General features: G+C 37.6%; 1 protein-coding gene across 1 annotated transcript; it reads right to left on the reverse strand.

Moving 5' to 3' along the window:
* Positions 1-31,844: 31,844 nt before the first annotated feature.
* On the reverse strand, positions 31,845-33,816 carry LOC145017157 (NAC transcription factor 56-like). The gene is made up of 3 exons (XM_078975233.1): positions 33,417-33,816; positions 32,990-33,297; positions 31,845-32,690 (listed from the first exon to the last, which is right to left on the reverse strand). The coding sequence occupies exons 1-3, from the start codon at positions 33,598-33,600 to the stop codon at positions 32,079-32,081; spliced, it is 1,104 nt and encodes a 367-aa protein (XP_078831359.1). The 5' UTR covers positions 33,601-33,816; the 3' UTR covers positions 31,845-32,078.
* Positions 33,817-72,089: the final 38,273 nt, after the last annotated feature.

Below are 72,089 nucleotides of genomic sequence, written 5' to 3' on the forward strand. Positions count from 1 at the left end.
TTTGTTTATCAATATTTTGAAAGCGTGTCTACACATTATACCAAAACGATTAAAATATGCACGAGTGTAGTTCACTTCTTTTTCAGTATATTTTAGTTCCACCTGTAACAATACAAAATCACATATGATTATACATTAACCATCTGATTATATATGTACATATAATCATATATGATTATACATGTACTTGTAATTATATGTACTTATAATCACACGTGATTTTAATAATATGTACAAATAATCACATTTGAAGTGGCACATATGATCACATGTGATTTTAATCATATGTACCTATAATTAAATCTAATTATAATCACATGTGATTTAAAAAATTAAAATTTTCTAAAATCTGATTATAATCACATGTGATTATAATCATATATACCTAAAAACACATATGATTTTAACATTATGATAATATAAAAATAAGGTATACTTAAAAAATAAAATACCTTATATGTTCCTTTTTACTTCATGTTTATGGTTCATGTGCATAACTTTAAAAAGTTATCATTCATCTCCCTTGCCAAAATCTTTAAGATCACAATACCATCCTCCTTTATAAATCTCTTATTGAACTTTAAAAAGTAACTTGCTCGTGTAGACGGTTGTTGCATGTTCTTCTATCATACGTGGAGACTTCAAGGAATAATGTGTTCACTTAGTTTCTTATGATCATGTTCATGTTGAGTATATTGTTGTTTTTTAATGGAATTATCGTAATTCTTCATATAATTTAGCAGGAAATTTTTCATTTGTGAGTATGTATTGAAAAGGGAATTGATACTCTCAGACCTTGATGTTGTCTTCATCAACCCACACATTGGAAAATCACTAAATATACAAGTACCCATGCTTCCTTATTTTAAAAAATATCTTTAAACCACCTCTCATCTTCAAGATTAAATTCTTTCATCAACAGTTCCCAATTCCACTTAAAAACATCATGCTCAATATACATGTCCCAAAACAAGCTAATTGATTTTTTTTTTTAAATCGGTGATTTTAAGAAATTCCATAGATAGTTGTAATAATCACATGTGACTCACATATTAATATTCAAATATAAAGTTAATAATAAGATCTCATAACATAAAATGATTCAATAAATTGTTATTATAAACATAAAACGACGAACAATGTGCTTTAATTATATGCGATTAGAATCTGTTACAATAAAATAACATTTAATAACAATCTTAAATGTATTAACCTTTAATGAATATATGACTAATATCATATGTGATAATAAATCTTTTATATATCCAAATATATTCAATCGTATATGATTAATAGAAGCAAACATATACAAAAAAAAAAAGTTTCTTCATGATATGCACAATTTATGCCTTGACTGGTAAAAAACTAAATCAACATATTGCTTTAATTTTGGATCTTGATACATTAAAACCAGTAATGGTTGTTTATTTGAATGAGCCTTCAAAAATTATTCAAGTAGCCAGATGTACGAATCCACATCCTCAGTGCTTAACAACCCAACTCGAACAATAACAGAGGATTTATAATGATCAATAACAGTGAATGGAATAAAAACCAATGCATATATGTTTTATATATAAAAACATAACCAAAATAAAATTAAGCATATTTAGAACTTAGAAATAAACTAAAAATAATGATATTAATCACATATAATTAAACAAAAAATCAAATCATAATGCTTGTTAACAATTTTTAAATCACATGTGATTAGAAAATAATTACATCAACATACTTGTTGAGATTTAATCAATAATCAATCATATGTGATTATAACACATAATAACATCAGTATGCTTATTGATAAATAATCAATCATAATAAATTATGATAATAAACACATTACAATACATGTTGATCATTCATCAATCGCATGTGATTACAATCATAATCACATCAGTATAATTGGTTACAATTGATAAATAACATGTGATTTAAAGAAAATACATAAGCATACTTATTGTGTATTCGTAAATCACATATAATTAAAAACATAAATATAGAACAAAAACATACTTGTTTGTACAAAAGGTCGCATCAAAAGATATAACATCCACAAATTCATTGTAGTATGCTTTCTCCGTTTCATCTGCCCAAAATATTGCATTCAAAACCTTATTTTCATCGCAATTATAATAAAAAAGAATAACTCGAATAGTTGTTTTTTTATCATTCATCTTATTCATGTTAATTTGTGCATCTTTGAATCAGATAATAAATCCCATATCCCTCTTGAAATTTATGTAATCTACAACATTACCCCTTACATGCTGAAAACCGCCTTTCAAGGTTGATTTCAGCTTGTAAGCTTTTGTAGCACCGATTTTCACTGTAGACGCCCGAACAATGACCTCTTTTTCAGAATATGAAAGTGTCCTTGTACTTTTCAAGTGAAATGTATCTTCAAGGTTGTGGTCGTGATTTTCTTGAAACTTATCAAGCCTATACTCATTTGTTCCTTTGACATGTTTCACAATAATTTTAGCTTTACAGTTTCTCACCTGTAGATTTTTTTATGTTCTATTGAATTCATTTTTGGTTTACCCCATCCTGTTGCAAACTACATACCTATGCTTTATTATATCACTCTTTTACCTTAATATGTTCATATGAACATCAAAACTAGCCTTCTTTGCATATCTTTTATAAAAATTAACTCCCTCATCAACTTCTTTGAACCTCATTGACTTAGTAGGTTTAAATTCTTCAGGAACATCTGGTCTGATATCATGCAAAGGCTCTGACATATAAAAATCTGATACACAACTTGTACGCATCATACTGCTTGAATTTGCATCACTGGAAGAAGTACAACATTCACCTATAGAATCAATGAATAATCACATGTGATCTAAAATGAGTTCCTTATATAATCATATGTGATTATAACAAATAATTGAACATAGATAAACTGACAATCATATATGATTATCAATATAATAAACTGATAATCACATATGATTAACACTATAATAAACATATTTAATAAAGAAATATTGAATAATCGCATAACATAAAATTAAATGTAAATCAATGTATGAAATGTAAAATCACATGTGATTAAGGATAAATTTATTAACAAAATCAAATGACTAATCACACGTGATAAATAATGAATTCCTTGAATAATCACATGTGATTATAATAAAAATTGAACATAGATAAAATAAACAGATGTAAATATTTATTAAAATATGAAAAAATGAATAATCACATATGATTAACAAAATATTAATCGCATTTACTAAACAAATTACTGAACAATCACATAATATTATAAAAACATATTCAATTCTAAATACATCAATCTTTAAAATTCACCTAAAAAACTACAAATTTGGTTTTGATGACTTTATTGTTCAACATCTTCATTAACAACTTCAACACTCTCAACAAAAGTACTAATTTGATCTTTATTTATAAAGAAACTCACATTATCACTTGTAAAAGACATTGTCAAACAACATAAGCTATCACTAACAACATAAACATTTATTATTAAAACTAATATTAATAATATATGATATAAAACACTATACTATAATATGTAAATGTTATGTTATAATATAAAATGTAAATGTTCATAACATCTGTGATCACAACATATATAATTCACATATGATTTTAAACATATATAACTAAAACATTTATGATTATAACTTATATTAATAATGGATGATTTAAAGCATTGCATTATAGTTTATAACATATATCAATAACATATGATTTTATCAATGTTAATAAAACGTTTACAGTTTATAACAAATATCAATGATATCAATAATGTATAATTTATGTTGAGTACTATAGTTTACATAACAGATATCAATCACCTTTGTTTCTTTAATAGCTAATCATAAACTGTTAATAAAAGAACTTAATCACATGTGATTTAAATAATACATTTTTAAACATATACTAATCAAATGTTTTCTTAATGATTTAGGTTTTCTTGCAAACATAAATCACGATTATTAACTTCATACTCAAAAAATTCGATTTATACAACAGAAATACAACAACAAGTGCAATGATCGGTGTTAAATGATCAACATAATGTAAAATATATTAAACCCAACTCCTTTTGAACTCAAAACTTTCAATTTATACTTCCAACTTAACAAATTTGATTTATGCTACATAAATACAGTAACAAATGCAATAATCGACGATAAATGATCAACATAAGGTACAATATATTGTAGTCTTAATCATGAAAGAAAGATGTGGATAAAATCGAGAAAATCATTCTTATTCTAAGAGTGGCATATATAGAAATAGCACCTATAAGTGAAAAGTGTTAGGAGAGGACTAAGTTTGACTAGGGTTTGGATAGCCTCCCGAGCATTAAACCCTTTCAAGTTATCCAATCTAATTTCAATGAGGTCAGCACGATAAGAATTCGTGTAACTCCCCGTTTATTTAAATAAATTAATAAATGTAAGTCCCAGACTAATTTGTGAATAATTTTTAGAAGGCGGGGGTAAATGAGTAAGTTCGGGATTACATTAAAAAGGATTTAGGAGGTCATGGTGCGTTTGGTAATTTATGGACTTAAATTGAAAAGAATTGAATGCTAAAGGGTTTATTGGTAATTTAGGGACCTATTATGAAAGAAATTTATGGGATCAGGGCTTAAAATGTAAGTTTTGGATTCAGTTTGTAAAGATTTCTTAAGGTAGGGTTAAAAGTGTAAAATATGAACTTATTTTGAAAGAAAAGAAGGAAGGAGGGATCGATTATGTTAATATGGGAACTTAATTTAAGGTTTGGTATATAAGGTTACCACATCCGTAACCCTAACCCGTACGTCCTTGGATGAGCCGTGACCCTCTTCACTCCCATTCCTCCAGCCGCCATTACCGACCTTTCCCCCTCCCTTGTTTCTCCCGACCAGTCAATAGCATAGCTTGCTGCCTCACTGTAATAGCCCGGATTCCCAGGTATTAGTTATTTTGCATTTGTTGGTGATTTGTGAGGAGACTCGGCGAGTTGTAACCCAAACTCGCCAAGTATGATCGCGGTTATGGGCACGGGTTCGCGTTCGGACTTGGCAAGTGCAAAAGTGGACTCGGCGAGTCCATACTGTTTAATGAAACCCTAATTTCCAGGGTATGAGACTTATTTAAAGGGGCTTATGGCTGTCATTTGCGACCACCAACCCCAGAGAGAACCCTAAAGAGTCTTTGAGCGTTTTGTGAGAGAGAAGTGGAAGATCCTTGATTATTTGTGGGTGTTTTGCTTATAGAAGAGGACCAAGGCAAGAGGAGACCAAAGAAGGTGCTAATCCAGTAATTTCTGAGCTCAGAGACTTCATTTGAGGTAATCATTTGTTCCTTTCTCAGTCCTTGGTGTAAATCTTAGAGATAGGGTTTCTTTGTGGCCTTTTTGGAATGATCCATGGCATAAATGGCCTCTTCTCGTGTTGATGCTTTAGATCTGGACCCAAAGAGGTCCAGAGACCCTTTTTCCTCAAGCTTTATGAGTGTTAATGGAGGCCATGAGCTTAGAATAGCATTCTAGAGACCATATCTTCAAATAAGGCCTTTGAACCTTTGCATGGGCACCAACATAGTAACTTTACGTGATGAATGAGCTTGGAAGGACTGGATCTATGAGTTATTGGAACAGATCTGACCTCAGGAGTGAGTTTGAGTTGATCCATGCCATAGACTCGCCGAGTCTGAAGAACAGACTCGGCGAGTAGCATGAAGATTGTCCATAACCACTCAGCGAGTGGTCTTGCCGAGTTAAGGGGTTGACTCAGTGAGTCAGGGAGAGTCAGAGAGGGTTGATGGGTAGACTGAGTCAAGCCGGAACTTGCCGAGTTGTTCTTAAGACTCGGCGAGTTGAGTCATGGTGTGACAACCCAAGTTGTCCCGTTACATTTCTCCGTTACCGTTAACGGAATATTCCACTATTCAAAAGTTCTGTTAATGAGAAGTCTTCAAGTTTAATAAACATTTCAATTGTGTATGTTTATATGTCGTTAAGTCGTAATAAAAGGAAATAAAATACATAGCACATATTTCCATTTACTTGGAAAATATTAATTTATTATTACGACCACTAAATCGGGTGCAACCAAAAGCCCTGTTTAATGGCAGTATCGGGTAGACTTCCACTGTGTCCCAACTCAAAACCCTATATAAGGGTGAGTGGAGTCTATTGGAGACTTTTTACACTCTCTCTCTAGACCCGTTTTCGCCCCGAGTTCACAACCAAACGCTTCCAAATTGTATGTCCGCCTACCCTAGCTTATTCTAAACATAGTGATTCATGTTTATAGCCCAAAAATCATCCAAGAAGGCATGGTATAAGGAGTTTACAGCCCAAGAACATTCTAGGGCCGTAAACCCCAAAAATGGTGTCAAACATGCCTCTAAACTTGTCCATAAGCTTGGAAATAATTAGGGGATATAGCCTAGGGGTTTTTTAACATTAAAATGCATGATTTTAGGACTCAAACAAGAGTTTACGGCCCAAGCACAAGCTTAGGCCGTAAACTCCTCAAAATCATGTTAAAAGGTCCCAAATGCACTCCAAACTCATCCTAGGGCTTCATACATAATTTAGGGACTTGGTATTTGGGTTTAGATCACTAAAACACACCAAAATGAAGGACAAAAGAGAGTTTACGGCCCAAGCACAAGCTTAGGCCGTAAACTCCCCAAACATGCCCAAAAGGTTGGTTTTTATTCCCCAAATGGCCTTAGACTATTTCTATAAAATGCTAGGAAGGATTTAAGGACTTAAACTCAATAAAATGAGGCTTGATTTGGAGTTTACGGCCCAAACATTTATCTAGGCCGTAAACTCCCCAAAACCCCCTCAAATATTGGTTTTAATCACCCAAAATGGCATCACACTTCATTAGAAATCACTAGAAAGGCATTAGGGGCGTGAAACATCACAAAACTCAATGATTTAGAGTTTACGGTCGTAAACTCCTTTAGGAGTTGTTCTTAGGCCGTAAACTCCATTATAAGGCCCTTAGAAACCTCAAACCCACTCATGCCTTTGAGGAAAAGTGCTTAGAATAATTCTATGAACAAGCTAGAAGCATCAAACACCCAAGAAATTGACCTTGGGAGTTTACGGCCGTAAACTCCCTTAGGTTGGGCCATAAACTCCTTGTTTGGTCCATGTTGGTGTTTTAAATCCATTTACACACTTGATATGTGAGTATAGCGAAGTCCCACAACTGATAAGAGACCCGTAGCACCCTTAAACGCTACCCGGGACCCCAAACACTCAACCAAAAGTGTTTTCCACTCGTTTGAGTGTGTATAATTGTTTAATTAGTATATTATATGCTAATTGTATGTGAACATATGTTATCATATGTTAAAATAGGTCCTTGTGTGTGTTCAAGTCCTTGCGTGATCCCGAACGCCCAATCGGCACTCTCGTCGGACCTACTTACACCAGGTGAGTTCATACCCCTGAATGAACCTTTTAAATGCTTTTAAATGTTTTATAGGGGGGGGGGGAATACAAGTTAAACATGCCAGTTATCATGTTAATCGCATATGATTGATAACCCGCATGCACAAGATTTTACCACTTTTACACTGTTTTACCGAGTGGGACACTAAAATGACTTTTACCTGTTTCATAACTTTTACTTATATTGATTTATTCAATTTCATCCTAAATTGGTTTATGAAAGATCCTCTAAGGTTTAAACGTATTTTACAAAGGAATACAATTTGTGATTTTCTCTGTACATAAAGGCTTTTCATTAAAGATTTCTCTTTTTGACGTATACTTTTACTTGTTAAACACTGCTGCTTCACTTATAATTATTTTATACTCTGACTCGGTAACACTTTCACTTATACCTATAGTCGCTTATACTTGATGACGCTTATACTTAATCACGCTCTTACTAAGTGATACGATTTCTCCTTCACTTATACTGGATAACGACTTTACTCCACTTATACTTGATAGACGTTCTTACATCACTTATTGTCGTCTCTGCTTTGTGATACACTTATACTTGGTACGCTTATACTCCATGGTTCGATTTTCCCACACTGTACACTTATACTTCACGACTCAGATGTTCCACTGTACACGTATACTTCACGACTCAGATGTTCTACTGTACACTTATACTTCACTGTATGATACACACTCAAGCGTAGTTAGATGTATGTTTATGCTTGTATAGATGCATATAATTAATGATTGAAGGACTTAGGAAGGCTTGTCCGCCCTATTTCCTTTTCTTCGTTGAGATGTGGTCTGGTGGGATCGGATGTTCATCTGAAGGTCGTTCGATTCATTAGTTATAGATATTATGTATACGAGCATAGACATACGAGTTTTCTTCAGGCTGTTAAGAGTCTCTACCTCTAGTCTACACTTACACTAGAAACCCACTCCCTCTTAGTAACACACTATCCTCTATTTGGGATACATCTTCGGGACGCGGCCTTCTCCGTCGTCTAGTTGGTAACCAGAGTCTCCTGCAGGGAGAGCGGACATTATGTGTATAGGACTATACGGGATTGACAACCCTGCACCCTGACTGCTAGCTACAGTGCACGGCCTACCAAGCCAAGGGGTGACAAATGTCACAATATATAGATGCTTGTAGGGCGTCTAGTACTCTATTCAGTATGGTTACGAGTATCCTGGGTTGCCTTATAATTCATGGCTTTAAGGTAACGGTAATTCGTCAGCAATTTACACTGTATGCTGATGTCACCTTTTTCAGAGTCACACTGTTTGACCTTGCTAGACGTGTCCTTCATTTGGTATCGTCTGCGGTCTGTCTTCACTGTTTTGACCTTGCGAGATGTACTTTTCATTTGGTACCTTCGGGGGTCTGTGTCTCCACTAGTTAGACTGAACCAGGCGTGTCGTATGTTTGATACTTCCTGGAGTCTATGGTTCTTTGCCTTAGTCAGCAGTCCTCACTGCTGAGGCATATGATATTCCCTGATGTCGTTGCTTCCCTCAATAATCAAATTCAGTATTTTGATAATGATAGCAATTTAGGGAAAACTACTTTTTACTCTACATCACTGACCAGTCTTGGTAGAAGGCTGCTTTTATTAAAGAAAATATAGGATTTCTGGAACGGACTCTAGTACACTGAATTCTTTTCAACTACTACTTTCTTAAGTTATTTGAATGAAATGTCACTAAATGCTTATGAACTCACCAGCAATTGTAAAAATGCTGATACTCGCCTTTCAAATAACTTGTATTCTCAGGTTAGCATTAGACAGGTACATCCCCGGAGCTGTTGATGAAGATAGCTTTGTACCATGCTGTATTTATTCTATTACTTGTATTACTTTAAATTGTTGTAATGTAACCTTGTAAAACTATTACTATTAATGCAATGTTTTGTTGTACTTTGATTACTATAATGCATGTGTTGTGATACTTGACATGACGTCATCCACCCCAGAACGTTTCCGCCGTTCCGGTTTTGGGGTGTGACACATGGTGGCCCCACGACTCATGCCAGGTGGAACCCGTCGAGTTAGGAAAACACTCGGCGTGTCAAAAAAGGATCCCAGGGAATCAGTGGACACATGTAGACTTGCTAAGTCACCCTAGTGTACTTGCCGAGTCCGGTCAAAGTTGATCGTTGACCATGTTGACCTTTAGGGTTGAGTTCAGTTGTATTTATGGGTGTATTATCTTTTGTGATTAGGCGGAGGCTAGATCACATTTGTTACGAGGCAGATAGTTATCGAGATACACGAGGTGAGTCTTCTCACTATACTTTACCTTGAGTAGGTAACTAGAGTTATGTGATACAATATTTGTGTGTTATATATGTGTTATGTGTTGCACTGCATTATTCTATGTGATTTATGTTGTGCATGTTTACAGAGTTAGAACCTGAGGGTTCACAGAGTTTGGGTGCACGGACCCACAGAGTTATAGCCTCGAGTGGCTAATATGTGTTATATGTGGTATTTTGGGGAACTCACTAAGCTTTGTGCTTACAGTGTTTGGTGTTATTTGTTTCAAATACTAGTGACGACTGTGGGAAGGCGCCGGCTTGATCAGTACACATACACGGTATTTTTATATTATGAGATCTTGGGATTTTTGTATGACATGGATTGAATTTCAAACATGGGTGTTTTTACGAATATCAAGTGAATTATGTTTCTATAAAATCCGAAAAAAAATTTCTTGAAATTTTACGGTGTTACAAGTTAGTATCAGAGCCTTGGTTTGAGGGATTCGGGTACACCTTCGGGAGTACTTGAACTCAAACTGAGGATTTGGAAATTATTTTCAAAAGAGAACCAAATTTTCTAAAAGAAGTAAAAGACTTTTAGAGAAACTCATAGTAGAAACGTGCGTACGGTCATTTAGCGCCCAAACGGTGATTTCCCAAAATACCCTTATATATATATATATATATATATATATATATATATATATATATGTGTGTGTGTGTGTGTGTGTGTGTATATATATATATATATATGTTTATGAGATTGATATGATGTATTCTCTTGCTAGAGCAGGCTAGGTATTCCTATTAGGACTAGAGTGCCCTGATTTGTAATTGTTGGATTAATGTCTAAGTCCATAACTATAATTGGTAAGACTTGACCCGACCCGGCATGGTCCATTTGGGTTGCATGGCATCATGCACTTGGATAGACTATAATGAGAGAAATAAGATACTTACGGTTATTAATATATTATAAGTTCTAGTATATTAATAATAAGAATAATGAGATTATTTAATTAGTATTGATCAAGAATTAATCTAGAATTAATTAAGTGATCAAAAGAAGACTAATTAAATATATGGGTTGATTGTGTAAATCATTCATTCTTATATATGTGGGCTTGTGATCCAAGATTCCTTATGTTGGACTAAGTCCATGGGGTGACCCATGGATACTCCATGGAGGTTAAAACCCATGGAGCATAAGGAATGGGTAAAGTCATGAGTTACATGGTGTAACCATATAGCCACCATATAAAAGAAACCCATGGCTCAAGAAATCGTGACTATAACTAACACTATGTGTGTATGAGGGCTAGACGATTTCATGAAGTGTTCTAATTTCTCTCAAGTTATTCCAAGTGTATTTGGTGTTGTGTGAACCATTTGAGGTGTCACACTTGGGGCACTAAGCACTCAAGCTTCATGAAGACAAGCACCATTAAAGAGGTATGTATTCTATCTTGTTATATTGATATTTTGTATGCTAGATTAGGATAATACCTTGGATGTTCATATTTGCATGTATAATAGAGAAAACATAGATCCAAGGTATTTAGGGTTGCATGTACACTTAGGAGTGTTAGAATGCTCATAACCCAACAGTGGTATCAGAGACTAGGCTTGTTTTCTTGTTATACCTGCAATAGAAGCTGAAAAATCGAGTTTTGATGCTGTCAGCCCAGCTGACTCGCCGAGTCCATGAAGGGACTCGACGAGTCCAAGGCAAAATGCATCCAACTCGCCGAGTTGTGTTCATGCACTCGACGAGTTGGACCCCAGACAGCATATCTTCGAGGTTTTTGGCTAGAAATGGACTAGGAACATTACCCTAAGTTGTTTTGAACTTATAAACTTGTTTTTAAATGTGGTAATGTTCATGCTAATCCATTTTCAAGATAATTGTCAATAGATTCATGTTTTGTATTAGTTTAAAGGTTAGACTATTTACATGAAAAAGTTTGATTTGAATTATCTTGGTCTTATGAGTTGCTTAGATTAATAGAAAAGTTGAGTGAAAAAGTTGTTTTCAATCCAAATTAATCTAAGAGTTGAGTATAAAATGTGTTTGTGTAACTTATCCTTAAGTTACATGAAGAGTCACATTAAAGACTCATAAAACTCATAAAGTTGGCAAAGGTTACAAAAAAGATGAAGAGTCTTGTCCTTAAGTTATGGAGGTTCAAGAGTCACTTCATTAATAAATAAATAAATAAAATATGTAACCTTAATTAATTCCATAAGTTATAAAATAAAAGAAAAGATTAATTCTTTATTAGTTTAAAGTCTTCCATAATTTGTCCACAAGTTATGGAACTTGAAGAGTTTTTGGATTAAAACTACTTTAAATACATAAGTTATGGAATTAATTAGTTTTGAATAGTTTCAAAACTTGCCCTCAAGTTTTGGAATTTGTAAAGTTTTCTCTTATGAATACTTTAATTCCAAGTTAGCCCTTAGAATTTTAAAAGTTAAAATTCAACCCTTATACTTTATAATATTATAAGTTAATAATATTTATATGTATAAGAGTAAAGTCGGTCTTACCGCTAGTACGCCTCATTCACGAAGCCGGTCTATAAGGTGGGTATAAGGTTGTTGCCTATAAAATGGCAACTTAATGGGTGTTCACTCTCACCCACCGCTCGCTTGACTGGTGGAGGGTCGTTAGCCGAACGGGTTTGACATGACTATAATTCTCCCTTCATTAAAAGTATTAATGATAAATACTAAGTAACTAAACTTTTAATAATACCCAATCTTAGTTACTTAGAAAAATGTGAATAAGGTGCTAATCCACGAAATTACACTTTGCACTTTGTTTGAGTCGGTTAGTGGAGCGCGTGTGGTTAACCGGCACACTAACTCGTATTTAACAAGGTAGGCAAAGGGTAACTTAATGTTTATCATAGTATCGATGGAGCGTGTGTGGTTAACCGGCACATCGATTGAGGGATAAACACTTAAGGGTACCCAGTAATTTGCATGGTTACTTCACACCTTGTTTTGTGATCCTTGGCATCCCAGTCACAAAACCTGAATGGCACACTCGAGATTGAAACATGCCATTGAACAGTTCAATGAATCTCAAAAGATCTAGGAGTTTCAAAACCAATTAAAACCTAATAATACATTTCGTTTATCTTGGTGGAAATTGGTGAATCGTCATTCACCTACCTTCAAATTGTTTTATAGCTTGGATTACGGCATACCTCTTCTAAGTTATAAAATAGTTTGTTGGGTCCTAGCCTTAATATTTTCATATTGGGTGTCATATTAAGGACTCAAAGATCAACTATCTTGAATATCTCCCATAACATGTCTGGATTAGACATTTATGATCTTCCCAAATCTCTTGAAACAAGCTTTCCTAAATGAAGATGATGTCCCATGGATATCATACTTCTCTCTCCTCTTCCAATTATTCTCCCTAACCCACAAGTTCTTGAAAAATTTAAGGTCACTCGAACCCTATTGGCAAGACAAGGTCTAGGTGTGATCACATCTTGGAGATGTAGTCACATATTGACAAGCCAGGAGAGTTGGGTGTCAATGTCTTGAGAAAGTTGGTGGTTCAATCACTTTCTAAGTTACATAGTGAGTTCCTTTGGGACACCTATGAAATAGACTATGACAAGACCCTTAATGATCTCATCTATTGTTAAGATCAACTTCCTGAAACTTTATGGACATTGACAATGGTGACACTGGAAATACAGAAAAAAGCATTCTCTTCCCAATGGAAAGGGATCGGCCATAGTCAACTCGGTTGAACAAATGGTAAAGAGAAAAGCTAAGTCTGTAATAGTCTTGTGTACCATTATCAAAGGGTCCATATGTTTATATTGCCAAAGTAAGGGTCATTAGTTGCGAAGCTGCCTAATTTACCTAAGGATGTTAAAGTCAATAAGATTGACTCTACTTCAGGTAAAAGTCCACAAATCTAACTCTGTTAAGTTTCTATTCTGAGATTCTTGATACATGTTGTGACTGGGTCACATGGTAATCTTTTAAGAATCAAAGAAAATTAAAGGAACTTAAAGAAAGAATATGCTGAATCTGATCGCATAGATGGATTTCTATTGCACAGTTTGAAAATCGGATTCTTGAGCTACTTCTTAGGAGTTATGAGATATTGCTAAGGAATAGATAACAACAAGTTTTCATATGGATTGTAAGGATAAGTTTTTCCGCATAGTTTTAAAATAAAAGAAAATTTTGATTTTATTTATTTTAAAAATATCCTTACAATGGCATTTGAGAAAAAAATTGTTGCTTATATGATTCCATTAATAGCAAGAGTGGAAGTATGAAATTGATTCTTTCATTTGTGGTAATGTCTAAATTTATCAAATAAAGGAAAGATTCTCATCACCCAAGTTTCAATTGGACCGGGACTTGGAATCATGCAAGTTGTATAGCATGATGAATGAGAACTTTCAAGTATTGGAAAATTAAGACTAATTACTTGTTCACATGGATGTGTGAGTCAAGTAATGGACTAAGGGATCGAGTACATAGTCATGTGCACTGATTAAGTCCACCACAAAAGATATAAGGCTATTCGTCATAGTTTACTAAAGCTTAGTAAATATGATTATACTTACAAGCGTAAGTGTAACTCTGAGACATTGGAAAAAGGTTCCATTGTAAGGCAGAGCGAATAAGAAGAATCAAATTAGGCAGAAGGATAAAAGTTTCTCAAATCTGAAAAGATGGGAGAGTACTTTAGTATCAGTTTTGTGATCATCTTAATGATTAAGAAACCATATCAAAAATTAGTTCTCTAAGGAAGTCTTAGTTCATTCTTATGACTAAGAAGAAGGGATCTTGAATTGTTGAAATGGTTAAATCAAGAAGATGAGTCATACTTCGTTCCAATACAAGTGTTAGAGTCATTCTCCAAGATTGTAATTTGAGTGACATGTCTTAAAGAAGGTTTAAAACACTTGACAAATGTAAGAGTAAAAGTTTTCTACTCTTGTACATTTGAAATTGGTAAGTTGTGATGTTTTGGATAAAACAAAGACCAACATAGGCCAATTGTGTGAAGTTTTTGTCTTGATTAGAATCCACACTATCTCTTGGATGTTTGACAAGGGAGTCTTATAGGTCAAGAGGACAGTGGGAGTCTTAAAGGTCTTGAAAGTCTCAAGAACTAATCAAGAATGAAACCTAAAAGTTCTTCACTAGCACACGACTTAAGGTTTATAACCTATCGTGTTGACATATTCTGTGCCCATTCTAGTTAAAGTTGGCTTTGCATATGAGTTCTTAGAGTTCTCAATGTGTTGCACAACAACTTGGAAGCAATGGCAGGCCCTTGAGCTGCCAGGTGGCAAGAAATTAAGATTGAGTTCAGTCCATATGAGTTTGGATTTGTCATTAACCTTGTCTTGTGACTATGGTTTTGACAATTCACATGGATAAGAACACATACACCATTAAATCTAAGTGTCATAGAGTTTCTCTCCGATTCATGAAAATGATGGTGAGGAAACACTTCCACTGAGTAGATTTTAGCTAGATAGCAATTGTAATATTTGCATTCTCAAAGTCGTTAGTGGAGCGTGTGTGGTTTACCGGCACACTAACCTGGACTTGTGAGAAGTAGCAAAAAGGTCTAACCATTATGATTACGGCATCCCTCTTCATAATTGTTTAGACACACAAGTGTGCTATCTAAGGGAAGGTGTATGTTTTTGATAAAGTCTTATCAAAACAATCTAGTATCAGAAATCTGAACTTTGGTAAGAAAGTCAATAAAGTATTGATTTCTAGAAGTCCAGTGATTTCTGAGTACATGTCAAAGCTAGTGGGAGCATAAGTGTTATGCTAATAATCATCATGTTAGTGGGAGCATGATAATTACGATAAGTATTGCAAGCTAGCAATGTTAATTATAGAAAACAAAAGGTTTCAATTGGGAAAAAGTTGTTTTGCTATAATTAAGGGAGAGGAAATTATACTTCATCTCAAATCTATAAGCTTAGATCGTGAGGTTTTAATCATTTAGTCAAGGATATATATGAATTTCATGTTGGAATGGCTCAACATAAGGAAATTATGTATATGGGTCCATTATTTGCGTTCTTAAATTCGATTATGATTACGGCATCCCTTTTCATAATCTGAATTATGAGAACTTGGCAAATTGAAATGGAAATGTTATAGCAAAAGACTGGTTTAGTCTTTATGTGAGACATCATGAATCGTGTCCCATATGCTTCGGATATAGGACCGATTACATGTGCTATATTCATCCTTTCTAAAATTTTCCGAATGCCTGGGGCGTTAAGAATGGAAAAGGTTTAGAACTGGATATGACTAAAAAAGGATTAAACAATTGTCGAGGACAATCTAAGGTTTACCAAAGACTGGTTTCTCAAGGACAATTGGAAGTATAGTGATAATTCTGGAAGGACCATATTGACATAATCTGTAAGGAGGCAACTCTTGTTCAGAAGTGATAGTCAAAATGGAATCTGGAAATGCTTCAAAGTTAGAATTTTCAATCTGAGTAAGATTAAGGAAACTTAATGCAAGAAGGATGGTTCCAAGGACTTGATCTTCTTTGGAATGCTCTGTAATGATTGTTGTTAAGTCTTTCTGACTTTGTGCATAATCATTACAAGAGGATCGATGCATATAAGTTTAGAATCTAAACAGATTTCAGTAAATGACATGAATTTGGAATTCTTGCATTTGCAGTAAGGATTTGGGAGTGTGAAAAGAGAATCATTGAAGTTATGTTCATTTTGATCTAGTTCACAAAGTAAAGATCATAGACAAACATAGTATGCATACTTGGTGTATGGCATGACTATTGTTTAGAAAACATAGTGTACATGCTTGGAGCATGGGACAACTATTGTTTTAAATTCAAGAATAATGTTGATAGCTGAAACAATATACAATAAATAATGTGTAATCATATGGTGATAAATAAAAGGTGTTTTACTTATATTCATAAGTTCTGAGACCATATTGGATTCAATTATTATTGTGTTTCACTTTGCATGTTTTGACTTCCCGAATAAACTAGGTTATTCTTCCGGAATGACTAAGTTATTCAAACCATCCTCAGTCGGTCATATGTTGGAAGTAGATATGAATTAAGACTGTCATGAGTTGGCTTGTAGAGGTCTAAGTTGTTGGACAAATGGCTACAACACTCATGAGTACTCATAAGTTCTGAGTATTGGATTCAACCCGCGCTCATTGGAATCACTTCATGGATTTTATCACGAGTGATCATGAGACGATAATATCTTATATTCTTCAAACCTAGAGATATGAGTTGTTACTATGAATTGGTTGTACATTGATTGCACGAAACTGCATTTGGTAACTCGGTGCTATAAAACGTGTCTTTGTGTATGATTCAACAAGTAGTAGAACAAGCCATATGAGTCGAAGTTTATCCATTCCTTTTACCTTCGGGATAAAAGCGATATCTGTGGGCCCCTCGATGATTTGATGATGACAAATGGGAGTGCTCGGCCGGGCCAGGACTGATTTGATTTGTTCAATTAGTCAGTCGTCATAAATCGGAAATCGGGAAACAACTAATGGACAGAGAGAATGATTATAATCCATGTCTCAGTCCATATGAAATCTAGAATGGAGGAATATATGATCCCTTATCTAATGGACAAGTCGTTGACAAAGATCAGAGTTCATCTACAAGGTCAGAGTTCGACAGAAGCTTTTGAGAGCTACGATTGCTAGTTGGTTCCTGAAGTCATACGCAATAATATTTTTAGACTTATCCAAGTGGGAGACTGTTGGATTAATGTCTAAGTCCATAACTATAATTGGTAAGACTTGACCCGACCCGGCATGGTCCATTTGGGTTGCATGGCATCATGCACTTGGATAGACTATAATGAGAGAAATAAGATACTTACGGTTATTAATATATTATAAGTTCTAGTATATTAATAATAAGAATAATGAGATTATTTAATTAGTATTGATCAAGAATTAATCTAGAATTAATTAAGTGATCAAAAGAAGACTAATTAAATATATGGGTTGATTGTGTAAATCATTCATTCTTATATATGTGGGCTTGTGATCCAAGATTCCTTATGTTGGACTAAGTCCATGGGGTGACCCATGGATACTCCATGGAGGTTAAAACCCATGGAGCATAAGGAATGGGTAAAGTCATGAGTTACATGGTGTAACCATATAGCCACCATATAAAAGAAACCCATGGCTCAAGAAATCGTGACTATAACTAACACTATGTGTGTGTGTGAGGGCTAGATGATTTCATGAAGTGTTCTAATTTCTCTCAAGTTATTCCAAGTGTATTTGGTGTTGTGTGAACCATTTGAGGTGTCACACTTGGGGCACTAAGCACTCAAGCTTCATGAAGATAAGCACCATTAAAGAGGTATGTATTCTATCTTGTTATATTGATATTTTGTATGCTAGATTAGGATAATACCTTGGATGTTCATATTTGCATGTATAATAGAGAAAACATAGATCCAAGGTATTTAGGGTTGCATGTACACTTAGGAGTGTTAGAATGCTCATAACCCAACAGTAATACCTTAGCCTAGGTAGAGGTGAGCTGCTATGAGATGCTTGAGAGTGAATAGGTAGCAGTGAGGAGCTTATGAGAGATCTGTTAGAGAGTGATAGAGTACTTGGAACTTGGGATCCGAAGAGGAGGATTTGGGGTGTATATTGAAACGGTGCGGACAATAGTATTGGGCCCGTACTACTGAAAGCACCAGGGCGGTGTACAGTTCAACTAAGAACCTTTGGAATGCCAAGGATCAAGGAGGGAAGAGTTTTCGAGTGTGAGTATGCTCGAATGGATTCTAATTTATCGTATGTTGTATTTCAGAGGTAGATCATGGTGAGGAAACGTCTTATGCCAGAGAGCAATGGGGCTAGTGATGGAGAGATCCGTCGGATCATCCACGAGGAGGTGGCTACGGCCATCAGGGTAGAGATACCAGAGATGTTCGGGTCTATTAAGACCACGCTGATTGAGACTTTCGACAAGTGTTATGCTGCTCTTTCTGAGGCTGCTGTTGCGGGGGCCACTACAGCTGCTGCTGCTGCGAGGCCGCAGGGTAGTGATGCGTTGCTGTTCCGAGAGTTCAGCAACACAAAACCACCAGAGTTTGACGGGACCCAGGACCCGGTGGCGGCTATGAGGTGGATTTCATACATAGAGGGGTGTTTCTTCACTTGCTCATCTCCTGAGCATTTGAGAGTTCGGTTCACGCTGAACCAGCTTCGCTTGGGAGCGAAGGACTGGTGGAAGTTTGTGACAGCGCACTTTTCGCCTGCTGAGCTTGTGGCAGTAACCTGGGAGAGGTTCACTGCCATGTTATGAGATGAGTACGTTCCCCAGGTAGAGAGGGAGCGTTTGGCCCAGGAGTTTCTGACCCTCAAGTAGGGTACTGAGTCTGTCATGGTGATTACCAGGATGTTCCATGAGAGGGCGATGTTCTGCCCTGAGCACGTTTCCACTGAGCAGGCACACATGAGCCGATATTTGAGTATCTTGAGGCAAGAGATTCGGGAGTTCGTGGCGAACTCCTCATACCGGACATTTTCCGAGCTTCAGGAAAATGCCCGGAAAAGAGAGATTGAGCTAGAGACTCAGGCCAGGGAGGAGGGGGAGTCTCATGGGAGGGATCAGCAACCGGCATAGTCCCAGCCAGCAGCCAAGCAGGCCAAGCCCGCTGATCCCAAATCTGGGAGCCAGAAGGGCCGCACTTGTGGAAAGTGCGGCAAGGGTCATGTAGAGCTGGAACTTGCTACAAATGTGGCAAGGAGGGGCATATGGCCAAGGACTGCCCCAAGGGGTTTGCAGTGTGTTTTCACTGCAACCAGACCGGACAACGGAAGGCGGAGTGTCCGCAGTTGCAGGGACCAGCTCAGGGAGCACCTCAGGGATCTGCCCCTGCCACCATCAGAGCTACCGATAGTCGGCCAGTGAAGGCCGAGGCGCCGAGGGTACGAGGGAGACCCTTTCAGTTAACCGCGGAGGAGGTCCGTGCAGTGCCCGATGTCGTGGCTCGTATGTCTTCTTTCATGTATTTATTTTGATGTTGAGATATTATGCTTATATTATCTTATGCGTAGGTACTTTTCTTGTGAATTTTGTACCTGCCTTGGTGTTATTTGACTCGGGTGCAAGTCGGACATTTGTATCTTTGGCTTTTAGTTAGCATATCAGTGTTAGTCGCGAGGCGCTGATTCGGCCTCTAAGAGTTTCCATAGCTGACGATAGAGCGATATATGCCACGGAGGTGATCCGCGGGTGTGTATTCAAGATTTTCGGTGCTGAGTTCCCGATTGTGTTGGTTCCTATTGCGATGGGTGATGTCTGTGTCATTGTGGGCATGGACTGGTTGAGCAGATTCGGTGTGATTATCAACTGTGAGCGACAACTAGTGACCATACGAAACCCTAGTGGGGGAGTTCTTACAGTGTACGGTGAAGGTACCCATTCTGGGTCAGCGTTTTGTTCGGCCGCTAGGGCGAGGCAGTGTCTACAGCAGGGTTGTAAGGGCTTTGTGGCGTATGTGATGGATACGAGGGTTGATTCAAAGAGGCCGAGGTCAGTTGAGGAGGTTCCGATAGTGCGTGATTTTCCGGATGTATTCCCAGAGGAGTTTCCGGGTGTGCCTCCCGTGAGGCAAGTGGAGTTCAGTATCGATTTGGTTCTGGGGGCCACGCCTATCGCCAAGGTGCCTTATCGTCTTGCACCTCCAGAGATGCAAGAGTTATCCTCACAGCTTCAGGAGCTGCTGGGAAAGGGGTTTATTCGGCTAAGCAGCTCACCGTGGGGAGCACCTATCCTTTTCGTCAAGAAGAACGATGGTTCACACCGGATGTGCATTGATTACCGGGAGTTGAACAAGCTGACGGTCAATAACCGTTACCCGTTGCCAAGGATCGACGATTTGTTCGATCAGTTACAGGGAGCATCTTGGTTTTCCAAGATCGATTTGAGGTCTGGATATCATCAGGTGAGGGTGCGAGATGAGGACATCCAGAAGACAGCGTTCAGGACGCGTTATGGGCATTACGAGTTTGTAGTGATGCCTTTCGGGCTCACCAATGCCCCGGCAGTGTTCATGGATCTCATGAACCGAGTGTGCAGGCCAATGTTGGATAGGTCGGTGATTGTATTCATCGAAGATATTTTGGTATATTCGGGATCTAGAGAGCAGCATGAGGAGCATTTGAGGGAGATTCTCGAAGTTCTGAGATCAGAGAGGCTTTATGCCAAATTCTCCAAGTGTGATTTCTGGTTGTGAGAGGTCCAGTTCCTAGGACATTTCACTAACCAGAAAGGGATATTGGTCGACGCGGCGAAAGTTGAGGCGGTGATGAGTTGGGAGGTGTCGAGGTCACCCACCGAGATCAGGAGTTTTCTAGGGTTGGCCGGTTATTATCGGAGATTTATCAAGGATTTCTCTAAGATCGCAGTGCCACTCACCAGATTGACCCAGAAGGGTATCGTTTTTTCATGGGGCCCTGAGCAGCAAGCCTCCTTTGAGACGCTTCGCCAAAGGTTATGTGAAGCCCTGGTGTTAGCCCTCCCAGAGGGGATGGAGGATTTTGTGGTATATTGTGATGCGTCGATCTTGGGGTTGGGAGCGGTGTTGATGTAGAGAGGGCATGTGAGAGCATACGCATCGAGGCAGCTGAAGCCACATGAGACGAGGTATCCCACCCATGACCTAGAGTTGGGGGAAGTAGTGTTCGCCCTCAAGATTTGGCGTCACTATCTGTATGGGGTTTGGTGTACAATATACACGGGCCATAAGAGCCTGAAATATTTGATGGATCAGCCCAACCTAAATATGCGGCAGAGGAGGTGGTTAGATGTGGTTAAGGATTATGATTGTCAGATCCTGTACCATCTGGGCAAGGCTAATGTAGTAGCCGACGCCCTGAGTCGTAGGGCGGAGAGCGCCCCATTGCGAGGTGTATGTTTGCGTTTGACCGTAATAGCTCCGGTGTTGGACACCATTCGTGGAGCACAGGCTGAGGCAGCGAGATCGGAGAACCAGAAGAAAGAGCGAGTTCTAGGGTTGGTATCGGAGTTCGTTACTGATGGTCGGGGGCTTATAACATTTCATGGGCGGATTTGGGTACCGTTTGTGGGAGGGACGCATACCATTTTGATGGAAGAGGCTCATCGGTTGAAATTCTCGATCCATCCTGGGGCCACTAATATGTATTTGGACATGAGGAAAGAGTATTGATGGCCTTGTATGAAGAGGGATGTTGTGTGGTATGTTGAGAGGTGCTTGACCTGCCGTAGGGTTATGACCGAGCACCAGAGACCGCATGGTAAGTTGCAGCCGTTGGAGGTTCCCGAATGGAAGTGGGAATAAATCACCATGGATTTTATCACCAAATTGTCAAGGACTGCTAGGGGAGTCGATGCAATTTGGGTGATTGTGGACAGATTGACGAAGAGCGCCCACTTCCTTGCTATCAGTGAGAGTTCTTCCGCAGAGAAATTAGCAGAGGTGTACGTGAGGGAAGTGGTATCACGGCATGGAGTGCCGATTTTGATTGTTTCAGATTGTGATGTGCGTTTCACTTCCATATTCTAGAAGAATTTTCACGAGGAGTTGGGTACTATACTGCATTTTAGTACCGCATATCACCCCCAGACAGATGGACAGAGTGAGCGGATGATTCAGATGCTCGAGGACATGCTCCGGGCATGTGTGTTGGATTTCGGGGGAAGTTGGGATACGTACTTGCCTTTGGCAGAGTTTTCCTACAACAACAGCCATCATTCGAGCATTGGTATGCCACCCTTTGAGCTGTTGTATGGGAGGAGGTGTCGGACCCCCATTTGCTGGGGAGAAGTCGGACAACGTGTTATGGGCAGTTTTGAGATCGTACTTCAGACGACAGAGCAGATCCAGCAGGTCAGATAGAGGTTGTTGACCACTCAGAGTCGTCAGGTCGGCGACTTTGTGCTCCTGAAGGTCTTTCCTTGGAAAGGAGTGATTCGATTCAAGAAGAGGGGCAAGTTGGGGCCCCGATATATTGGTCCATTTCGGGTGGTCGCGAGGGTAGGCAAGGTAGCCTATCGTTTGGAATTGCCAGCAGAGTTGGGGCAGATTCACGACACTTTCCACGTGTCGCAATTACGGAAGTGTATAGCTGACGAGTCGACGGTAGTGCCATTAGAGGACATTCAGGTGGATGCAAGCCTGAACTACGCAGAGAGACCGGTGGCAATTATGGACCGGAAGGTCAAGGTTCTGAGGAGCAAGGAGGTACCCTTGGTTTTGGTTCAGTGGCAACATCGGAAGGGGTCCGAGATGACTTGGGAACCGGAGCGTGAGATGCGTGAGCGGCATCCGGAGTTATTTGCAGAGCGAGACTTCGAGGGCGAAGTCTAGTTCTAGTGGGGGAGAATTGTAACAGCCCGGATTCCCAGGTATTAGTTATTTTGCATTTGTTGGTGCTTTGTGAGGAGACTCGGCGAGTTGGAGCCCAAACTCGCCGAGTATGATCGCGGTTACAGGTGCGGGTTCGCGTTCGGACTCGGCGAGTTCAAAAGTGGACTCGGCGAGTCCATGCTGTTTAATGAAACCCTAATTTCCAGGGTATGAGAGTTATTTAAAGGGGCTTATGGCCATCATTTGCAGCGACCAACCCCAGAGAGAACCTTAAAGAGTCTTTTAGCATTTTGTGAGAGAGAAGAGGAAGATCCTTGATTATTTGTGGGTGTTTTGCTTATAGAAGAGGACCAAGGAAAGAGGAGACCAAAGAAGGTGCTAATCCAGTGATTTCTGAGCTCAGAGACTTCATTTGAGGTAATCATTCGTTCCTTTCTCAGTCCTTGATGTAAATCTTAGAGATAGGGTTTCTTTGTGGCCTTTTTGGAATGATCCATGGAGTAAATGGCCTCTTCTCGTGTTGATGCTTTAGATCTGGACCCAAAGAGGTCCAGAGACCCTTTTTCCTCAAGCTTTATGAGTGTTAATGGAGGCCATGAGCTTAGAATAGTATTCTAGAGACCATATCTTATAATAAGGCCTTTGAACCTTTGCATGGGCACCAACATAGTAACTTTACGTGATGAATGAGTTGTTCTTGAGATTCGGCGAGTTGAGCCGTGGTGGCCCCGCGACTTATGCCAGGTGGAACTCGTCGAGTTAGGAAAACACTCGGTGTGTCGAAAGAGGATCCCAGGGAATCAGTGGACACATGTAGACTCGCCGACTCGCCCTAGTATACTTGCCGAGTCCGATCAAAGTTGATCGTTGACCATGTTGACCTTTAAGGTTGAGTTCAGTTGTATTTATGGGTGTATTATCTTGTGTGATTAGGCGGAGGCTAGATCACATTTGTTACGAGGCATATAGTTATCGAGATACGCGAGGTGAGTCTTCTCACTATACTTTACCTTGAGTAGGTAACTAGAGTTATGTGATACAGTGTTTGTGTGCTATATATGTGTTATGTGTTGCACTGCATTATTCTATGTGATTTATGTTGTGCATGTTTACAGAGTTAGAACCTGAGGGTTCACAGAGTTTGGGTGCACGGACCCACAGAGTTATAGCCTCGAGTGGCTAATATGTGTTATATGTGGTATTTTGGGGAACTCACTAAGCTTTGTGCTTACAGTGTTTGGTGTTATTTGTTTCAGGTACTAGTGACGACCATGTGAAGGCGCCGACTTGATCAGTACACACACACGGGATTTTTATGTTATGAGATGTTGGGATTTTTTTATGACATGGATTGAATTTCAATCATGGGTGTTTTTACGAATATCAAATGAATTATGTTTCTATAAAATCCGAAAAAAAATTGTCTTGAAATTTTACGGTGTTACACTCACCGACGAATACCACCATATCACTGCCATCGGGGATGTAAGGAAACCGGAGGAGCCACCGAGACCCTTCAGCTGTTGCTTTGGTGAGGCGATCACCATTTGGTCATTGTTACTCAGCCATCGGAGCCCCACGACCGCAAGCAACGTTGACGGTGATGAAGTCGAAGGAGCTAGGACCTCGCTGTTGCTACTCCACCTCTTCGCTTCACATTTTGTTCTATCGTCAGCCATGGCTAGCCGCCGCCACCTAGGAACTTTTCCCGTTGTCTTTCTGTTCGTTGTTGCTGCTATTGTGAGAGTCATTTTTGTCGCTGATAGCACTCCTGTTGTCGTCACTGTGCACCACTGGGAGTAGTTATTATCACAAAACCACCACCGCTGCCTCTTTAGGGATTCTGCCGCCGCCAAACGCCACAGGTGGATGGTTGTGTACTATTCCGGGAAAAAGGAAGTAATGTGTTTATGGTAGTGTGTGTGTGTGTGGCTATATTATCTTGGTAGAGTGTTTTTTCTTGGCCAGAAATAGTCGTTGCCGCCTCGAGCCATCGCCGACCACCACTAGGGTGACTGTGTGTGTGCGATTAGTTTAGTTTTGTGTGTGTGTGATTAATTTAGTTTAGTGTGTATATATGTGGTTAATCGGGATTTGGCATTGTAACTGTAGTTACCTTTGATTAATGAAAAAGAAATAATAACCACCACCGTAAGGTGGTGGCCGCCGCTGTGAGCCGTCATCGACCACCACTACCCGAGGTGGTAGTGGATGGTGCCCTGCTAGCAAACCCTAATGGGCCTAGAGATTAGTTTTGGCTTATTAGGCCATGTTTGGGTGGAAAACCCTAATCATGAGTTTTAGCCTTAAACTTATTGGGCCATTGGGATTGGATTGTGAATTAAGCCCAAATTATTCCATGCCATTTATCTAATAGGGTAAAGGAATAAATGGATTGGGTCCTTAATGGGCTAAGTGAGAAAAACCCTAATTTTGAGAAGTTATCGGGACACACACACACATGAGAATTATTTAATAAGTGAAATATTAAATAATAATAATTGGTAGAAATTAATCTAAGCAATAATGGACTTAATGGATTAAGTCCTTAGTGGGTTAACCCTTTAATGGGTTAAGTGAGAAAAACTTAACCCTAATTGCCATTTTATGTGAAACCCTAGTTTCACTTGGCCGAAGAGTTGGGCCTTTCGATTGGACTTTGGTAATTGGTTTATTATTAGGCCATCCAAGAATAATCAAATGGACTAGAGTAATTACTTGGGCTTTAGGGCAAGGCCCATATGAAGGATTGGGCCCAATTTGGAAAATTGGGCCATAGTTTGGGCCTAGATAGTTGTATGATATTGGGCCCTTAGAATGAGACATGTTCGACTGGATTGGACAACTGGGCCTTAAGGGAAGCCCATGTAAAGGTTTGGGCCCAATTTAGAAAATTGGGCCATATGTTGGGCTTTTATCATTAGTTGACTTTGGGCCTATGGATTGGACCTTGGGCTTGGGTAAGCCAAGCTTGGGGTAATGTAGTAATTATCCAAAGTATGTAATTATAGTTATGTAGTGGAACCTAATTATTAATTGGGTGCTATTTTGATGTTGACGGATTGAGAATCTGTCATCTAGTAGTTGGGTCGAGTCTGTGGGACTTCAGCAGTGTGGGATTGAGTCTGTAGGACTTTAGCAGTGTGAGTTGAGTTTCCTTCCAGTAGGAATGGGTCTACGGCCACAATGCCGGCCCGTTTAGTTTGCAGTATTTTCGGACCTCGATTTGATGCAGTAGTTAGATTGCTTGATGTCTTTGTGATTCAAGCATGTTTTGTGTTATGTGTTCTGGACCCTCGTCCGATACAGTATGCAATATATGTGTTCATGCTAGTTGATATGTTTATGCTATGTTATGTTCAGTCAATTCCGGACTTCAGTCTGATGCAGGGGACAAGGTCCCAGTTAGTTCCAGACTGCGATTCGATGCAGTCAGTTCTGGACTTCAGTCCGATGCAGTTAGTTCCGGATTGGGTCCGATGCGGAGGGCAGGGCCTTGATTAGTTTCCAGACTTCGGTCTGATGCAAAGGGCAAGGCCCTGGTCAGTGTCCGGACTTCGTTCTGATGCAGTTTCCGGATTTCGGTCTGATGCAGTGGGCAAGGCCTAGTGTGTGTTTTATATGTTATTGTATGATATGTGGTAGTTTGGGGGAGCTCACTAAGCTTCACGCTTACAGTTTTCAGTTTTGGTTTCAAGTACTTCCTCTAGCAAAGGGAAGAGCTCAGGATGATGACATCGCACACACCACAACTTCAGTTTTATCCTGGGACTTTATTTCGGATATTATTATGATTGATACAGTTTTGTTTTGACACAGTTGCTATGACATTTGAGTTACTCATTCCATGGTTTTATTATATATGATACTCGATGACTCGATTTTTAGTAATATTAAAACAAAAAATTTTGGATCGTATTTTGGGTCGTCACAAGTTGGTATCAGAGCCTTGGTTTGAGGGATTCGGGCACATTCCGGGTGTGACTGAACTCAAACTAAGGAAGTGGTATAAAATTTTCAAGAGAAAAACCATGTTTACAAAAGGATTTTGAGAAAAGAAAACAATTTTAGAAAAAGTATAAAGGAAAGAGTTTTAGAAAAAGTGAAAAAAAAATTTAAAAAGAGAAAAGGGTGTGGTATATACAATCAGTCAAGCTCAAGTAAGTACTCCCAAATTACCCATACAAGTTTATGTTATGATTATCAGTTTCAGTTTCAGTAGAACAACATGCTAGAATAGGACTAAGGATCTAGGAGGATGTTTTATGTGCCATCTATATGTGTTTCAGCTTTATGAGAACTGCATGTAGTATTGAGTAGACAGCGGTAGGATAGCATCTTTAGGTTATGCCTGATAGTATAAGCTTCGCATTGTATGCTCGTACAGTTTATCGTTATGAGGATATAATTACTTGAGTAGTTTCATGTGTCCGAATGCTGCTTGCTTTGTGCTTTGTAGGACTCTGAGTGATGGGAGTTAGCCATTAGGTGAATACATCACATCACGTATGAGTAGGGTTGAATAATCTCACAGTGCTGGATTTGGCCCTATTGAGCAACTCTTGTCTAAGTACAACCGTTGTAGGGACGAATCTTTTACTCGAAGGATTATCTGAGCCTCGTCACATGTGATGGTATTTAGGTGATGACTAATTGGCATTATAAAGAGGCCTTCAACAGTTGAGGACTGGATTTGATTAAGTCAGAGATTTCCCTAGGGCAAGCCTAGGGTGGATGTAGCAGAGATCAACAGTAATGGTGGAAGGGACCTGGTGAAGTCAAGGCAATACTTGAGGAAAGTACGGATAGATGTGGAAGGTAGTATGGGCCTGTACTACTGAAAGCAGAGGATCCGTACTCGAATCAAGGAGGGCTGAGATAAGACCAGCAAACTTGTAGTGTGTGAGATCCCTCGAGTTTTGATAAGTATTGTGATGTTAGCGATGGTGTATTACCGATATAGTGATGCTACGTGGTAGACTAGATGGTAGTTCTGGTGTCGACGAGGGATCAAGCTCAGACTCTGGTGCCGACCAGATTGATGATCAGATGAGGGAGTTCATGCCATCTGAGAATTATGCGGAGTATCATTGACCAGACTCCTGTGATCCTCAGTGTGATCAAGGAGGGCATTGTAGAGATTGGTGTTGAGAGGCCAAGTGCATTACGCACTGAGATAGTAGTCATGATAGAGACCCATACGTTGATGTTTCGAGAATTCAGAGTTTGTGAGGCTCTAGATTGTCATGGGGATTAGGGACCCCATTGTTAGCAGCATATGGTTGGCAGATGTCACCAACACTTTTAATACCAAACGTTGTGTCGCAAGGAGACAAGATCTGACTTACTTCCTGTCTCTTAAGGGATAACGCAAAAGACTGATAGGAATAGATTGGTAGTGAGTTGAGTGATGATGCGGTTGATGCTATGTCATGGGATGACTTTTAGACTAGATTATGGGCAGAGTGTGCCCAGTCGATTGAGGCACAAAAGTTGGCGTAAGAGTTGTTAGATCTCCACCAGGCGACTGAGACTGTGGCAGAGCTCACTGCTAATTCTCGGGTAAGAGCTTATATGGTATATAGTATGCAACAGATGAGAAAATGAAAAAGGTGAGTTATCAGGACATACTATAGAGTGATAGCAGGGAGATCGTGAGTATCTCGGGGTGCAAGACCCTGGATGATATGACTTCTTGAGCTTGAGAATGAGATATGGACTTGGAGCACATTGGTGTGAAGGAATTAGATTAGTTGCTTATATAGAGGTGTCTCGGGAGAAGACTGTAGATTTCGGATCAACTTTTGAGGGACCATCAAGGTTAGATTCAATACAGTACATGCGGGAAACTACACGTTGGAGTCTTTCGTTTCAAGGGTTTGAGTAAGTGTAGCCCTGAGTTATCCTCGGTTTGTGTCTGAATTATATATTCAAGAGATGTCATATGCCAATTGCATACCGAGAAGCATTAGCGAATAGTGATAGAGCACCTCCCAAATTGCAGGATTAGGAGAGTACAATGTTATCTTGGTTTATTCCAAACTGAGGGGCATCACTAGAAGCACCTGAGGGAGGTGCTAGAGACTTTAACGAGGGAGAGACCTTTTGCAAGGTACTCCAAATGTGAGCTCTGGTTGCGCGAGGTGCATATTCTTGGGCACCTTGTCCATCAGAAGGGCATTCTAGTCGTTCTGGCCGAGATAGAAGTCGTGATGCATTGTGAGATTCTGAGGTCTCCAATTGAGATTTGGAGGTTCCTGGGTCTAGCGGGTTATTCCCGGAGATTTATTCGGATATTTTTTAGAAGTTGTGTGATCTTTTGGATTAGCTGGTGTTGAAACCCTAGCAAGGATAAGCGTGAGTTCTAACAGCTTGGTTATCGGAGGGTAGGAAGAATTGAGAATTTTTCCAGTTTTGGGTGTTGTAGGGAATTAGTTGAATCAAAGTGGGGGAGAATCACCCAAGGATTCCGAAGCAAGAGCGGTTAGGAAGATAGGATAAGTTTCAAATCCTTGTCAAGAAGGAAGAAAACCCAAGTGGCTGTATGATTTGAGGATAGTGTGAAATGGAAGTTCAGAAAAACTTGCCAATAAGGAGATCGCATCCCCATAATATTTGCTAGCAAGCCTTAGGGAATCAGGTTGAGGATTCCAGTCAAGACATGAATACAGTTGAGTGCAGGTCAAGCGTGTGTTCGATCCAGTGTTAGATCGCTTCGAAAATGGGTGTTTTCTAGTAGTGAATGTAATTATAGTGCAAGAATCAATGATAAAAGATCCAAATAAGTTTTGAAAAGTGACGATCTTTATTTTTTGATTAACAATATGTTAAACCTAATTCCTTCCAAACTCAAAAATCATTCTATTACTAGAATAGATGAAATAAATAAAAATGTCAATGTTTAATCATAAAAAAAATGGTGCAAAGAGAAGATTTTTACCTTATAATAGAACGAACAGTTAACCCTCAAATTCTTGGATGATAACCCAATTCCTTCTTTTATAACAATAGACGAATAAAAAGCATAGAATTTTGGAAGAAAAATCCTATAAATTACTAAGATCTAGGATAAATTGCAAAAAAATCAAATCAAATCATTCTTAATTCAAATGATACTCTTGAGCTTCCGTTAAACATGTAAAGGAATCAGAGAAAATAATCGTTTATAACAGACAAAATTACCTAATACCCTGAAGATACAAATGCATATGTTTTTTAATGTGATAGGCAAAAAAATATTCTCAAATATACACAATCCAAAAAATGTTCTCATTTGAATATATATATATATATATATATATATATATATATATATATATATATATATATATATATATATATATAGGGTTAAGTTCAAATGAGAACACTATTTAATGTGAGAACGTGAGAACACTACTTTATGTTACTATTCTACTATGAATTTTGTATATACAACGATATGATATTATTCATCAACAAATATACGAACAATCACACATTAATATTCACATTAAAATTTTGTATGTACAACTTTATGACATTATTCATCACTGAATATAAGAACAATCATATATTTAACATTCACATTAGAATTTACTAAATTACTACATATATATAAAAAATTTATAGTAGAATAGCAATATAAAATTGAATATATTCAAATTATAATTACTACGATACTATAAATATTAAATTGATAGTAGAATAGTAACATAAAGTACTATTCTCACGTTCTCATATTAAATTGTGTTCTCATTTGAACTTAACCATATATATATATATATATATATATATATATATATATATATATATATATATATATATATATATATATATATATATATATATATATATATATATATATATATATATATATATATATATATATATATATAGGGGGGAGTAAGTATATGGTAATTACGGTCGTTAGGATCATAAAGGCACATGTGATCACCTATACATTGCGATACAAAACAAGTTTTCTCACTCAAAAAATATTCATGGACTGTTGAAGGGCACCAAATTACATGGAAGTTCTAGAAGACAAAGAGTCCACAGACATAATGAGCTCCATTGTCACCTTTTAGGGTTTTTGCAGTCGCCATAAGTTAGAACAGGACGGATATATAAAAATCATCTTAAAAATAAAGTTATATTCACGTAAAACAGCCATGTCCTTATAATTAATATAACTGTGTATTTATTTCTGGCATAACTAACTGGGTTGTACTAGAAAACCATCTCAAAAAACAATGTGGTTGATTTTGGGTAATACAAGAATTTTGTATAATTGATATAAAATTGAAGCCGGCCAGATTAATCAGGATTAATCAAGATTTCTTGAAACTATATGTAATAAATAAATAGAAAAATTATATTATAATTCATTAATATATTCAACGGAATTGTAAAATTGATTAATTTTCTCAAGAAATTAATGTAATCTTCAGTTAATGCAAACATTTTTCAAACCGTATATAAATTTAAGATTGGTTCATTTGTTGAACCTGTATATAACCAATAAGTATTACTCAATCCAATGTAATAAAACAAGATTTCATGAAACTGTATATAATGATTCAAATTTATAGCTAGTCTATTCAAAAACTACCAAATTCATGTAAATACAACAATTTCAGAATAATATATGCATATGACTGATTTCACCATAACAAATCAAGATTTATCGCAAGTAATTATCATATAGTTATTTAATAACTAAAGCTTCATAATGATTTTATTCAAAATAATGGCAAATTTTTTCACATAATAATTAATATGTCTCTACATAATTGTGTTTTATATCTAATAAGTCTAGCTAATATTTTCAGTGCTTAAGCAAATATATCATCCATGGCATCTTACCTAAATTTGGCAGCAAACCAGCTACACATTCACACCAACTGTAGACCATTTTGTCTTACCAAAATTAACAAAAATTTCATCTTTTTCGTATGTTGGATTCAAGAGTACCAATTATTCATGTCAGGCAACTGAAACTGTTGTCGGAATATGCTTTCTCCGGGAGCCACCAGCATTGTTTGCTGATGCATCTGTGCTACCGAAACTGTTTGTGGTATCTGGCTAAGTAAACTCCCCATTGACCCGTTGTTTTCCTCGGTGGTTCCTGTCGGCTGTGCTGCCATCGGACTTCCATCCTGGTTATTCTCCGAAGTCAGAAACATCTTGGTGTACGCCGTCGATGATGATGAATTTCCTGTATTACCCTCTTCGTTCCAGAACAACCCTGGTAGTGTTAATCGTCTTGTCTGTAGGAGATTGGAGGTGGTCATGTTATGGTGGTGGTGGTTATTATCGTCGGCGTCGGAGTTGGTACTTAGCATGACGTTCTCGTAAAGAACGTTGGTGTGTTCATGATTCTCCATCATTGTATTATACCCTGTGTAGCCTCCAGTGGGTTTCATTATTCCCTGGTGGTTGAATGACCTACTCGCCGGTGGAGATACCATCATCCCGTTCATCGTCAGATCACTGCCACCGCCGCCGCCATCACTGTCCACCGGTCTCTGCATATTACTCTTCTTGTAGATTCGACACAAAACCCAATCATCCAACTGCGAATTTATCAACCCGATCACACCATCAAACAGTAATCAGAATCTTTTTTAATTATATCCATAATTACTTTTTTGTAAATTATAAGTTTGAATATTCATTTCCGAGAAACGAACCACTACCATGGTTATCTATCGAGCTACAGAAAAGAATCTTCTTTATATCCATAATATTATTTACATCAACAAACTTAAAAGTGTGAATATATTTCAAGAAACAAACCACCACCATGGTTATCGATCACATGTATATAAGATTATAACTGAAAAAACTGAATAGACGACTGATTAATTATTACCCTTAAAGATCCTTTATTTTTCACAGGATCGCAGCCAGGTGGTTTGCAGATGGATTTACCATCAGTGAGTCGATACTCATGCATGATCCAATTCGTTTTAACACCTTTCGGGGGTTTACCTCCATAGAAAACAAGAGCTTTCTTCACACCAACTTTCTGTGTTCCACCAGCCGTCAATACCGGTTTATCAGTTCCGGTGGCTTTCCAGTAACCCGACGTCGCCGCCCTGTTTGGCCGAGCTCCGTTCGGATATTTTCTGTCTCTAGGACTGAAGAAATACCACTCTTGCTCACCAAAAGCCGCCTTAGCTATAAACACAGAAACCAGAAAGTTTAGAAACCCTAATCATAGTAAAACGGAGATCCATGAATAATAAGATGATCACACAAGTAGATGTTGTTATTTATATATATGTGTGTGTGTATACCTGGAAGCTCCCATGGATCAAACTTATAGAGATCAACTTCGGCGATGATGGCCACCGGAAGAGGAGCGGAGGCTGCTTTTTTCTTAAGGTAGTGAACCACCAACTCTTCATCGGTGGGGTGGAAGCGGAACCCCGGCGGCAGGTGTGGTTGTTGTGAAGATGTAGATGAATCAGTACTTTCCATGCTTAAAGATATTCCGATGATCACTTTGTTAGCTTCAGAACTAATCGGAGAAGATCACCGGCATGTTCTTGACGTTAACCAGAGAGAGAGAGAGAGAGAGAGAGAGATATGAAATTAGATATAATAAGTGTGCGTATTACGGACCATGATATTTAAGATGAGGTGAACCGTACATGATCAAGTGTAATACAGCCGTTAGTACGAGGACTATTGTTTGACAGTAATTCTACGCCACGTCACAACTGAGGGGTAGATTAATCATTTTATGTAGGGTTGTAAAGATGTGGAAGATTTACGGATGTAGAGGATGATGATGTAAGAAGGATTTTTGGTGAAGTGAAAGATAGCCAATGAAAATCTGACACGGGTGAATGAGATGGGACACGTGGCTAACGGGGAGCGGATGACGGCGTAAAACGGAGTGGGGACCAGGATTAATGAGATCTTTTATATGTGGGCGAGATATTTATCGACGGAACCCATGCATGATGTTGTAAATAAGTTTAAATGTTTTGATATTTTAATTACCTGTGCCACATAAAAAGAAAACGGATAATTACAGAAACAGGAAAACGGGAGGGTGATGAATATTGAATATTGAATATTGATATTGAATTATAAATATGTTTACATTCAACAAATATATCCATTTTATAATAAAAAAAAATGATTTAAAAAAAAAAAAAAAGACATTTCCTTCTATAATTTTCAAAAGAAAAACCAAATAGATAAATTGAGTAAACTAATTAATATAAAATAGATTTATTTTATTTTGGTTTTCAAAAATAGCTATTTATATACATATAATTTCACCATACTTCAATCAAAATTTGGATTTTATGCCTTAATATCGATTATAGTACACATTTAAGTAAAAAAAAAAAGAAGTTATTTTTATTGTAAATTCCGCAAATGTTCATCACGTTTCAGATTTCTTTTTGAAATTTCATAGTATTTTTTCAAGCTTTGAAATTTTAGTCTAGAATCTGATTTTTCAATCCGAAATATAGTGTTTTTTTTGTTACAATTGTTTTTTAGTCCGGAATGCCAATTCGGGACCAAATGATTGTTTTTTCCTAAATACATATTTTTTGGTTATTATATATATATATATATATATATATATATATATATATATATATATATATATATATATATATATATATATATATATATATATATATATATATATATATATATATATATCATGGTTGTAAAAATCTTTATAGACGGCTGATTAATCGGCGCTTGGTGGCCTTCAACCACCTACGAATAAGTGTTAGTATGTTAATTAATCAACCTTGGTCAATATTGATCAAAATCGGTCCAATTTGGTCCAAATCGGACTAAATCGGACCAACTTGGACACCAATAGTGATTCCAGCCCACTCTAAAGTCGTCGGGACAATGGTGCCAACAACCCAAAGAATAATTGTTTTATATTTTGATGGGGATTGTCGCTCCTTTTTTATAGAATATTTCTACCTATTATTTTCCCACACCAGCGATGTGGGATGTGGGAGTGGTGGTTGAATATCTCTTCTTCTCTTCTTCTTAGTTCACGTAATAGGTGGTTGAAGGTTTGAGCTTCAGTTTTCAATGGTGGTTTAACTTCTCAATTGCTAGTGGGGTTCCTTCCCATTTTGCCATTCCATCACATTCAATCTAAGCTCCGGCTCCTCCAGCGACTACAACTTTGACTCCTCACCTGCTCGCCACCATAGCCACCCTCTCCGACTTCTGCCCTTGTCTCTGTTGTTCAGTCTTCTGCCATCATCTTTTGCCATGAATATGTTTCCGGGAACTGTACTCAAAGCATTAGGAGTGTATTGTTAAGGTAATTCTTTATTGAGTTCTCAAAGGATTTGCCATCATCTCCGACTTCACACCTATTTCGAAGTTTGTGTAATTGAATATGTTTCTCAGGTTCATTGTTAAGGTTGAGTTCACACCTAGTTCACAACTATTTCACGAGATTGTCGTTTCTCAAGTTCATTGTAATTGAATGTCATAGGATGTTTCTGCAACTGAATGTTATAGGATATTTTTGCATAATCGTTGTGAGTTCTACTTGAGAAAATCCTCACAGAGTTCATTGACCCACACAAGCTGTTTGATGAAAATCCTTACAGAGTTCATTGTTGTTCTTGGTGGAAGTAGACATAATTGTTGATTAAGGACTTCAATATGATGAATCTTTTTCTTAATTCCTAACTTTGCTCTTGATTATTATCCAAATCAAGGCCTTCAACATTTGAAACCCTTACAAACCATGAGCGCAACTATGATGATATAAACCGCAGTTGGCAACACTGGTGCTATCAAGATCTTGGTGAATAAAAACCATAAGCTTTTGTATGTTGAATAACAAGGAAGGCAGATGCCTTTTCAAGTAGATGGCACCACAATTTCTTTGATACCTTAATCTATAATTGTGAAATGTTCAATTGTTATTTATTTATTGTTATTGTGAAATGTTGAATTGTTATAATTTTATATTTATTAATGTTATATTCTTAGGATTAATGTTATATTTATTAATTTTTTAATAATTAATTGTCTCCGATTAATCCCCGCCTAGCCGATTAATCATTTGATCCCAGTCCACCACCGAACTACCGCCGAACGATTTCTCCAACATTCACACACACACACAAATATATATATATATATATATATATATATATATATATATATATATATATATATATATATATATATATATATATATATATATATATATATGAACACACTTAAGGGAAATATCGAGTATAAATTTTACACACCATATAAACACACACAATACCCCCCCCCCCCCCCCCCCTCCATCATTTAGTACCATAATCTAGATAACCTGCAAAATAAAATATTAGATTATTTAGAAGTAGAACTCACAACGTATATAAAAGGATCATTAGTCCTTACTGCTAAAAATAAAATTAAATGTAACTTTTGATAAAGATCATTAATATAGTTTTAATTCTATAGACATTTGTTTAAATATAATAATAGACCTACTTATTAATATACCAAATAATTTAGAAAGTAAAATAAAAAAAATTAAAATAGTTTAGCTATACTTTATAAAGGCCTAAATATTTTAGCTAAAAAATTAGATTATATTAATAATTAAAATAATACTATACTAGATATAACAATTTCATACAAAATCGATGATAAAACTTTAAAGAAATTTTAAATTGTTTAATAGAAAAAAGAGAAAACCAAAAATACTCATAAAATAATCAAGCGATATAAAAGGCGATATTAAAATGTTAACAGAACAAATACAATCTTTGCTACTAAAACCAATAGGATTTGAAAACTTAACAAGAAAAATTGTTAAAACATAAAAAATACATTTTGGCTTTATAATCCGACTTTAGGTTCTTCTTTGTTGCAATGGTTATTGTCTAACTTCTTGCTAGTTTTCTAATAAAAAATATGTCGATAAAAAAATCACGCACACAACCTTTTAGTTTTAGTATTACAATAAAAGATTAACGAAGAGTTATCTTGCAAAAGTGTAAGCAAAACTCCTAAAAATATTATAAGTAGAATAGCAAGTAAACCTCAAGAATATGATGTTAATCTAGAAGAATTAATTGAACCTTAACAAGATTCTAATAGATTTCAAACTCATTGTTTATAACTATTAAAAACATAAATAATATACAATAAATGATATTCTTAGAATACTACCTAATTTTATGGAAATAACATAAAATTAGTTATGAAACCATTATTCAGTTTATTAAAGACCAATTTAAAATATTAAATATAAACTACAAGGAAGGAGAAAATAATTTAAAACAAAAAATTTTAAAATTTATCTATTTAGGAATAATAGTTATCATAACTAAAGGATTAATGAGAAAAAAATTAAGTTGTAAAGTTTTTATTACATTATTTGACAATACAATTAAAGATATAACGAAAAATATGATTGCTAGCACAAAAGTAGATATGCATAGTAATATAGGAATAATATATTGTGGTCTAGATTTTTTAATAACTATCAAAGAATTGTATAAATATATAAAATTAAGAATCCACACAAAAGGATACCAAGAAGATGATTTTGGAGATAATTACTACTGTTGTAAAAATCCTGACTACGTCCCGATTAATCTTCGATTAATCCCTAGGCGCTATTCGACCGATTAGAGAGCACCAAACGATTAATCCCTACATACACAATAAGTGAAACATTATAAAATGATGAAGTTTTAACATTTTAAAGAAGTTTTATTTCAATGGAAACTATTTGAGACATGATTAGTATTGTATTAATCATATTAACCTATTTTGTTATCATATTAGTGGTATTTACGAACTTTGATATGACATTAGTCGTATTTAATTTTTTAAAATTCAACAAATTAGCAATTAATGGTCCCTGATTAATCCCCCGATAAATCTCCGTCTAGCCGATTAAGCCCTTGACGTCAGTCCACCGACTAGCTAACGTCAAACGTTTTTTACAACCTTGAATTACTAATAATTTTTATGAATTTTAGGAAGATGTTCATCCATGTCTACTACAAAATACAAAATCTTTAGAGATAATGTAGTAAATTTAATAAGTAATAAAGGAATTAATATGGTAAAACCTAATGAATTTTACACAGAAACTCTTGCTAGATTAAAATGACGTATTAGTAAATTAACTCATGATACTTCACCATTTATGGTACCAGATGAAGTAGTAACATATACAGATAGGTTAGGAAAAACAAGCTTAAGATTTTCCTATTACAACTTAATTCCTAATCAAGAATTTAAAGAAACATGTCAAAATAGAAATACCAAAAGATAAAGAAAAAAATTATATTTCTAAAAGAATTAAAAATTAAATTAAACATATAAGAACTTCTTCAATTTGAAGGCTAAATGTTTTTAAATAAACAAATAAGTGAAATGAATATTTATATTATGATAATATAGGAAACATTGTTTTAAAAGGTAATAATATAATAGAAGAAGAATTAATATTTTCTGATAATAGATAAAATATTTCAGAAATAACTTATCAAAAAGAATTACAAAATATAGATATAAAAAAGGTTAGTTATAAAGTTCTTTTCAGTTGTCATGAGGGAAACTGAGAACAAAATTATGCTTTTTGCACTAAGGGAGAATGATATTTATATGGTTTGATTTTATTGGCTTAGACATTGATACTTTATCTTGTTTTTGCTTCATGATTTGCTACTCTTAAATTTCTGAACATGAGTTGCTACACTTTTAGTTTATTTTTAATTTTGTGCATTAAATTTTCATTTATTACTTTACCAAAAGAGTATACATTGTACATACACATTTTACTACTAACATTGCGAATGTTCGTTCTTCTCTTTCCTCTGTATGTCTTAGGACCTTCTGTGTCCATCTCAATATTGATCTCAATTGATTAAAATCAATGTGTAATTCCTTTAATGCATCACCTTCCTTGAAATATCTAGTTGATGCTCACTCTGCATCTTTTCTTCAATACTAATTGCCCTCTCAATGATGCAGATGCTCACACTTATGAGATCAAATGGGGGATAATTATGCCACCAAGTGTTCTTCTGGACACATATATCTTCTATCTTGAACATACTATTTTGGTTGCAATGATATCAAGTGGAATTTGGTGACATATCATGGCTAAATTCCATTAACATTGTCATTATCTCTCTATCACCTCAAAGATCAAAAGGCATCTTCAAAATGACATTGATCCCACTTTTTCTTCCTTCATGGATCACAATGAATGGAACTTTCGAGTATTGTCTTGGTGAATCTCATAACTCAAATGTTACAAATATTGGATCCTTCTAACTTGTTGCTTACAAAAACTAGTTCATGTTCTTCTTTTGTTCTTGGTGAACAGGAATCTTGGAATCAATCTGTAGAATCTCAATGATTAAAGGCATTCTCTCTCTCTCTCTCTCTCTCTCTCTCTCTGTTTATTGTGAATTTTATTTTTATGTGATATGGTCGATCTTGTTTGTTCTCTTTTATAGCCAAAATTTAAGTGCCAAATATCTCGGAAAATGGAAGTGCATTTATGAACTTTCAATTCTAAAGGTTTGACAGAAAAAGTATATATCACCTTTCTGAAAAAGCTACACCTATTTCGCCGCTTAGAGTACTTTCTTGTTTGACTAACTTTTTTTTTTGGTATTTGTATATTAGTTTCTAAGAGAATCTAATGGAGGCTATTCTAATCCTAGTATGCAACTTTTGACACATCATCGTCCCTAGAAGTATGTTGTTGTATGTGATAAAGATCTCTCTAAGTTTCTCATCAACGAGACCATCTACCGAGAACATTGAGTCACCCTATCATGCTGATTGTTTAGCATTGTCAAAACTTTCAAAGTGATATTGCCATGTCCAATTATAAAAAATTGATAAAAAGGTGCAGGTGTTTATTCTTAGTTAATTATCCTACCTGACCTTGTCCCTAGAAGCATGCTTGCCGTATGCATCAAGTCTTATGTTCTACTAAAACATTAAGCATAATCCAATGGATTACACCGATTACACAGTCATCAGCGTAAGAGTTACGTGTCTGGTTCTTTAATGAAAAATGGTTATTCATGTCCCTGACCCCCTAATCTGAGTTATAACATGGTTCAATTATAAGTTAACAGTGGATCTTTGATTCTAGACTACAACTTACTCTATAATAGGAAAGTTTAAACCACTTCTTTTTTGTGACAACCCGAAACTTTCATTATACAAACATCGTCTATTCAATAGAAGCAAGTCAAATTTATGTAAATTTCAGACTTGTCCGAACAAGTTTGTGTACATTAGGGTTTACGTTTCTGGACATATCCGGACATCGGATGCTCCTATGATCGTGAAACTTGAACACTGTAGGTTTCACAATGTGATAGTCCGACTTCCAGAATAAAAATATTTTCTGTCAAAATATTTCTGGACTATAAATAGTTTTCAGAACTAAATTAGTTCATTATTCACAATTCCAACTAGAGAAAAGCCAATTCTCTCTGACGGATCTTCGGGTTTTCATCCCGGATTGTGAGTCTGCTTTCCTAAACATGTTTCCGCCATTCTTGGTTTTGGGGTGTGACAGATTGGTATCAGAGCATTGTTTATAGTGAATCAAGTGTATCAACCCATAAAAGATATACTAAACTATAAACCCATTTGGGATTAAAACACTCTGACCAAGAGTCTATACTTAAAATACTAAAATATTTAATTAAGTATACTAATCTACATTCATACTAAAACCAGTGTCACAACGACAAGAACAAAAGTATTGCGATTGTTAAATATCACAGGTAAGCTCGGGGATATATGGTCAGTCCTGGGAATGGCATAGCCTGATCAACTATGCTGGTCCGAGGAGTGATTAGCATATGCCCTAGAATGGTTGTGATGTGTTAACAAGTCTAAAAACTTACCAACAATACTACAAGAAGATTCAATAGAACTTAAACTTAAAATACTATAGGAGTATTTTGTACTACCAACTACTTGTATACTACATCTTTATACCTCTTCTCGCGTAAATTTAGATGGCTGGATTCCATCACGGCGACCCGTACTTTCCAAATGAAGGCAACGCAGGATGGCTCGAAGCAGAGTCTGATGATGAGCACCCAATCCCATTGGATGATCACCAAGCTGAAGGCTTCTCAGATGGATCAGACTCTGATCCTGAAGTCAACAACCTACCTCTAGTAGGTCAAGCCCCGAACAACAACCCTCGACCAGCTTTTCTAGGTCCCACTCCCTTGTGGGTACATCGCTTGAATCGCTGGAGTGACGAACAGGGTCAACCCTTACCATACTTTGGGGACCGAACCTTTTACAACGTCAACGATGGTGGTTCTGCTGACCGGGCTCTACCCGTCCTTATTCGTAGGGTATCTCGTAATGTAGAGCAAGGTCGAGCAGCTATCGACCGGGTCGTGGAGATTGATGCCAACTATGGTGTCAATACAGTCCGCATTCGCCGTCTTGAAGAAGATATGGAACAGACCCGGAGAACCAATGAAGCTCTGCAACAACGTCTGATTGCCTCTCAAGCCGAAGTCATGGAACTTCGAGCTCGTCAAAGAACTCATGAACGACACCTTCAAGAGGTGGTACATCAATTGAGAGACCTCAGGGTTCTCCCGAGGAATACTCATCGCCGTTAAATGATGTCTAGTACATCATTATCCTTTGGGTTAAGAATCAGTCTTTTAACATCTGTGCTCTAAGTAGCACTTATCAGTAAAATATTCCTAACTTTCAGTACTCTAATTAGGAATCTAGGAACTGTCAAACTTTCTGTATGGTATAATGTAAGACCTACTACTAGGTCAATTTTCATTGAACTCATTACATCAGTAATACCAGTGTTATTGACAACTACCTACATTGTGGGATGAATCTTTACATTTGGATTTCCCTACACATCTTTCCGTTATGAACACAAACACTCATTCATTTGTTGGGTTATGGTTAGTTAGCCCATGGATCATTGCACATTGCTTACAAATTGATTCTTACTACTTTTCTCATCTTTATAAACTTATAGTTGAAAGATGCCTCCTCGTAAATCTCCGAGGGCTAGGAATAATCCAGTGCCTCCACCTGCAGTCATCGATACTGCCGCTCTGAACGCTGCCGTAGCTGCAGCAGTGGCAACTGCCATGGCTCAGTATCATTCATCAGATGCTAGCAGAGGTGGAACCCCAGTTAACTCTATTCCGGTTGAAACTCCTGTGCGCTCGCGAGAGTGCTCTTATAAGGATTTCACCAACTGTAAGCCGAAACCCTTTCATGGGACCGGCGGAGTCATTGCTCTTTCGCAATGGTTCGAGAAGACTGAATCTGTCTTCGAAATCTGTTCGTGCCCTGCTGCATCCAAAGTGAAATATGCCGCATGCACATTCGAGGGCAAAGCCCTAACGTGGTGGAACGGCCACGTTAAATCTCTAACTCTCGTCGTGGCCAACGACATAGGCTGGGATACGATGAAGGACCTCATGATTGAGGAATACTGCCCGCGCGGCGAAGTCCAGAAGTTGGAACATGAACTCTGGAATCTGACCATGAAAGGCACCAACGTGATCGCTTACACTGCCCGATTTAGCGAACTGGTGGCTCTATGCCCCAACATGGTTCCCACTGAGGGGAAGAAGATAGAAAGGTACATTTGGGGGCTAGTTCCTCCGTATCAGGGGAATGTCTTAGCATCCAACCCCGCTACCTTCGACAGTGCCAAGCGTTTGGCACAACGACTCATTGACCATGGAGTCAAAACCCCTACAACCACAACAACCCTAGCCATCTCAGAACCATCCAAACCCGCTGACACCAAGCGGAAGTTCTGGGATGACAAGAAGAGGCAGTGAACTGCCAAAAAGCAGCAAACTGTGGCTGTGTATGCCGCGGGAGCCCCTACTGCTACTGCACCGACAAAGCAGTATGCTGGAAGTTTGCCTAAGTGCAACAAATGCAACTTCCACCACAACGGCCCCTGCCGTGAAATGCAGTGCTCTAACTGCAACAGGAAAGGACACACTGTCCGTTTCTGTAAATTACCTGCACAACCGATCTCGCAAGTCCCTGGCTCAGGCGCGAGCCCAACTTGCTATGGATGTGGCGAAACAGGCCACTACAAGAGGGACTGCCCGAAAGCGAGAAATACTGGCGGAGCAGGGAGGGTACTAGCAATAGGCCACGGGGAAGCAGTCGCTGACCCGACAGTGGTGACTGGTACGTTCCTCCTCGATAACTCCTATGCATGCATTCTATTCGATAGTGGAGCGGAGCGAAGCTTCGTGAACCACAAATTTGCTCGCATGCTTAAACCACAACCACACGCACTTAAAGAACAATTCACAGTAGAAATGGCTAACGGCAAAACAGAAAACACCAGTAGCATATACTTAGGATGTATCCTAACCCTAGATAACCACTCATTCCCAATCGACCTCATGCCGGTCTCAATAAAAAGTTTCGACGTCATCATCGGCATGGATTGGTTGAGTCTTCATCGCGCCGACATCATGTGCTTCGAGAAAGCAGTCCGACTAAACCTTCCGTCTAACGAAACTCGTATAGTCTACGGCGACAAACCAGGTGCGAGTCTTCGCATTATATCAAGTATTCATGCACATAAATATATGCGCAAAGAATACCACGCATTCCTTGCTCACGTCGTCGACACGAACCTCGAAACGAAAGAACTCAAGAACATTCCTATAGTGAGCGACTTTCCCGACATTTTCCCAGAAGAACTACCTGGATTACCTCCGCAACGACAGGTCGAGTTCCGAATCGACTTAGTCCCAGGAGCTACCCCAGTAGCCAAGTCGCCCTACCGATTAGCACCTGCAGAAATGCAAGAATTATCCGGTCAACTTAACGAACTGCTCAGTAAGGGTTTCATAAGACCAAGCTTCTCACCTTGGGGAGCACCGGTCTTGTTCGTTAAGAAGAAAGACGGATCATTCCGTATGTGTATTGACTATAGAGAACTCAACAAACTGACGGTCAAAAATCGTTACCCTCTGCCTCGCATAGACGATTTATTTGACCAACTGCAAGGGGCGAACTATTTTTCAAAAATTGATCTAAGATCCGGATATCACCAGTTACGAGTGCAAGAGGAGGATGTTCCAAAGACAGCCTTCCGAACTCGTTACGGACACTACGAGTTCGTGGTGATGCCATTCGGATTGACCAATGCGCCAGCAGTTTTCATGGATTCGATGAACAGAGTATGCCGACCTTACTTGGATCAATTCGTCATCATTTTCATTGACGACATCCTGATCTACTCTCGAAGTAAGGAAGAGCATGGCGATCACCTCCGACTAGTTTTAGGAACCTTACGAACGAAGAAACTTTATGCGAAGTTCTCGAAATGTGAATTTTGGATCCGAAGAGTCGAATTCTTAGGACACGTGGTAAGCGAAGAGGGAATCCACGTGGACCCCTCCAAAATTAAAGCCATTGAGAACTGGTCAGCACCGAAGACGCCGACAGAAATTCGTCAATTTCTGGGTCTTGCTGGCTACTACCGCAGATTCATTCAAAACTTCTCCCGAATAGCGAAACCTCTTACGACCCTGACCCAGAAAGGCGTGGCCTTTGACTGGGAAGAGAAACAAGAAAGAGCATTCCAAACGCTCAAACGAGCCTTGTGCACCGCGCCAATACTATCTCTCCCCGAAGGGATAGAAGACTTCGTAGTCTATTGCGATGCATCGAACCAAGGGCTCGGGTGTGTTCTAATGCAACGAGGTAAGGTCATCGCCTACGCCTCCCGACAGTTGAAGACACACGAAGTTAACTATACGACACACGATCTTGAACTGGGAGCAGTGGTGTTTGCTCTGAAGATCTGGAGACACTACTTGTATGGAACGAAGAGCACTATCTTTACCGACCACAAGAGTTTACAACACATATTCGATCAGAAGGAGCTCAACATGAGACAACGACGATGGGTCGAGCTACTCAGTGATTACGAATGCGATATTCGTTATCATCCGGGTAAAGCCAACGTAGTAGCAGACGCCCTGAGTCGGAAAGAATATTCTGGTCGCAAGGTCAAGTCATTATCAATAACCATCCATTCACACTTGTCTAACCAAATTCAGGCAGCACAACTTGAAGCCATGAAACCTGAAAATGTGACGGGTGAATCCCTTAGAGGAATGGACAAGAACTTAGAAGCCAAGGGTGACGGAGCCTTATACTTCATGAATCGGATTTGGACACCGAAACACGGTGGTTTCCGAGACCTAGTCATGACCGAGGCGCACAACACTCGGTATTCCGTCCACCCAGGTTCAGATAAGATGTATCTGGATCTTAAAAAGCTTTACTGGTGGCCTAATATGAAAGCAGAGATTGCTACCTTCGTAAGTAAATGCCTTACTTGCGCAAAGGTAAAGGTCGAGTACCAGAAGCCCTCCGGTTTACTACAACAACCAGAGATCCCGGAATGGAAGTGGGAGCGGATCACTATGGATTTCATAACCAAGTTGCCCAAGACAACGGGTGGACTTGATACCATATGGGTCGTCGTCGATAGACTGACCAAGTCTGCACACTTCCTGCCTATCAAAGAAACCGACAAGATGGAGAAACTTACGAGAACATACATTAGGGAAATTGTACGGTTGCATGGTGTACCTATATCCATTATCTCCGATCGAGATAGTAGGTTCACTTCAAGATTTTGGCAATCACTACAACATTCCCTAGGAACAAGGCTGGATATGAGCACAGCCTACCATCCACAGACTGACGGACAGAGTGAGAGAACGATCCAGACTTTAGAAGATATGTTGCGTGCTTGTGTAATTGACTTTGGAAAAGCGTGGGATACTCATTTACCCCTCGTCGAATTTTCATACAACAACAGTTATCACACGAGCATAAAAGCAGCACCATTTGAAGCTCTCTACGGCCGTAAGTGCAGATCCCCTCTGTGCTGGGCTGAGGTGGGTGATACCCAACTAGCGAGAGGGCAAGCTTCCGACAGTACTCTCACTGGTCCGGAAATCATTCGGGAAACGACAGAGAAGATCGTTCAGATTCGTGAACGATTGAAAGCCTCTAGAGACCGACAAAAGAGCTACGCAGATAAACGCAGAAAACCTTTGGAATTTCAGGTGGGAGACCGAGTCCTTCTCAAAGTCTCACCCTGGAAGGGCTTGATACACTTCGGTAAGCGTGGGAAGCTTAATCCTAGGTACATAGGGCCTTTCGAGATTCTTGCAAGAGTCGGCCCCGTAGCTTACAAACTTGATCTACCCGACACACTTCGTAACGTACATTCTACATTCCACGTATCTAACTTGAAAAAGTGTCTGTCCGACGAGACTCTCGTAATCCCACTCGATGAGATCGAGATCAACGAGAGCCTCAACTTCGTGGAAGAACCTGTAGAGATCATGGACCGTGAGGTCAAGCAGACGAAGCAAAGCCGTATCCCTATCGTGAAGGTTCGCTGGAACGCCAAGCGAGGACCCGAATTCACCTGGGAACGCGAGGATCAGAAGAAACTGAAACATCCTCATCTCTTCGCTTAGTTATTTGTAACTTCTTATATGCTTAAATTCTAATTTCGGGACGAAATTCCTTCTAACGGGGGGATGATGTGACAACCCGAAACTTTCATTATACAAACATCGTCTATTCAATAGAAGCAAGTCCAATTCATGTAAATTTCAGACTTGTCCGAACAAGTTTGTGTACATTAGGGTTTACGTTTCTGGACATATCCGGACATCGGATGCTCCTATGATCGTGAAACTTGAACACTGTAGGTTTCACAATGTTATAGTCTGACTTCCAGAATAAAAATATTTTCTGTAAAAATATTTCTGGACTATAAATAGTTTTCAGAACTAAATTAGTTCATTATTCACAATTCCAACTAGAGAAAAGCCAATTCTCTCTGACGGATCTTCGGGTTTTCATCCCGGATTGTGAGTCTGCTTTCCTAAACATGTTTTAATACTCGATATATGCTTTATAACATCATTTGTAAGTCCAAAACACAAGATCCGTGAGTTTACCGCCCAAGAACGTTCTTGGGGAGTAAACTCCAAAACGGAGCCCAATGGCTTCCTAGTCCCGAGTCCGTGTTAGGCAACTTGTTTAGGGGATAGAATATGATCTTATTGGACTAAAAAGCAGCCAAGAACCCCAAGTTATTGGAGTTTACGGCCAAGGAACATCCTTGGGCCGTAAACCCCTTTTCAAAGGGCAAACATGCCCTAACTTGCCTCCTTGAGCCTTGAGACCTTAACTACAAATGCTTATGACTATCTTGGACACCAAAACACATCAAAATCTTAGGGTTTTAGGAGTTTATGGCCAAGAAAGGATCTTGGGCCGTAAACCCCTTTTTGTGGGACAAAATCCTTCCAAACAACCCTAAAAGCCTTAAGACATTTAGCTTGAACACATGGGACTTGAAAGGGGAACAAAAGGCTTCATATTCACTCATTTATATGAGTTTATGGCCAAGGAACATCTCTTGGGCCGTAAACTCCAAGCTAAGTCCCAAATGTGTGCATCTTGTCCCCATTAGCCTTAGGTAAAATCATGGAAGCCATCCTTGATGTCTAAGAGCCTCAAAACAATTAAAACCCATCACCCATAAGAGTTTACGGCCATAAACTCTAGGGTAAATGGACTTGAGGCCGTAAACTCCCATGTGGAGTGTTCTAAGGTCTTAAGCTACTTCACATATTGTTCCAACAAAGCTAGGAGTGAGCTAGGACCAAGATAACACCACAAAAACACCCTAAACACCCTTTAAGGAGTTCACGGCCATAAACCCATGAGTTTACGGCCGTAAACTCCAAGTTGTGGGTTTGTTGGGTGTTAAACTCATATACAAGGCCTTTTAATGTTTCAAACCCTTTTGCCTTGTCCCGGAACAACTTAGATGCAACCATTTAAACCTTAAACACTCATAAAAGTGTTTACATGTTCCAAATTGTGTTAACTTACTTTGTTAAGTTATTATGTGGCTAATTAGTTATATATATGCTTATTATATGATAACTAGGCTCGTACGTGTGAACAAGTCTCGGTTTGACACTTAGCACGGTACCCGATACCTCAATTCAAGCGACTCACCGCATGTGAGTTCATACCCCTTAAATCAACCTTTGAAATGATTTATAAATGTTTTAAACACTTTATGGGGGGGAATACAAGTCAAATACTTACATTTATTGCTTCAATCGCATGTGATTGTCTTTAATCACATGTGATTAATAACTAGGAAAACAACGATTTTTACGAATGTTCAACTGTTTATCAAAACTGTTTCACTTCAAATGTTTTACAAACTCTTTTTACTTATCAAATGTTTTATTTAAACTTGTTATACTTCTTATAAATTGCATGCCTATATACGTATAGATGTATAAATAATGTTTAAAAAGCTTAGGAAAGCCACCTATCCTATTTCCTTTTCCTCGATTTGGATGTGGTCTGGTGGAGTTATGGGTGACCATCCGAAGGTCGTTTCAACATTAGTTATATATAATATATACTTGTATAGACATAAAAGTACTTCCAGATTCATATACAGCAGTACATACTAGCTGGTTACCATCGGGGTAACGCAGTACAATACATATACTAGAAACAATACATATACATATACTAGAAACAATACATATACAATAATGCTAGAAACAATACATATATAATGATGCTAGAAACAATACATATACATATACTAGAAACAATACATATACAATAATGCTAGAAACAATACATATACAATGATGCTAGAAACAATACATATACATATACAAGAACGAGAAACAATACATATACATATACAAGAACGAGAAACAATACATATACATGAACACTTTATTACTGTGATTTAAATCGGAGCATGACTTAACTGTCATGGCTCGAGTTGTAGCCAGAATTCTCTTGGAGGGAGAGCGTTGAGTTTGCGTATAGATCTATACTGGATTGACAATCCTACACCTTGCTGCTAGCTACAGCCGGACCTGCAGGTCTGCGAGTGCCAAACGTCATTCCATTATTTCGACCATTCATTATGTCGATGTTACTAGTCAATAGTATGGTACAATTTATCACGTAATGCCTTAATATAAATCCGGTTTAAGGCAGCTTAGTACAGCAGTAGTTCTTAATATACAAAGGCTACAGTACTACATTAATTTACCCATTACATATTTTTAGTGATAACCTCACTTAAACTTTTATGTATAAACTATATTTTGATAAATGATAGTTACTTTTGGGAAATTACACACTTTTACATCAAGCGAACATACAAAACAGTCGGGCCTTGGTAGAAGGCTTCTTTTATAGAAAATATAGGATTTTCTGAAAGATTCAAACTTTTACAAACGATTGCAAACTTTTACATACATTTTACAAACTTATACTTGATACATGTTCAAACATTTTTGAATGACAAATACAGACACTAAAATACTTATGAACTCACCAGCTTAATGCTGATAAACTCTTTCAAAATAACTTGTATTCTCAGGTCATCAGTAGACAGGTACCGATGCCAACTTTTGAGAAGATGGAGCGCATTCAAGACTCATCTTATTATTTTGATACGATATTTTTGGTGTCTATAATGTACAGAACACACTTGTATTAAAATTATATATTTAATGCAATGGATGATGTTGTTTGCTTATTTACATTTACTGTGTTGTGATACTCACATGACGTCCTCCGCCCCAGAATGTTTCCGCCATTCTTGGTTTTGGGGTGTGACATTTTTCATGAGTTAAAAAGACTATGATTCACACTGATTACACCTCAGTGTGACTGAGACAATCCATATTTACCTTTAAATTCTTCTTAATTAGACTTAACAATTCATTGTGATATCCCATACACTGATAAAAGTTTGAAACTCTGTGCCGATGGTTAGTCTATGTACCGTAAACTATCACACGTACCAACCTATTATTGCCCTTATTGTGACATCCCCATTTTCACAGCCAGAAAATACCGATTGTGTTTATGCTTTATAAAAATCAGAGTACCTCTTTAATAAAAATGTTGCGGAATTTGTTCCCAGTAAAACATGATAATTACATTATCAAGGCATTTCCGAAGGAAAGTATTTTTATTCATTTTAAAACATTTGGGATGTCATCATTGATATAGAAACATAAGCATAAACAGAACTTACATTCATTATCACTAGTGATTTATATCTCTTTAATCTCTCAGTAGAGTGTGACTTCGTATTAACACATGTGATATAATTAAACTGAGTGGGTTAGGTTGGGAAACCTGGTGACTACATAGGGTTTTCAATCCACAATAATATAATTATTATGTTTAATCATCAAATAATTAACCCAATTACCCATCCCCATTATCTTAATTAATCTTAAGGATCTACCCTAACAATCAACTATTTCTTGTTCATTCATTCCTAAGGATCATCCTAAGGAATAGGCACGAAATCCATCGTTGCCAGGGTTTACTCAACATGCATTAAATCCATAGTTGCCAAGGTTTTCTCAGTAACCACTAAATCCATAGTTGCCAGGGTTTGCTCATCATGCACTAAATCCATAGCTTCCAGGGTTGTCTCATTTATTGACAGTATCGTTTCCGAGAATCCACTCGCAATACATGTCAATGGGTTTTTAGAGTACAGCTGGTGAATACACAGTTAAAATAACACCTATAGGTTGCAAGCCTGCTAGTGTTCCACTGAACTGTCTAGAATAGTCCGTGGTTGTCATCCATACTCTGCTAGATGACGGGGCCAACACTTGGGTAAAAGGCTTCTCTCATGGTTCACCTCTCACCCTTATCTCATGGTCTATATCACCTTTCATCATTTTGTTTTTTTTTTCACACAACTATTTCATCTACCCATGTTTTACCCAACATATTTTGTAGATATACAATACATATATAGTTTAAATCATTTAAAACATGTATACAATCTTTCACCCAACATAGACGGAAAGTATACAGACAATATGCACACATAGCATGTAATTTATATAAAATACTTCATATCTATGTTTAAGATGAAAGCAACTATGTACTCACTTGAAGATGTGGTGACTCGGCACTCGGACAACACTTCATTACTTTTAACACAATTTTCCTTTGACAAAACCTAGTATCATTACCACTAGAGTTTAGTCTAATATTCACCGAGACTAATTAATAGTCTTGCTATTATTATTATTACTATTATATAACCACGAAACAATATTTCTCACCCACTATATACAGACAGGGGCCTAACATAAAACACCGGAGGGTAAGACCATTTTGGCATATAACACTTCTGAAATCCAACAACCCTAAGAGGCCCTTTAAACCAGATTCCCCGTAACATGAATGGTTAAAAAGATATTATAACGACACTTATATAACTCATAATAATATCCCAAGTACTTATTATATGGTCCTAATAACATTACTATATTGAAACACTAGATATACTAATGATAGGGTAGGCGTAGCTCATTTACAGCAGATTTCTCGAAAACCGGGCTTTGCTGAAGTAGAGTTTCCTGGCCGAAAGCTCTTCTTCTTGGAGCTTTCCGGCACTCTAGGACTTGCTTCTAACACCTTGGAGGTGCTAGGGAAAAACCTTGAAGGTTTGGGCGTATTTGGGAGAAAAGAAGTGGAGAGTTGGGAAGAAAATTGGAGATTTGCGCCTCTATCTATAGGTTGAGTTCGGTGCGAACGCAGTGCGTTCATAAAACAAACGCAGTGCATTCATAAAACAAACGCAGTGCGTTCGCAAATGCGGTGTGTTCCCTACATGAACGCAGAGCCGTGGGGAAGAAGGTGTGGCCTAGATTGTGCCACGTGTCACTCACAGATCACCCCAAAAACTAATTATCTTCTAAAATCTGTGACTTTCGCATACGAGCTCCAATTTTAACCTTCTTTATATCTACGCGTAGGTAAAAATAAGATATACAATTTTCATTTTGACTCCATTGGCAAATTCTCGACCAATCTTAAATTTAACAGTAGGAGAAGATTATACTATTAAATGTCCGCGTAAAATTCATAACTTCTACATATAGACTCCCTTTTAGTCTGTCTTTTTATCCTTGAGTTCCTATTAATGAGATATTCAACTCTCATTTAGGTCACATAAGCCAAAAACCGCTCGAACTAAAATTCGAGTTTCGGGTTGTGCATTGTTATGCCAAATCTTAGAAAATTCATAACTTCCTCATACGAAGTCAGATTTGGGCGTTATTTTTTTTTGTAAGTTCTCAGTGTAATGTATACTATAACTTTTTTTAGATCACTAAGGCTAAAAAGTCTTCTATCGTAAATTCACTATTTACGTCTCCCGGTGTCGTACCGGTTTTGCCGTAAAATTTCGACGGGCCATAACTTCTTTGTTATAGCTCGGATTTCTGCGTTCTTTATATGTACGGAAACATTGAGACATATTTTACAACTTGGTTAAGATTATTTATTCTAAATAATATTTTGTCAAAAATTTGTTTTCGACCCCTATTATCTCTAAATTGACTAGCCCAGATCTACAGGCGTTACACTTATATTCTTCTTTAAAGATTTATGATTCAACGTACTATACCATTTCCTGATGAGAGCTTGACAAATATATGTTCATGTTTAAGCTAAAACACCACAGCTTATCACACACATCATACCACTCTTGCCCTTTTTCTTCTAATAAAAGTGATTAATGAGTCATCATATGAAACCACACGCTGATGAAATCTCGCAATACTATGTTAGTGAATAGTAGTGTAGGCCGACACTATCAGGAGGCATCACAACTTACTGGGTGACCATCATAATTTCACTTACTGATCACTTACACTGATGTTCATTACTGCTGATGACATGTCTCACTAATGTATCTTTCTTATCTCAAAGGTAACATTTTAGAGAAAGATTAAAAGGTCCATCATTATCTTGGGATACGAGATTTTTACGGTGAATATATCTTCGTTCATGATTACGCAAAAAGGAAGAAACTTATTGGGTATAAATCGGTAATTCTCCATCCCAGGTCACTTTTACAAGCTATTCAAGCAATTAGCTCTTTCTCTCTCGAAAAAGAATATCTTAACCATCTTCTCTCTAAAATCTCTCACCATGTCAAAGGCTCTGTATGAGTTTGCTACCAACGCCAATGTTGTCAAAGGTCCTTATGCTCCTGACGTTCCTATCATCATTCACTCGACCAATGTGGCATTCTCGGATGAAATCCCAAAGCAGTTCGTAAAGTCAGGAATTGAAGATTTTGTCAACTACTTTAATAGATGTCCTCTTTGATATGCATTTTGCGTCTTCCTGAATCCATTCTACCCTAAAACAAGTATGTGCATTCTAGTATTCATCTTCTGTTGATACTGATGCTCAAACTATTACTAGAGCTATTGGAGATGGTCAATATAGGGTTACTATATATGTGGAATCCTTTCAAATTTCTCTTCGTCTTTATCGATTTAAAAGTTACTCTGAAACTCCTTATAAAGAAATTTTGAAATATGTTTATGAAAAATTAGTGTATAATGTCAAACTTCAGTGCCTCACTCATGATCTATACAAGAATACTCTTCATCAGTGTTTTAATGTAGGATGTTTTGGATTAGGTGTCTAATCCCATAACTATAACTGATATATACTTGAACTAATAGTAGCATAGTCCTTTTAGGCTGCCCTCAAAACTAGCAACTAGATAGGATAACTTTCAGAGAGAGAGGTTGATTTATTATTTGATTAATAAATTGAAATAAATAAATTGTTAATATATTATGAGAATAATATATTAATTAGAAATAGTAATATTTAATTAATATTTAATATGAAATTAATTGAAATTAATTTTAGGATTAAAAGAATTAATTAAAAATGCAAGGTTTAAAGTGCAATTGTTCAATAGTTGAACAAAAGGCTCTAGAACCATGCTAGGGAAGGCTTGGACGGATTCTATATGGATAATCTAGTGTTTCTATATTATCCCATGCGGATAAATAAGGAGCTAAATAATTACCAGTTTGAAATATTATTATTATATTTAGATTAGGGTTATCCATGACATTCTTGTTGGACTATAAATAGACCCTCACCCCTTATGATTTTTGTCCACTTATATCCGTAGAGAGATAGTTGAAATTCTAAGCTCCCTTCTCATCTCTCCTCTTTCATCCTCTTGCTAGTGTTGGGTTTGAACCACTAAAGGCACGGCATTTGTGGTGCTTACTCTCAAGGCTTCAAAAACATAAGGATCATTGTTATTTGTCAATAACAATCAAGGTACGATTCTCTTAACCCTAATTATATTTTCGAAAATATACTAGGTATCCTAGGGTTTCTTATTTGATGTTGAAAGATGTATGTTCAATTAGAGTAAACATAGATAAAACAAATTAGGGTTGCATGCACACATAATATTCAATTTGTTTTACATTAGACCCATCAGTGGTATCGGGGCCTTGGTTTATTTTCTATTGAATTGATTGCATTGGTTGAATTGATCAAATTAGGGTTTATGACAATTAAACCCTTTTAGACTAGGGTTTTTTGAAATCAGGTTTTCTTAGGCCTTAAGTTTTGAAATTTTGGTAAGGGATGAAACCCTTACCTTACCTTCTAAGATTTCGATTTTGAAGGGGGTTCCTTGCCCCTCAAGATTTCGTAATTTAGGTAATGTTTGAAATCCTTACTTCCCTTCCCAAGCATGGTAATTTTGAAAAATGGCAAGATATTGATAGGTTTCTTATTTTTTGTAATTATAAGTTTAATTGGTTAAAAAAGATAATTATAAAATTGGATATATCCTTACGCATATTTTTGAAAATTAAGGGGAATGGTTAGGATTATATTTGTTTGATTAATTTAATTGGATAATCCTCAATTGATTTAATAAAATTAATTAGTTGTTTAATTAATAGATAATTATTAAATCGTTTGGTTTTGATTTTAAATTTAAACTAAATTTTTTAATTTTTAAAATTTAATAATTAAACCTACTACCTTGAAAAGTTTTTAAGTACACCTTATATTGTATGTATAATTAAATGTTTAATTATTAATATATGTATAAGAAGAAATCAGTCGAACTGCTAGTATGCCTCATTCACGAAGCCGATCTATAAGGGGGTATAAGGAAATTACCTATAAAATGGTAGTTGAATTAGTGTCCCCCCTCACCCACCGCTTCTTTGATTGGTGGAGGGTCGTTAGCCAAACGAGTTTGATAGGACAAATTAATTCTCATTAAATAAGTATAATAAATTATAAATTAAGTAAAAAAAGTTTTAAATTGGAAATATTAGTTACATTAGGAAAATGTGAATTTGTATGCTAACCCATGAAATTGCACATTGCACTTTATAAGTCATTAATGGAGCGTGTGTGGTTAACCGACAGACTAATAGAGACAAATAAAGAGTGGAAATGGGTTTCTCGAAAATTATCATTGATTAATCGAGCGTGTGTGGCTAACCGACACATTAAAATGAGATGATAAATGACAATCGAGAGTACCAAGCAAATTTGTTTGGTTATTTAGATATTGTTTGTGATCCTTGGTATCTAGTAAAAAATGGAAGAGCGTAATTTAGATTAAACATTCCATTGAAGAGTTTCAATGAAGCTCAAAAGATCTAGGAATTTCATTAAACACCTAATTCGTTTACATTTTGTTTTTCAATGTTGAAATTGGTAAATCGTCATTTACCTATCTTTATATAATTACAATTAGATTGCGATATCCCTTTTCTAAGTTGTGAATTATTTAGTTGGATCATAGTCTTGATGTTTCATTTTGGGTCTTATATTGAGGAGTATTATGATCTTTCTTCTCTTTCAGATGTCTACACTTTTCGATGTTTTTCTTCTCTTTCAAATGTCTGCTCCAACTGATACTTTTGATTCCTCCTCCTCCAACAACAACAACTTCTCACCATTGAACATTTGCTCGAAGGTGCAACTGGATGGCACCAACTATAACGATTGGATGCGCAATATAAAAATAGCCCTTCGTTTTGAGGAGAAGGAGTATGTCCTCGACAGACCATTGGCTGAGATCAACAAAGAAGAAGCCACTCCTAAAGAAATGGCCGCCTACAAGAAACATTATAGTGATGCCACAAAAGTTGTGTGCATCATGGTGGCCATAATGACTCTAGAATTTCAAAGGTATTATGAGGATTAATGGTCGTATGAGTTGAACAAGGACCTTATGGAGAAATACCATAATCGAGCTGTCAGGAAAAGTACGAGGTGGTAATGTCCCTCATTGCTAGCAAGATGAAGGAGGGCGAGTCTGTTAGTACCCTCGTTTAAAGAATGCAATGATACATGGATAGGCTAATCAAGCTCAACGTGAATTTTGATGAAGAGTTGGCAATCAACATAGCGTTGAACTCTTTACCAAGTTCTTACGATCAATTCATATTGACCTATCATTTGAACAACTAAGAAACTACTTTATAACAATCGCATAACCTCCTCCGAACAATTGAAGCAGGAATGAAGGGAAAATATGTTGCCTCCACTCCTTCTAATGCTCATGTTATGGCCATTGGTCAAGGGAAAGGGAAAATAGGAAAGGTGCTCCTAAGAAAGACTAGAAGTGAAAGTCCCATGTTGGGTCGTCAAGTACAGGACCCAAAGGAAAATCTAGTTCTGATACTCCCCCCATTAGTGACACCAAAGTGGCCACTTGCTTCTACTACAATGACAGGGGGCATTGTAAACGAAGCTTCTAGAAATACATGCAAGATATCTAGGATGGAAAGGCGAAGCCAACATCGGCATGTATTTACATTATCTTATCTAATAACTCATCTTATTCTCGTTCTTGGGTCCTTGATACAGGATGTGGATTTAACATTTGTTCTAATTTGTAGGGTGTAACACCGTAAAATTTAAAACAATTTTTTCGTTCCAAAACACAAAATAAACATATGTCACATTTCCTCAAAATCAGTAGTAACATATTTTCAATATATTTTATTTAAAATTGTTTATCACAAATCCAGGATCCTCCATACATAACTCTTTCTCTTGTGTGTACAATCGAGCCGACGCCTTCCCGATATCATGAAAAGTACCTGAAACACATAACACATAACACGTTAATCACGAAGCTTAGTGAGTTCCCCAAAATACCACACACATCTCAGTAGCCTCTCATGGCTATACTCAGATAAGACCTTCCAATCAGTGGGACCCTACGGTCCTAACTCAAGAAGCTCATAATAATAATATTCATCGTAAATCACAAAGACATAATCTAGAATATCATAATATATAACTAAGCACATAATACATCTCCTTCGCACAAAGATACCACACATGGTAAGTATAGTGAGAAGACTCACCTCGAAAGCTTACAAGTAATAATCTCGCACACAAAAATCTCAAACTAGCCTCCGCCTATCACATAGGATAAATATCTCTAATTAATACTCTATTCATTCTCAATACCAAATGGTTTCCCTCTCTTTCTCTTTCTAACTCTTGGAGTGGGTAAAAGACCATATTACCCCTCCGTGGTCTCCATTACTCATGTATGACAAAACCCTAAAGTCAACAGAAATCAAACTCGAGTCAACAATCCATGTTTGACTCGACTCACCGAGTGCATCTCTGTGACTCGTCGAGTACCCTTGTTTCTTCTATCATATCGCGAAATCCACCTTGACTCGTCGAGTTGTCTTGCCAACTCGCCGAGTCACCCATAACCAGAACCATCGGGGAAAAACCCCCAGCTAACTCATCGAGTCAGCTCATAGACTCGGTGAGTCCCTTCAATCTGATTTTTCATTCAGACGATTCAAAGCATCTTTACTACTCCAAACACTAGATCTAGTATCCCAAGATTCCATTGTTACGTAAAGCTTCAATCTTTACGTTTATGCATGTTAGTTTTTGCTCCAACATACCAAAACATGCTCTCACAACGTGTCAAGTACAATATCCTTCATATGGGTGAATAAAGTTGGGACCTTTGGACTCTAGGGACCTTACAAGGTCCAGATCTGAGATCTAAACCTCAGGATCACTCTATAAACTCAAAACCCCAAATTAAAGTTGGCATAAACCCTAACCTTCCAAAATCAGAGATCTAACCAAAAGAATGGTAAAGGTATGATCTTTTCACCTTTTACAGAATCTTTTGGATGACAAGCAACATATCTAACAACGTCTTCTTGTTCCTTGCTTGAATTCCTTCTCTTCCTTTCCAAAGATGCACCAAAATACTCAATATAGGCTTAACATTCTGTCTTTTAGCTCAAAAAAGCAACTAGGGTTTCTCTCAGTGAAGTTGGGCTATTCATGAGCCATAAATGAGGCTATAAGTTCCCTTATCGGCCCTAAACCCATGGATTTAGGGTTTCACCGCACAACACCTACTCAGCGAGTCGGCTTTTTGAATCGTCGAGTCCGCTCATTAAACCCATGCAGTCATCTTAACTCTGCTCGATGAGTTGGACTCATAACTCATCGAGTCACCCAATAAACCCAAATATAAACACACCATTAATATACCTAGGATTCCAGATTTTACAATTCTCCCCCACTTTAGTTAGATTTCACCTCGAAATCACTCCTTAGCAACACATAGGTCAAACCCAAAAACCTGCAAGCACCACCGAAAGGATCTCATACCACACAACTATCCTCCACCAAGGACACCTGAACCCAAATAGGAGCTCCCAATCCCAAATAAGCACAAAATCCTCTATCACTACAATACCTGATCTGACTCTCTAGAACCTTGAAAACTCTAGTGGTTTGTCTCCCTGCCAGACCGCCCTCGCACGATATCACCATGCTTATCGCTCCTAGAATAACAGACCCAAATAACTCACTGCCCCTCTGATTCTCTTGCTGCGACTTGATAGAATCGATTCAATGGCCAATAATTAGCTACTAATCACTCATACCATATATACTAATCAATCCAGTTCATACTCCAAAGGAATGAAAAAAAGGGGGGTTACATTCCACCAGGACTCATTCACTGTACTGTTATTGGAACCCATCTGAACAATGGACTCTCAACACCCTGTCCTTAGACACAAGAAAATGATCATGTTAGCATAGAAGTATCCTTTGATATCTATAATCATAAGCCCAAGCTTCCTTTCAAATATTCCATTCAACACTTGAGCACCAGGTTAACTCCCGACCCAACAGTTGAGCCTTTGAAAGTTACCTAAAGCATACCCAAAACATCTCATTGGTTTCCTTCTCATACTAACTATCTCGACCCGCTTTGTCACACGAGTTACGAAGTCCTCTTTGCCCCAAGAAAATACTAAAATTGCAACTGAAGTCATCTCATCCTCGACGTTTGTCGTCTACTACTCATAAGTTCCATACGTCTCTCGGTCCTTCCGATTCCAACAAATTGAACCACTTAGTTATAAGACGTTAGATGACAAACAATACCCCTCCAAAAGGAGACCCATCTCTGAATCTGGAATCTCATTTCAACTAATCAATACACCGTTAGAGTCAAACTCAAACTCGAGAGTCTGATGTGACACATAATTGGAGCCACTTGTCTCAATGAAACACTCAAACCGTGACCCATGACTCGCTATCCACGTGTACATCACTTCTCCAATTCCTTCCAATTACGATAAACATGCCTCAACTCAACCTATGACGATTTCCGACCAATATGGAGACCCCAGTCTCGCCCTTGGTCTGACCACCAAGTTCCCAAAAACTCAAATAATAAGGCTACCCAAGCCTAAAAACTCTTCTGCGTCATGCTCTGGCTAGCGACTAAGACGGCTCCCCATGGTATCATAACATTCCCTTTCACTAATCTAAGAAGGCTACGGTTCCCCATAGGCCTACGTCACTCTCTAACTCACTCATGAATACTACTGCTTCCCATAATGTCACAACACCATCTCGCTGACTGGTGAATACTATAGATCCCCGCATTATCACAACACTCTCTTGCTGACTGGTGAATACTACACCCCCCGCAATACCACAACACTCTCTTGTTGACTCCTGAATACTAGGGCTCCCCGTAGTATCACAACACTTTCTCGCTAACTCACCATGGGCTCACTCCATGGTTTTTTTTCCTGATAACCCAAAGTGATTACTCCCACTTAGAGCCACTCACCCTCTTATCACCCCATAATCTCATTCTCGTGTCATCACCCCACTGAGTTCACTATTAAATACTCCACTGTCCAACACAGATAGGTACACATATCCACCCGGGTTAAGCATCACCACTCCTAACGACAACCGTCATGACCAAAAACTTTTCTCACTAAAATTTACACTCTTGGATACTCCCGTTTGATGACAATAACTAAAGGGCTCCCACTTGAACCATAGTCACTTGATACACCTCTTGCCATCTCATAACTCAAGTCTCAAAATGATTTGAATTCAGGGCATCATACTCGGATACCTCGGTACACCATCACAGAACCTCACGATGTATTGCCTCAACTACTGACCTCCTACTTACGACACCATGCTCAGATACCGCAATGCATCCTTTCAGAATCTCACAACACATCTTCCTCTCGCACAACATGTAACTTCAAAATATTCAAACTCTTGATTTGAAAAACGGAGGAATCGTCAATGAACCAAAACATTTTTACGACAATCCGAGACTCCCTCCTCTATTGCTCAAATCCCATGCAAGAATACTCATACCGAGCATGAAGTTGGTTGCCCAATCAACTTCTACCCTTCTCAAGGTGCATATAACGACCCAGACGTTGAACCCAAAGTTCTCAACCTCTGAAACTATCCTTTCGAGCCAACCACCTCGAATTTAACATTACAACCTTGAAGTATTTCTAACCCCACAAGGCCTCTGACCAATGGCCAGCTGCCGTGGAGACACTTGTCCTTTCCTGAACACGTATAACATGTATTATCTCGCTCTGCACCTCACCTCGACCAACAATAACCCTGGTCTCATGTATTCATACCGCAGGTCTCTATATCCAGTTCTCTAACCGCCGTAGAAAAAATATCTGATCCTTTCAATAAAATACCCAGATCTCCCTCACTTAGGGTTCAAACCATCACCATAGGCATACCAACAATCTACTCCATAAATTGTTTCAATAGGTACATCACACTCGACTCTTGAAACGAACCAAACAATCATTCAATGATCTTACCGATGGAAACCAAGCAACTCCAAAAATCCCGCATCTCAGAAAAAACCTCAGAATCCTCCCAACGTAACTACCTCTAGTCAGCTTGAATGCCTCAGACCGACACACCACTGGATACCCCGATTGTTCCGAAACAGTCCTGACTCATAGTCTAGAATAATTCATTATCACACACCTCGTCTCTGACTCCTCGTCAGCCTCCTATCATGGGAAATTATAAAAGCAAGAGACCTCACTCTCACAGTCGATACATAACGTAGAAAACAAGGGCAACCTCCCTGATGTACTCCTCTTGATCGACTGGAACTGCTGCTAAAAACATGCCTCACACACAAAGGCACCTTTCTAGTCTCTCCTATCTCAGTCTCACTAACGACTCTCTAATGGTATAAGAAATACCTTGTAGCAACATACTACCCAATTACTCTGGCGGAAAGGTTGCAACCCTGTGCTACCCCACAGAGCTTTCCTCCAAACTCTGAAACCGGAACTCGCTATCTCTTTTGATTCTCCCTTAAAACGAGGACAATGCAACTTTTGTCACAGAAAGTGATGTCTCATCTATCGATCGATTGCTCAACTTAGATCGCGATCCTCTAACAAGCATCATCTTTATTCATCCCCGAGTCTTGCAATTGTAACTGGCACCTCCAGAAATCTCTCGGAAGCTAACCTGATTTCCCTCTCAAGGCATGCTCCATTAAAACTTGTTTGACATGGCCCTTTGGCCCCACACTCTATCATATCTGCTCTCAGTCTGATCAATCTCAATCGAAAAACTGATAAACTCTGAAGCACAAATCTCCACGAATAATGGTACTTGAACCATGTTATCACCTATCGATCTGCCATGAATCATGGTACCCAACCATGTTATCACCTCTCAATGCGCTACTTAGAACCTATGGAATTTTCCCTGTTTCGAGTATGGGTCTTCTGCTTTCAGTAGCACGGACACATACTACCTGCCACATTTACCCATACTTTCCACATGAATCATCCCAAATTTCCTAAGTAGCTACTCAACCATTCTCGATCACCAATCCCGATATACTCGGTTGCTACCCAGTGAATATTATCCTCTATTAGCATACTCTTATAACAATAGATGCTCCCTAGGCTCTTCCTAGGTTCTTACACTTTTTTGCAATCAGTTGCTGAAGAACTCCTTATGATGCCAGCCATCTAACTTTTGAATATCGTCATATTCACTTAGTAGTTGACTCCCATCATCAAGAGTTCCACAAAGCACAAAGCAAGCAGCATTCGGTCACCAAATAATCTCCACCAACATGTAAAACCACTATTGGTTACAACTCTATTTACTCTACTTTCTCTTAAAAGGGAATCACTGAACTCAAGCCACCTTACCTCTCATGGTATCAGATTACTCTTCTCAACAGACACCTCAATGCTCATCTAGGTATCTCTCCTAGATTATCTCTCGACATAGAACTCTCTCTCTCTCTCTCTCTCTCTAAGTGATTCATGTATCTCTAGATACTCTTACTTAGCACATCCTCAATTCACATAACAGATAACGACAATTCCTAGGCTAAGGCATCACAAATCAGGCAACTATAGACTTAATATATCAAATACATAGCCTGTCTTCAAGTATGCATCAATAATATCTCAATAATAACTCATAACACAAATAAATAAGTAAGGGTATTTTGGGAAATCACTGTTCGGGCTCTGGCTGATTGTACACACTGTTTCTTCTCGTTTTTCTCTTAGAACTCTTACTTATTTCAGAAAATCGTTTCTTTTGAAATTTTTTCTCAAATCCTCAGTTTGAGTCCAGACACACCCAAAGGTGCATCTGAATCTCTCAAACCAAGGCTCTGATACCAACTTGGAACACCGTAAAATTTAAAACAATTTTTTCATTTCAAAACACAAAATAAACATATGTCACATTTCCTCAAAATCACTAGTAACAAAATTTCAACATATTTTATTTAAAATTGTTTATCACAAATCCAGGATCATCTAGACATAACTCTTTATCTTGTGTGTACAATCGAGCCATCGCCATACCAATATCATGAAAAGTACTTGAAAGACATAGTACATAACATGGTAAGCACGAAGCATAGTGAGTTCCCCAAAATACCACACACATCTCAGTAGCCTCTCATGGCTATACTCAGATAAGACCCTCCGGTCAATGTGTCTTAATGGGACCCTCCGGTCCCATAACTCGGGTGGACCCTCTAGTTGTAACTCAGGAAGCTCATAATAATAATAGTCAACATAAATCACAGAGACATAATGCAGAATATCACAATATACAGATAAGCACATAAGACATCTCATTCATACAAAGATACCACACATGGTAGGTATAGTGAGAGGACTCACCTCGAAAGCTTACAAGTAATAATCTCGCACAAAGAAACCTCAAACTAGCCTCCGCCTATCACATATGATAAATATCTCTAATTAACACTTTATTAATTCTCAATACCAAAAGGTTTCACTCTGTTTCTCTTTCTAAATCTTGGATTGGGTAAACGACCATTTTACCCCTCCATGGTCTCCGTTACATATGTATGACCAAACCCTAAAGTCAACATAAGTCAAACTCGAGTTAATAGTCCATGTTTGACCCGACTCGCCAAGTGTATCTCAGTGACTCGTCGAGTCCCCTTATGTATTCTTTCATATCACAAAAATTCACCTTGACTCGTCGAGTTGTCTCGCCAACTCACCGAGTCACCCATAGCCAGACCCATCAGGGGAAAACCCCCAACTGACTCCTCGAGTCAGCTCATAGACTCGGCGAATCCCTTCAATCTGATTTCTCATTCAGACAATTCAAAGCATCTCTACTACTCCAAACACTAGATCTAGCATCCCAAGACTCTATTGTTACGTAAAGCTTCAATCTTTACATTCATGCATGGTAGTTTTTGCTCTAACATACCAAAACATGCTCTCACAATGTGTCAAGTACAATATCCTTCATATGGGTGAATAAAGTTGGGACCTTTGGACTCTAGGGATCTCACAAGGTCTAGATCTGAGGTCTAAACCTCAGGTCAACTCTCTAAGCTCGAAACCCCAAATTAAAGGTGGCGTAAACTCTAACCTTCCAAAATCAGATATCTAGCCAAAAGAATGACAAAGGTATGAACGTTTCACGTTTTATAGAGCTCTTGGATGACAAGCAACATATCTAACAACCTCTACTCTTTCCTTGCTTGAAATCCTCCTCTTCCTTTCCAAAGATGCACCAAAATACTCAATATAAGCTCAACATTCTCTCTTTTAGCTCAAAAGGCGACTAGGGTTTCACTAAGTGAAGTTGGGCAACTCATGAGCCGCAAATGAGGCTATAAGTTCCCTTATATAGGCCCCAAACCAAGGGACTTAGGGTTTCACAACACAACACCTACTCAGCGAGTTAGCTCTTTGACTCGTTGAGTCCGCTCATTAAACCCACGCAGTCATCTCGACTCCACTCGACAAGTTGGACTCACAACTCGTCGAGTCACCCTATAAACCCAAAAATAAAAACACCATTAATATACCTAGGATTATGGATGTTACAATTAGAGGCTAAAATAAAGTGAGGATGCGGAGCATGGAAGGATGAACTTGATCGTGGGGAATAGGCGATCTTCACCTATCACCAATATTGTAGTGTATGGATTAAAGCTTAGTGGTGGGTTAGGATTATATTTGATAAATTGTTGCTACTTGTCAGAAATTTTAAGAAACATTATTTCATTTCATGCATTGTTTAAACAAGGTTTTAGATATTCTTTCAATGATGAGTACTTATAAAAATGGTGTTTTTTATTTTGAAGCTTTACCTTGTGATGGTGTGTATAAAATTGTGATGATTGTAGATAATTTAGGTAATAGCATTTTTCAAATTGATTCATCTAATGGTTTAGACAAAGCATGCTTGTGGCATTGTCATCTTGGACATGCTAACAAGGGGACAAGATCACCTTTCACTAGTTCTTATGAAAGAGGTGAACGATTGTTGGATCTCATACACACATGTGTGTGTGGTCCCTTTAGATCTACCACAAGCGATGAAAATCGATTCTAACTGACAATTACTGATGATTTTAGCAGATATATCTACTTCTACATAATCAAGCATAAGTCAGAAACCTTTGAAAAGTTCAAAGAGTTTAAAAAAGAAGTAGAGAATCAATTTTACAAGAAGATACAGATGCTTAGATCCGATAGAGGCGGTGAGTATCTTAGTATCGAGTTCTACGACTAACTCATGGGATTTTGAATAGTTTCACAATTGACACCTCCTAGGACACCACAACTCAATGGTGTGGCTGAGAGGCATAATCTGACCTTGTTGGCCATGGTTCGTTCCATGATGAGTTGTGTTTGTTTTCCAATCTCATTATGGGGGTATGCCTTTGAGACTACTGTCCAAATTCTTAATCTTGTTTCAACAAAAAAAGGTTTCCAAAACACCTCATGAAAGGTGGATAAGGAAGGTTCCCTCATTATCACATATCAAGGTTTGGGGTTGTGAAGCCCTCATTAGATGACAGACTCACGATAAGCTTGAGCCTTGTAGTGAGAGATGTATTTTCATCGGGTATCCAATGAAGTCCTTTGGATATTTGTTTTACAGACCTAGTGAGAATGTGGTATTTGTATCACGTACGGGAGTCTTTCGTGAGGGAGAGCTCATATGCAAAGAGGAAAGTGAGAGTACCATTGATCTTGAAGAAATTGAAGAGTCAGATGATTAGGGAACCTCAAAAAATTCTAGGGTTTAACCATATGAATATATTCTAGTTGATCCAGTTGATGAATCATTACCTCTTAGGCATACCAATACAGTTAGAATGCCACATGAGTTCTATGAACCTTCTAACTACAAGGAAGCAATAACGAGCCCTGAGGATGCCAAATGGCAAGAGGCAATGGACAATGAGATCAAGTCCATTATGAAAATAAAGTTTGGAACTTGGTTGAATATGTACCAGGTCGTAAGACGGTTGGGTGCAAATGGATCTTTAAGAAGAATACCGACATGGATTGAAAGATACATACTTTCAAGGCTCGATTAGTTGTGAAGGGCTTTACTCAAACCCCATGGTTTGACTATGATGAGACCTTCTCACCAGTGACTATGATAAAATATATTAGGATAATGCTCGCCATAGCTGCATTTCATTACTATGAAACTTGGTAGATGGATGTCAAAACCACTTTCCTTAATGGGAACTTGGCTGAGCATGTTTACATGAGTCAGCCAGAGGGTTTTGTTGACACAAAGTATCTAAATAGAGTGGTTAAGCACGAGGAATCAATGTATGGATTGAAACAAGCTTGTCGCAGATGGAATCTTTGCTTTTACGAGAAGGTCAAAGATTTTGGATTCTCTATAAGTGAAGATGAATCTTGTATATATGTCAAAGATAGTGGGAGTATATTAACCTTCCTAGTATTGTATGTTGATGACATACTTCTTATAGGATCGAAACGCCATTCTAACTTTGCAAGAGGCTTAGTATTGGCTTAAAAAGTGTTTTACTATGAAGGATCTGGGAGTGGCTGCATATATTCTAGGGATAAGGATTCTAAGAGAAAGGAGTAAAAGAATAATTGGACTTAGTCAAATTATATACTTAGAAAAGGTATTAAAACTATTTAATATGGAAAATTCCAAGAAAGGAGAACTACCTATACTAATTAATACCAAACTAAGTAAGACCCATACCTCAAGTACTAATGCAAAGATAGCCGATATGAGTAGAGTTGCATATGCTTCCACCATTTGATCCATCATATATGCTGTTAGGATATGATTTGTGGTTTATCCTCTACTTTTGATAGCTTTTAGAGTTCTTGGTCTAGGGCCAAAAACACCATGTTTTCAATGGTGTTTTGACTGAAATCAGCATGTGATTTCGGTGGGCTTAATGGTGCTTTCGGCCAACATAGGCTTGGGTTTGTTAAGGCTTTGTACTAGGTTTGCATCAATAGCTTTTCATCCGTTTAGGAGAAAAACTTGTTCATCATTATTGTATTCGGCTGTTAAGAAGTTCTTGGTGTACCAAACGATTTCAACTAATAAATCTTGTGCATTAAGAGTTATTTGTGTGTTCTTGAATCAGTATCTGATTTATATTTTGCATTCTTTAGTATGATTGATATTGTATTGATCTATGTGTTTTGGGACTTACAATTGGTATCAGAGCTTTAGATAGGTATTAATCGATTCAAGTACCTTGGGGACTCGTTTTTAGCTGTTTTGAGATCATTGGTTTAATCGAAAATTGATAATTCCAATTTAAATTGATATTAATTTTTGCTGTTTATCGATTAACTGTTCTTGGGATTCTTCATATTCATCGTGTTCTTCGTGGATCTTCATCTGAATTTTTGGGATTAATTTGGATCCTTATCATATAAAATCATGAAATTTAAGGGTTTTCGTGAATTCTTGATAAGAAAGCAAGGTTTTCGGTTCTAAAATCTTAGGAGTTTTTGGTTGGTCTTGGTCAAAGTTGAAAGTTTTCGGTCAACATTTTGACAGAAATCTTTACAAGAAATATGCGTTTTTCGGTTTTTATTCTCGGCCGAAATCAAGATTTCTCGGTCAACATTTTCGTTGTTCTCGGTCAACACTTTTTGGAGTTTTCGGTCAACTCACCTCTTGACTTTCTTTGTTTTCCGTTAATTTTTGATTTATGGGTGTTCTCAGTTTTGTTATTTAAAATGGAATCTCAGTAAAACAATTCAGTGCATCAGGATTTGGATTCTATTATGGGGACTACCGTAAAAGATGTTAGTGAAACTTTATGTACTCAAGCTTATAGTGATACAGTTAAACATTATTGTGATTGTCATGATTTATTAATTAGGGAAATTGAGAAGCTTAAATATGAAGGATATACTCTCAGAAAGGCCCAAAAACCCTTAAAAGAAAAATTAGAGGCGCAAACTAAAGATCTAAAAAGATTAAGGAAGAATACAACACTAAATGTGAACACTATGATTATGCTCAAAAAAATATTGTCAGTCTAATTGCCGAGCTTGAGACATTGAAAATTAAGTTTGTAGATGTTGAATTTACCTTTAAGAAATTTGATGTGTCAATTGAGAAAGTTGAATCAATGATAGAGAAGCAATTAAAGTGGTTAGATAAACATGGTATGGGTTTGGTGTATCACAGTGTACCACCTCCTTTCAATGATTACTATACTACGCTCCTTGAAACCAAAGAGATAGAGACACCTACACACTATGGTCAGCCTACTAAAATTGTTTCGGTTAAGACTGAATAATCCGGCCCAACTAAGAGTACTAATGTGAACGACACTAATTCTTCTACTTGAAGTGCAGATAAAGTAATAGTGCAAGATGGGTTCGAGGAGAACAAAAATAATTCTAATTTTGCTGAAAATACTTCAAAAACTTGTGATGATAATAATCCCACGGTCGACCAATTCAAATTTCAAGCCACAAAAATTTGCTAAACAATCTAATAAATTTTCTTGTGCTTGTGGAAGTTCTTTGAAAGAAACTTCATTTGGATAGGACCAAGTCACAATCTATTTATTTGAAAAGACAAAGTTGTTTCAACTGTGGGACTGTTGGTCACATTGCTAGAAATTTCCCACATCGTTCATTGTAGTGTTGATTGAATCGAGTATGAATTTGAAATTAGAGTTAATAAAAGATTTAGAACACCAAATCTAAATATAATTTGGTTGGCTCAATATATTGCTTTCAGAGCATACAAGAGGTTACAAAATGAGTACAATCATAGAACAAAATTTAACCCCTAAGACATGTATCCATCCTATATTTACATGGATAAAGAAAGAAAACAAAAAATATAAGGGACTCGACACTATAGCTTCGAAACTAAAATGCCTTTATAATAAATTTCCAAACAAAAATTCGACACTCGAAACAACCTCGACACATTTGACATCTCACAAAAACGTTCGACCCTAACATCCTCCCCCTTTCTGAGAAATGTCGAATCTAAGCCATCAGCATCAAAGAAGCTAGGTGAATAACCCTTGGAATCTCAGCACACAAATTTACCACTTTTCAAGTTTTAGCCTCTTCATTATCATTGTTTTTAGCACATTGTTCATTCGAACCATGAGATTTGTATAATGTGAAGTTATATACCTATCAACATCACAGACTTGGAACATGAATTTAGTGTTGTTTTCCCTTCTTACTTTTTCCAATAAACACTATTCTGAGTGGTTTCATACAGATCTCACCATCTTCAAAATCATTCAAACTTGCTTGAATTTTCAACAGAGATTGTGGAATAGTGATATGTTTTCCTAATGCTTGAGCTAATTCAACATCTGTCAGAGCTAATGAGCTATAATAGCCATCAATGAATACCTTTAAGTGTGCGCATCCAATTAAGAAGTCTTCTTTGTTTTAACTTGTATCTTCGTGACATCAACACTCTTAAAAATATTCACAACACACAACAGATCATGAAGGTTCATTATAGGGAATTTTGCAACTGAGAAATCAAATGTAACATTGTTGGCTTGGATTGCATGATATCGATAATTCTGTAACATACCCTCGAACAAAAATATTTTGGATATGTTGAGAACAAGAACTATCTTGACAAGAGACCATACTTCCCACTCACTTTTTCCTAGCACAACATGGAAATGATACTTCATGCGTTTGAATTCAATTTTATCTTTGTATTTCTCTGCAACCTCAAACTGCTCATCCACAAACATCATGTGATTGACAGAAAAGTCCAACTGATTAAAATCAGTGTTCTTGATATTATATCTCTTCTTGGCGTCTTTTTCAAAATCATGCATCTCCCCTATCACAACCAAAGGTTCAATGTGTTTATAAGTATAGTGCTTCATAGGATCACCTTTGCTGAGACCAGGAGGATCATTTTCCCTTTTTTAAAGAATGTTCTAGATTTTTCTTTGTTTCTCCATTTCTTTTTTGGGAGCAACTTTCTTTTTTTCTTTTGAAGGCTTTGTAAAAATACCCTTTCCTTTGTTTTACATTTCTTCAGTGGAAGGAGGTGGTTTCAAGGAACTTAACCCTCCCCCAATAGACTCAATCCCAACTCCTTTGGGTATTGGTTTCGTTGTTGTTGTTGTTGTTGTTGTTGATGTTGATGATGATGATGTTGTTACTATTGAAATTTTTGGTAACAAAGTTGGAATTTGAGTGGTCAAAACTTTCCCAAAAACTTTTTCATCTTCATCTACTTTCGAAGATCCACTACCCCCATGCTAACCTTCAAATTCCCCCCATTTCCAACACCAATTCCTTCTCTCCCTTGCACCCCTCTTTGAACAAGTGGGGCATTCGTTGGCATTAAATTCAATAAATTGGCTAATGGAGCCAATTCAGCTTTGAGTGTCGACTCCAAAGCAGCAAACTTTTAGGATAAATAAATCAGGAGTTATAAGCAAAGATGAGGAACGAATCTTCGAGACTAAATCCTTAATGTTAAGCAACGAATCTTCAACCTTAGAATAACTTTGTGTATCAATCTCTGCTATTTTATCAACCTTCAAAATTAAAGATTGATACCATTTCACAACATTTGTAACTGCGGTGCAATGATATCTACTTTGGTCTGAAGAGTAGAAAAAATCATGAGATATAGCAACAACTTCCTTTGCCATATCTACCCATAACTCCTCCAGTTTTAGGTTCACAACTTCCCGAACTTTCTTAACAGTTTGAACATATAAAAGATGTTTTGGTTTAGCCACAACTTTCAGTTCTTTCAATTCTTGATCAAAAGATGACGATTGAGTCTTGACACAGTTTTTGTTATTTCTGTCAAGAATTTCCAACTCTTCCCTCAGACGATGCTCTTGAGCCTTGAGCATTACATCAACTTCTATTCCGGAGATTGGATGATGACCCATTGGATCTGCCTGTAGTTTGAATAACGAGTTCAACTTCTTGTTAAGAATTTTGAACTATTTTCTACACATTAACATGTGATATGGTATATTTTCTTCCTCCGGATCAAACTCAAGGTCAGAAAATGTACCAGTAAACTCACCATCATCAGTGGTGGCATCGTCATTAACTGTTTTAGGGCCATCAGTGGATTGGGATGGAAAAATAGAAGTAATAGGTTCTTGATGGATGTGATCAAAGGTTGGAGAATGAGTAGTTGGTGGTGAAATGGTAGAGACAAATGGTGGTAAAGAGAGATTGGATGATATGGTAAATGTGTTGAAAGGAGAACAAATAACAATCGTAGGATTAGCTTGAGCTTCGTTATTTAACACTTCTTCACCCATACTGACATTTGTGTCCATATTTGATATGTTTACTAGGATTCTTGAAGTTCAAACCTCCTCAGTAACTAATTCGATATTCGAAACTCTGGGTGGTATGACGGTGGTCTTCTCGGGAGTAGATGCTTTCGATTGATCACCTTGATTAATGGTTGTGTCCACATGAAATGTTTTCACAAAGCCATTAAGATCTCCAGTCGCCTCGACATTTGACTTGATTGGAGAATCCCTCATTGGTGATGAAACAGTCGTATCATGATCATGAATAGGTGACTATGGTACAACTTCGTCTTCATTTTCAAGAACCACTCTCTTTTTCTTCTTATCCATGTTTTTAGCCATTCGCTTTTTGGACGCCATAGAGACAGGAGTTGGAATATCTCAAATCACAACATCTTTGTGATTAATTTGGGGCTTAACAGTGACCTGCGAAATAGCTTTAGGAGAAAAACTGCTAGACCTTTCAAGATAATGACGAGGCATGTGAGCCATCTTCTTCAAACGTTTCAAAACAGCAGATTTCAAAGGCATGACCTCCATC

The sequence above is a fragment of the Lactuca saligna genome, chromosome 9 (assembly GCF_052625555.1).
Source record: "Lactuca saligna cultivar CGN05327 chromosome 9, ASM5262555v1, whole genome shotgun sequence".
In the NCBI taxonomy this organism is placed as follows: domain Eukaryota; kingdom Viridiplantae; phylum Streptophyta; class Magnoliopsida; order Asterales; family Asteraceae; genus Lactuca; species Lactuca saligna.

Excerpts from the sequence above, each read along its gene's own strand:
- LOC145017157 (XM_078975233.1), bottom strand. The coding sequence starts at position 33,600 with ATGGAAAGTACTGATTCATCTACATCTTCACAACAACCACACCTGCCG. Across the intron at positions 33,298-33,416 it reads TGATCCATGGGAGCTTCCAG|CTAAGGCGGCTTTTGGTGAG; the intron begins GTATACACACAC and ends CTGTGTTTATAG. Across the intron at positions 32,691-32,989 it reads AAAATAAAGGATCTTTAAGG|TTGGATGATTGGGTTTTGTG; the intron begins GTAATAATTAAT and ends ATAAATTCGCAG.